Source organism: Danaus plexippus, chromosome 5 (genome assembly GCF_018135715.1).
Source record: "Danaus plexippus chromosome 5, MEX_DaPlex, whole genome shotgun sequence".
NCBI classification, from domain to species: domain Eukaryota; kingdom Metazoa; phylum Arthropoda; class Insecta; order Lepidoptera; family Nymphalidae; genus Danaus; species Danaus plexippus.
In genome coordinates, this window is record NC_083539.1 from 6554338 (window position 1) to 6626059 (window position 71722).

Consider the following 71722-nt stretch of genomic DNA (forward strand, 5'->3'; position numbering starts at 1 on the left):
CATCACCAACAATCAGACAAGTTCTTTCTTATTATAGAGCTTGAGTTCAAGAATTTATACGTAGCTGCACCCAATAGCATACGTTTCGTTCAGTGTTTAAGATTATCATACAAGGCCGGCCACTTAATTATCATCAAATAGCCTTATTATTGCTGTTTTTTTTCTTTTATTAATTGTGTATGTAATTGTTTTACTATAGATGAATTATATACAATTTTACGAACATTGTTCAAAGCGCTCGGCATCAGCTTTCGGAAAAATTATGATACCTTTTATTCTGACACCGAAATTGAGTATTAGGTGCTATTTAATTTTGTAAATAATTCGTAAAGCATTTTTTTTATGCGAAAGAATCAAACATACATCCATAGTTTCTATTAAATAATTGTTACTATAAGAATTATTGAAAAATAATATTTTTCGGATATACTACGCGAGCTTTATTTTGTAAAAAAAAACTACATACTCCCGACGTTTCGGTTACTTTTCAGCAACCGTGATCACGGGCGTATAAGAATTATTCTTTATATAACTTTATAAGAGATTTTATTATCATTTTATTAAGAGACTGAATTCGTGCATTCAAATGTACTTTTATTGTTATAATTTGTTAGTACCTACACATATATAAATTTGTCACGTGACTATAATATAATAGGTAGTAAAAATATTATAATACATTTATTGCTTACATTACTCTACTTATAATAAAAAGTATTGCGAAATTTCTATTCATTTTATTGGCTCTCGACATATATCCTCGTGTCTCTATTGTTCCACTTTGCAACACACGACGTATCACGTAGGCCATTTATACTTTTAATATTTATATTGACACACCAAAAACTTATGAAATATAATATCTGATATAAATATGAATCTTCAATATTCATATATTATATAGTATAAAATTACATTTCTTTTTCGATTTGTTCTAATCATATAACCGTCGTGAATTTAAGGAATACCTAGAATAAGTAACAATATTAACCGACTTGCTTATACCTAATCATATCATAAAATTAAAGGAGACACAATATTACAACAATGTTAGCTGTCAAAAATAAAATCTCTCAGGGTCGAAAACAATGAAAGTGTTTGTCAAACAGAGCATTGATAAAGTGTCAATTATTATCTGATTCAGTTCAATTCAAATCTAGAAAAAATAAAATATATTGTACTAAGTTAATTTGATGTATATTATTACAACCTGGAATAAGTATTCTTTGACGTACAGACTTTTTATAATATAAATATCGAAATAGATAAATGTTGCTTTAAAAAATGTTAGTGCTGGTACCTACCTAATTCTAAATATTAAACTTATATACTTAAGTTGAATATAAATAATTTTATGCGAGAGTGTATACGAAGTATAAGTATATACATATAAGAGACCTCAAGAGGTAGTCGTTTAGTTTGTCAATTCAGAGTCATACAAAACACATTTATTAGCATCCGTATTATTTAAACGTATTCACCCACTTACTGCTGTGTGGGTGGACACATGGACGATTGCCTGCACATATAACTATGTTTAAAGTTCAGACCACACTGCAATTATTAAGAAACTTAAATACATTTAATCGGAGAGGTGTATGAGAGAAATGTAAATGGACCTTTCTAAGTGGAAACCATAACATTTTATGTAAAGGTAACATTCACTTTGACAACTACACAATCTTAAAATCAACACGATCCTCTGCTTGTAATTGTCTTGAAAGAGATTTATTATAATAATAATATTAAGGACAGTTCGGCATAAACCATCCTCTAACAATGCAAAAATTTTAAAAATATTATAAAATATAAATCGTATATCCTTCTAAAGCAATTTAATGTAATAATGAAATGATTATTTTTCCTGTGGTTTAACGTAAAAATTTACATCGATGGAATCTCTTTCGCAAATTTCAATCGAAGTGCTTTGCACTATTAATTATTATGTGACACGTAAATTCATTACAGTAAATAGTGAGGCCACTATTGAGCAGCTTTCAACGACCGACTAGTTTACCTTTGAGTCACTTTGAAACTGTCAAAGTATTTATCAAAGAGCAAGATTACGTAATGCTACTTATAATTTTTTTAACACGAAGTCTATATATTGATGGCATTTTAGAACCTATTAATGAATATGTGCATGTGTGTATGTTTTTTTTTATTTTTAATAATATTTTAACAAATATTGCAAGGTTTTCTAGAATTTTTGTACTAATAAATTAGAATTTTAACACCTTTTTATATACCACGATGACTTAATTGAATTGTTCCTTTAAAATATATATATTTTTTTAAATATTATACCTGTATACATATGTCTTTTTTATAATTTTTTAAATATTGTAAGCATTGATTTAGGCAAATATATTTTTAATGTATTTCAAAAATATCGTTACATTCTTTCCTAGACAATACACGTGAATAAAATCATATATATTTATCTTTTCACAAATGAACTACTTAATTAAAAACCTATAATAATATATAGACGGAAAATAATGCATAATTTATTCATCAAAATTGGTTTAGGAAACTTAGGAAATTGAAATAGAAAAACCCGAAAAAAATATAAATTATTATAATATTAAGTACATAGTACATTAAGTACATTGTACAACTATGCTTCAGCCGTTTTTTTCCGATATTTTACTCTTTTTTGAAAACATCTTTTATACGATACTTTACTTTCTTTTTACTACAATACTTTCTGCCATCTTTTGCGCAGCTTAGGAAACATGCGATAAAATAGCCGTCCTCTTTTGAAGCGATCCAATTTTTTACCTCTTCATAAAAGCAGAAGTTCTGGTAACTCAGGCCGTGTGCCATTGATCGAAACACGTGATAGTACGTGGAAACGTCTGGAGAATATGGTGGGTGGGGTATGAGCATCCATTCCAACGATTCCAAGTATGCCTTCACCACTTTCGCAACACAGGGTCGAGCATTCTTGCTATAAAAGCACTTAATCATGTCTCTCATTGTAATGCGGCCGTTTGTCTTTCAATGCTCGGCGCAAATGCATTAAATGCGTTCGGTAACGATTACCTGTGTTTGTTTCAGTGTGTTTTAAAAACTCATAATACATTACGCTGAGTTGGTCCTACCAAATTCAGAGCGTGAGCTTGGAACCGTAAATATTCGGTATAGCCGTCGACGTAAAACCATGGTCGACATATCCTCATGATTTTCTGTGGTTGGGATTATCGTAATAACCCATTTTTCGTTCTAAGTCAGAATAATTGATCCAGAAATACCATCCATCTTTGCCTTGCAAGCATCGTTCACAAGCAAATAAAAGCCGTTCAATATCTTTCAGTTCCAATTATCTTGTTTCTGAATCATTCCTATGACTTTCAGGCGTTTTAAAATGACTAGTTGCGTCACTCCACATGACCAGGATCATTCACGTTGCGTTTGATATGAGTCTTAATCAAGTAATGCCTCCAATTCTCTTCCATCGTCACGCCAGTCTCAGACTTCAAAATTAAATTATTATAATTATTCTTGAAACGTTAAAACAATTATCGGCACGTTCTTTGACTAATAGCGGTTTCACCATAAGTATTTCAGAGCATTCAATGAGCCTTAGTAGCAAATTTCTTCATATTTAAGTAGAAAATTAAAACCTCTCACAAACGACGAGAATTTGGTTAGTAAGCTGACATGTTTAATTGGGAATATCTCAATGATACAGACAGAGACGAAACTTGTCAGTATTCCATGGATTCATCGTGCGGTGCCGGTTCAAAAAAAATATATATTATTGAACCATCTAAGGACCTAAGGTCCTGAGGAATGTTCAATGCTTTTGGATACTTTGAATTAGAATGTTCTGGATATAAGTATATAAGATCGTTTAAGAAGTCGACTTCTTTCCTTATTATATAATATATGATAAATTTAGAAAAAATTTAATGTAATAATATTATATATCCGGAACTACGCTTAGGATACATTGGTCCAGCCTTATTTAAAAACATAACAAAATCAAAAAGATGACAAAACTTAAGATAGGGAATTGTAAAAGATATGAAAGGTTGGAGAATATTATGATAAAATAACATATGGGGTTTTCCAATAGGGACGCTTGAACTTTGACAGCTGATTGCGGCCATGTTGTTTGAGTGACAGCTGTCAAATGCAGTGTGTTATATTCATTCCGTCCTCCCAAACCACCATGGCAGGTTACAGTGTCGAGCAGCACGTGCAAATCATAAAATTGTTTTATGAAAATGGGTCTTCAGTTCGAGCAACGTTCCGCGCACTTCGCCCGTTTTACGGTCGCGATGATCGTCCTGCCGAGTCGACTATCCGTCGATTGGTGGACAAATTCGAGTCAACCGGGTCAGTTAACAATCAGCCGGTTCCCGTGCGTCAACGTAACGCGAGATCTGCCGAGAATATCGCCGCTGTGCGCGACAGTGTCCTCGAAAACCCGCGGCAGTCAATTCCGCGTCGCGCACAGGAACTCGGCCTTTCGCAGACGACAACTTGGCGAATTTTGCGTTGTGACTTGAGCCTGCACCCGTACAAGATCCAGCTGACCCAAGAGCTCAAGGTTAATGACCATAGACAGCGCCGTGTGTTCGCTGACTGGGCATTAGAGCAGTTGGAAGTTGACGCCGATTTTGGCAAAAAAATCATCTTCAGCGACGAGGCGCATTTTTGGATGAATGGCTATGTCAACAAGCAAAATTGCCGTATTTGGGACGAGACCAATCCACACGAGGTTCACCAAGTGGCAATGCACCCGCAGAAAGTGACTGTTTGGTGCGGATTTTGGGCCGGAGGCGTGATTGGTCCGTATTTTTTCGAAAACGATAATGGTGTGGCCGTCACCGTCAATGGTGAGCGATACCGGTCGATGATAACCAACTTCTTTTGGCCTGAAATCGAGAATATGGATCTGGACAACATGTGGTTTCAACAGGACGGCGCTACGTGCCACACAGCACACGCTACGATGGAAGTTCTGCACGAGCAATTTCTGGACATGGTCATCTCGCGCGGAGGCGACGTGAACTGGCCACCGAGATAGTGCGATTTGACCCCGCTGGACTTTTTCTTGTGGGGTTTTCTTAAGTCGCAGGTTTATGCCAACAAGCCGCAAACCACCGATGCCCTCAAAGTCAACATACGCCACGCCATCGATCAAATACAGCCCGATTTGTGCGCCAGAGTCATCGAAAATTGGACCTTTCGTGTGCGCGCCACCAACCGAAGCCGTGGCGGTCATTTGAATGATGTCATATTCCATACATTATGGGGTCAATAGACCTTCCAAATAAAAAAAAAATTTCGCAAATATCTTTCCTACATGTATTTTTTTTTGCATTTCAAAGATCAAGCGCCCTAAATGGAAAACCCTATACTATTATTGAGCTCAAATCTGATGACACTATACAATAGCTTTGGATAAACAAATTGTGTTAAGTAGGTAGTCATAACGAAAGCCGAAAATTTATATTATTAAATTATTTCAAGTCTAGGGAGATCTATAAGTAATACTGGTATTTATATTGTATTAGTGAGGGTAATGTGATTTAAAATAATGAACATTATTATGATTATATTAAAAGGGTACAGTTTGTACAAATAAAGCGATATGATTTTAGAAATCGTGAACGAACGGTGCGAGTTCGTACACGAGATTAATGACTCGTAATAAATATGAACGTGCACGTATATCATTAATATTATGCAAGTAAGCCACAATGACAGGAATTACAAACATTTTATACTAGTTACAGATAACACAAAGATCGCACGCAACCATCATGATTTTATAATGATTAACTTATACAAATTTATTTAAACAACTCATTGTATAATTAAGTTACATTGTATATATGATATAATTATTTCGATATTTTTTGTATTGTTAGAAGTATTCGACAGGTTAAGGTTAAAAAAATATGATTGCTAAGAATAAGCGAATGTAATTGTTAATCAAGCAAGCAAAACTTTTTTTTAAATCTATTTGCTATCCAAGAAAATTATTTTCATGTCCTGTAGATGATAAGTAAGCAGACAGAGGTTCTACTGTACAGTTCGTACTCTCTCTTGTTGCGCATACATTGCTGTTCTTCTTGATTTAATAAATACAAAACGTAATGGGCTTTTAAAAACTCTATTTTAAAAACATCAATGGTGTAGTACCTACTTTTTTAAAATTTGAAGGAAATATCATGCACATTTATGGGAAAAATAAATGTGGAGGATATCGCTCCTTACGATGAAGAGTGCCGAGATATGAGTACCATGTTAAACATTTTCTTGGAACATTCTTTAATTGTACAGTCAATAGAAAAGAGTCTGGTCTGTATCACATATAACGGAGTCTGTATCATGCAATCTATTATGCGAACAAGTCTTAATATCGAAGCAGTGTCCTTTACTTCTTAATTAATTGATCGTGTACACAAATTATTGATTCTGATCGTTTTCCCTGTTAAGATAGGACAAAGAGAGTTTTTGCTTACTACTAAACTGGTTCAAGTGAACTTGGACCGCTATTTGGAACCATAAAATCCGTAGCCTCTAGCCTAGAAGTACTAAGAAACGTTCCATTTAAAAGTTAGCACTATTACAATTGTATGGACAAGTATAAATATGACTGCTATAACCAACATGTACAGCTACTGTTATCTACCCATGCCTTTTATTATAGGCAGCTCTCTATGCTTCATGATTTTTGAGGGGGTCTAAAATGAAGATATAAAACATGCTTCACCTCAGTTCGTGATATAAAAATGTGCAAATTTCATACTGAGGCTTATTAAAATACGATATATCTCTTACATTAGATATTTCTATTTCTCAAGAAACGTAGTTAATCTAATTTTGGCAACTCTAAATTATTTTTATAATTCATTTGTTTTTTTGGTTACTATTTGCAATAATAAATCGATAACTTAAAGGAAAAAATAAAAGAGGTGCTATATTTTTTTCAGATTATTTATAATAATAGGCAAAAAAATCGAGCTATATATTGTAAATGTATATATATACATATTGTAAATGTACATATATATATTGTAAATTATATTTTTTTTATTAATTATTAAAGCCCGTGGTCAACCTCCTCAAGTAGGTGTTAGACTACATACTTTGAAAACCATGTGTTGCAACTTTGATATTCAAACCACAGATTATAAACTTTTGTAGTGGTATTGTTATGCGTTATGAAACTGTAAGGATTGTTGATCAATTGGTCACGACTTCGTAATGCTGGGAACAATTATTTTGCTTGCTTAAATTGATGACTTTTTATTACTGAAAGTAGGTCCTAATAAAATTGATGATAGATTTTAAAATGTAATTTTACTTTAAACGGTTATTTTCTGTGACTAATTTATTAAACTATTTAACCACTTACTAAGAATTATGTCATTTATCAATCCGTAATTTTTATTTTCTTACGTATCAATTTTTAATTTGATAAATATTTAACAGGGGTATAAGAAAATTTAAAAATAAAATAACTAATTTAAAATATAAAAGGAATATATATACATATATATATTTATATATATTTTATAGATACAATTTAAAAATAAAACATAAACACATTAAACACAGAAACATAAATAATTATGAGAAAAGAAAGTGATTTAAAATGGATATAACTGAGATGCGATTTCTATGATATTCACATGACTATTACGTCTGCAGAGTCGTTAACATTATGTAAATAGTAAATATCATTCTAACGCTATTTAATGGCTTTTATATCATATGATATGACGTCACCTTAAAAGATTGTTCGTATTTTGTTTTCCCAACCATTATTATACGGTATTACGAAATAAAATGTGCTTATTTAAGGTAGCATAAATAAATTCCCGTCCAAAAAGTAATTTAAACTTACGTAACATTTTCAACTCATCACCACGATGTGAAAAGATTTTTTATCCCGTTGAGTATTTTTGTATTAATAAAAATTTTCTTTATTTTACATTAAAAAGTTAACTATAAAGAGTAATGTTTGTCAAGTTTGTTTCGTGGTGCAAACATTGTAGAGTTATTAGATATTGTGCGGGGAGAAAACTTCCCCTGGATCTGGCAATTATATTTATACGTTACATACGGGAATTAGTAACGATAAGTCTCAAAAGAACTCGTATCCAGATCCGTAAAAACATTAACAAAATAAAAGGTTACATAAGGGACCAACGACCTATACGCTTTTGAACTTGACTGTTGCTTTTAAGCCCTAATAGTCTTGAAAATGTCAACGGGATTGATGGGTAGTCAGAATGAAATCTAATAGTATATAATAGTGCCTCTCAATTGCCGAAACTCGGGTTGGAACGTCTTTAAGGGCGGATACCAACAGGATATATGCCAACATATCCTCCGACGGCAGAATATCGCAACATTTTGTATTAAGCAGAATATCGTCTTCGCTGACAAAGGTGGTGTGAGAATGAGTGTAGTTTTTGTGTTTTAGGGAAGTATTTATGTCTAGAGATTATTATAGTACTACTTTTTGATATTTCCCGCTCTAGTGACATTTGTCTGAATAATCCAAACAAGATTCTTACCGTCAAAAGTCAAGCAGAACTTAAAAACAAAAATAAAAAAAAAACATTGTAAACAATCTTTATTTAATAACAGAGGCAAATGGCCAGCATTAGAAATAAATGAAAGTAAAATTATTAAATTCTATCGTAATTTCACTATATTATTAACAAACAAAAAACGAATATTTAGTTGAATAAACACAAAATTATAATAATTATTAAACAATGACAATAGAAATATTTTAAACCAGTGTATATTCTAGAAAATACTACTAATATTACATACTTTAAATTTTTTTATAAAACAAAGATCATTAAAATGTTATAACAATAAACATATCTTACTTGTCACTAAGACTATAATGTAACTGATCAATACTTACTCATAATAATAATGTATACATAACTTAGACTATTTAGAATTTTCATAGATAGTAATTAATTTATCTTAACAATAAAACTCAAAACAAAAAACATGATTATAAAACTATCAATACCTTTTAGCCCCATTGTCTATAAAGACTTTATCATAATTAATATTAATATGTCGTTCCAAATTTAAAACCAATTCAGAATTATAAAAATGTTCTAATTATCTTTTTTTTACCACAAAAAAAATTGTTGTTCACATTTCAGGATATCTCGAGATATAAAACTGGAACTCATACCATAAAAAAGATTATTATTTGAAAAATAAAAAAACAAAATTCAATAAAATGTCAGTCAGCTTAAAAAAATATATAAAGTAGGATTAAGCCTAAATATTTTATTGATATGGCTTTTTTTATTACATTGATGCTAATATGTATATAAAATATATTATTTTTATCACTCAATTGTTATTTAAACATTACATATGGCTTGATAGGCTTCGATATGGCATCCTGTGGCTGGTGTTATGGTCAATTGTCGACTTGCTTTAAGGAACACTACAACACCAGGTCTAACTTCTATGGGTTCAGTGTCACAAACTTTCCCTCTACCAGATATAATAATTATAATACTAGGGCTTGGACGCACTATTGTGTTATAGTCACCGCTGTCAACCTGAAATTAAATTGATTATATATATACAAATAAATAAAATTTAAGCATCTGTGTGTAATATAAAAAATTTTTAAATGTAATTTTTTGTATATAAACCTAAATAAGTTATTTTTCAATTCTTGTCTGTCTGAAAAGGCTGGACCAATTTTAATGGAAATTTTATTGGCAGGTAGCTGTTATAATGCAGAGTTAATAATGCTATATTTTATTGATATATATAAATACAAAATACACAACTTAAAGAAACTATAGTAAAGAAATTTTTGAATTTCAAAAGACGTCATGAAAGTAATAAACTTATGATACTTTAAAATAAAGGCTTACTTTTATTTTAACAACAGCAAAATCAGGTACAGGTGGTTTCCAGATACAACTGTTCTGGTCTTCTAGTTGTGGTGTGAATAGCATTTCCTGTGTCGTGTAACTGTTGTAGTCTAACATTTCTATAAGGGTCGCCACATCAATATATTTAGGTGTCAGCCCTGCTCGCACTACATTATCTGAACATGCCATACATTCCACACAATCTGTAAAAAAATTACATATTGTGTATACACTTGTATTATCTGGAGAACAAAATCATTCAAGATTTGTCTATAATGATAATAATCATAGCTAAGCCAATTAATTAAAATGTAACACTTATTATTATAAGTTATAAACAAAAAATACCTCCACTTAAATAAGCATGTGGTAAATTCGGCTTAAGAAATATTGCTTGACCAGGATGTAATACCAGATAGTTCATAAAATATGGCGACCAACAACCAACATCACCGGGGAAGCCAGCATGAAGTCTCTTTATCAGAGGATATAGAAGGAACGATTTTAATTCCGCACCTGAAAGGAGGTTTTATTATATCATTTAAAACCTTCTTAATGCTAGAAAATATAACAAAAATGGGCATTTACACTCTACCTTCACTTCCCAGCCTATTTAGCAACTTGTTTAAGCTAGTTTCTATGATGTCTTTGTCACATGTCATTAATGAATTGAATATTTGTTTCAATTCTTTTTGAGCCATATTAGCTTCTTTGGTTTCAAGAAAGGCATTCAAATTGTCCTTATGCAAAATTTCAGTGAGTTCAGGTAAATCTGTAAGATATAAGTATACACATGTATATATATAGCTGTGATTATTGCTATAATAATTTAATTAGTAATTGTATTGATTTTTACATATTCATAGTATGTAACAGCTGTTTGAATGATAACTCTGAAATTATATTAAAGATTTGCATCAGTATTGAGATTGATAAGAAGTCTAAATGAAACTAGTGTTATTCGGATTTACTATGCAGATTTTATTATTTAAAAACTACATAATCCCGACGTTTCGGTTACTTTGCAGCAACCGTGATCACAGGCAGACGAGGTGTTCGTGAAAATCTTAGATCTCATTGATAAGAAGTCATTTATTTAGTCAAATTTTCTATCAAAATTAAAATAACCAACCACTTATTTATAAATTTAGACATATAAAAATTTAAACCTCATGGAAGTGAATAAGAAACTTAATCCTGGAAATAAATAAATATATTTTTAAAAATAAAATACCAATAAAAAAAGTTTTTATAGCAAAATTAAGTAATAAATAAACTAAAATGTTATATTACTCTTTAAGAATTCCTGTATTTGAAGTATAGGTCGGAACCCACAAAGTGCTTCAAACGGTGTAAGTGCTATTGCAAGCTCTGGCTTATGATTTGGATCCTTATATATTTGTGGAAAATTTTTATGTAACTGTTCTGCATGATCCTAGGAAGAAAAGAAAATAAATAAGGTTCATTTATCTTATCTATATATTATATCTTCATGAATTTAATATAAATGGTTAGTTTTCACATATAGACTGTAGACTGTGTAATTGATTTGTAATATCCATGTCAATATATAATTATTTTACACTAAAATAGGTATATAAAATGTCATTGAGCTCCAGTTTTTATGAAGACGTCATACTAAAATTTAACAATACTCTCATAATCAATAGGTATAGTGATGAAGTATACAATAACTTACTTCTCTTATCTATTCGTAACATACATTAATAATTAATTATTCATTAACAAGCTATTAGCTTTAATAAAGGCCTTATCTAGTCACAAATTAGTACTCATGACTTAAAGTAATATTGTTCCCTGATATATGGATATAGTGGTTTATGGCATTTGCAATTATAGCTTCTTGACAGCCTAATATTTGGAATTAAATCAATTTTTATTTTTGTATCCATACTACAATACCTTTGCTGGGTGAGCTTGTATAGATAACGCCTTGCGGATTGACAATACTTTCAGTAGAAATGGAATTGTGACGCCAAATTTTCTTTTAACTTCAGGGCCAATTGCATCATGGTTATCCTCTAGATATTCCGACAATAATACGCCTCTATCTATGATTAGGGAAGGACTGTTAGGGTGAGTTCCCATCCACAATTCTGCGTACGGCTTTTCGGGGTAAATTGTGAGACTTGGGTTAGCATTTGAAATAAGTTTTGCGACAGTGCTATCCAACCCTATTTTTCCCCATTCGTAATTCTGAACCTTGCATTCCAACTCCATTTTAATGGAACGAAAATTAAAACTTTACTTAAATAACTGCAACAGAAATTAAGTAATAAAAATATTTTGTAATTTACTCATAATAATATCCACATAATTTGTTATAAGCTAAATTTATTACATTAATAAATAACTTTTGAATATCTAAGCAATGTAGAGTGGCCAATAAATAAGATACAATGACTATTAACAGCACCTTGTGATCAATTGTTGTATCCGCTTAATTCTGAACTTTATAAATAGTCCACATACAATCTACTACAAACCGGGACTTTATTTTAACGTCAACCGTCAAACTTTCTTTGACTTTTGCTATCATTACTACAGTTGCCAGTTAAAAATTCCTTTTCCCTCACAGACTATAAATTGTAATCCATGAAGAAAAAAGTAAAAAATGACGCTAATCATAAAATACTCAAGCACTAAAACTATTTGATGAAACCTATGATAACATTTACTTCCCACTTTCTCTTTAATTTTTATCTGCTAACAAAATTTTGCCATTTAAAATAATAAGAAGCAAATTAAAATAAAATAACGCATTTTGTTATAGTTATTATTCTAAATACATGAAATCAATTTGTTTTAAATATTTTTGTTCTCTATATAAGTCGTGATATCTTCATCCAGACTGGTTAATACATTTGTATTCATTGGCTTATTGGTTGCAGGTATGCGTTCATCGCTTGTTTTATTACTCTTTAATTTTTCTTCAACCATTGAAAGATGCTTCGTCAGTTGTGGTGGTATAGCGAAGCCTGTGAGACCACGATTTATGATTTCCACATTCAGAACATCTTCAATAGAATCACATATACCTGGTTCATTCTGTAAATTCGAATCAAAGCCCATTTTAATGCTGTGTCTAGCATTTTTTGGAGACATTGGGCTGTAGTTTATTTCAAGATCCTTAATATCTAAATACGGGTTCTTTTTCATTATCACCAAGTGCTCATACTGTCTTATATCATCATCGGTTATTGGATTCTTTGCTGCAAAATTTTTTAATCCCATGTTAATGTGGTCGAAAAAATTTCTTCCCAAATCTTGTGTAGAGTCTTTTATTCTACGTAATCTATTTTCAAGATTAGATGCCATCTTCTTCGTTCTTTCTAGGAGGTGATAATGAGTGCTATCTGTAATGATATATTTATAGGACAAAAGATATCAAATTTTTTACGACGCTCTTTATGCAAACACATAATTGGTAATTTGTTAAACCTATATTTTAAAATAAGAATGTTTGCGATTTATCAATAGTTCCTGTGTGAAGTAATTGTAAACAAATTAAAAAGTAACACGATAGGTAGGTAGGCACTTTACAGAATGTGTCCATACATGTATTTTATTTAATACAAATAATTTTGAAAGACGCTTTGGATTTCACATTATTTGTGATTTTGATTTCACTACATTTGCTAAAACTGATATAATCGTAGTTAAAACTGTAAAATATACAATCTACTATACCTTGTGTATTCTTTACTTTTCAGTTGTAGGTATATTTTAGTAAACAATACCTAACTTATGGTAACCGTTATTTTAACTGTTCGTACCATATTATGTAGAATTTTAGTAGGTAACTTTTACAAAAACAATGTCAATAGATATAATTAATATATTTAGATGGGAACAACAAAATTCCTAGGTATCTTGAAAATATGACTAGGTATATACCAATTATTATAAAATGCTTTCAATGAAAGTAAATAAAAGATGAATGCAAAGGCGGCAGGCGTCAGTTTGGGGAGAAGTTTGATTTAAAAATAACAATATAGAATTGAGGAAGATAATCTCACCATTTCTATGATTGACGAAATGCGATTTGTCCCTATGTAACGGTATAGTAGAGTTGCAACTGAAACACAATAAAAAATAAGCTAAAATAATAAAACAATCAGTTTTCATCATAAATATGGATATTTAGTGATTTTACATCAATTTTAATGTTACGGTTAGACAAGCTGTCAATATTCACGTTAAATCTGAATTAGAAAATAAATATTAATTATTGACAATACAAAAGAGGTTTCATAAGTTTTTAAAAGTTGAAATCACAATTTTCTTGTTCACACAGAAAAAAAGCGTAATACCCAAATCAATTACTAAAATGTTGCCGCCTTGTGGGCCGGGTTGCCTCAGCCTGCGTTCCTATTGGACGTATTCACCCTTTCCACTGGATTTGGTTTCCGCAAGGGATGAGGGAAGAGGGCGGCACATTCAGACACACACCTGACACTATCAATCCACGTGCTAGACGGGATCAGTGTGCATGTGTCGAAAAGCCCTAAGGAAGTTCTCGTAATTTAATATTAAAATATTTAAACATACCTACATATTATTTTAGAGTTGAAAAGCTGTTTTAAAATAATTTGAAAAGTATATAAATTTGTGTAATTTTATACCCATAAATAACTGACATAACAAAAAATGAACGACGATCCGAAAGATAAGACGACTACTTCCATACACGTTCCAAGGCCGTCTTCGCCTCGTAAATTCTTCGCTCGCATATACGGACACTTAGAGCCGGCCCAGGAAAACAAAAATAGACAACCAGCTCGTGAATCTGAGAGCGAATCATCTTCAGATATTGAAGTCGAGGACAGTGCCAGCGAACAGCTGTCTCCGCTTTGGCAGCCACCTTCTCAATATCCTCTGTGCCCCCGACCGATACTTCTGCCGCATCAACAATTAGCGTTCGGGGCAGGTCTTGCGGCGTTTCGTAAGTATTTCTCCTTATTAATTTTATTTTATTAGTTAGTCCTTTGTTTCATAACGATAAAAATCATGTAAACTAATGAGAAATAAAAAGCTTTATAGGTAATATCTCATCCTTGTTATTTTTGATATTAAAGATATATTACTTATACGTAAAGTTTTCAAATTTGCGACTTTTACTAAATGAGTGACTTAACCTTCTACCTTAAATCTTATTCAAAATCATGATGTTGGAATTAAGTGGAACAAAATTAGGTACCTATTACCTTTTTAATTGCAATCGACTTGCTTCGTTTTTTCAAAGAACTTTTATTAAAACATTAAAAACTTTGCTAGCGATGATCTTCCATTTATATTTAAGATAAACGTATATTATTATATTGTACTATAGGTATGATAAAATTAGGTATTAAAAAATTACGTTGCAATACGTACCTACATGTTTTATACGATATTTTATTTACGTCAGAGAAATTATACCTTAACAGCTTACTTCCTACTTTTTTATTAAGTAATAATAACATGATATAAATTAATATAAGCATCGATAATTAATATTTATTAATTTACTATTTTTAATTTTTTGATTTCATGAATATAAATCTACGTACACATTTATAATAAAATTACTCTTAACCTAGACGAGAAAGGCCTTAAAGGTTGAAAGAAAATATGTCTACTTGACGCTGGTACATTTTATAAATATTTTGGAAGAAAAAGTCAAAAAGAAAAGCAGTCAGCAACTCACATCTTTTTTTTGCCTACATTTTTGAGTTTTCCAATCAAATACCTACTTGTTTTTTGCTCCTCGACTCTATTAGAATGAAAAATGGTTTTAAATTATTACTGAGCCATAATGATTAGATTTTTTGCTTACTTCAATCTTGACTTTACTCTTTAAACCAATTCGTTTCGTACTACATTTGTAATAAGACTTTTTTTTGTAATAAGACTTTCTTCGGCTACAAAAATCCAACTTGATATTAATTATCAATATCAATGAAGGTGCTTCTTACTAGTTTTTTGAAATACATGTATACCAGCAAACGGTTTCAAGTTTTTGCTAATCAAATAAACACGTCTCTTCTCAATTCTTGAATTGTATTTGTTTAAAATCAGTTGGTAACCCATTTTTTTATATCCTGTTTTAAGTATCTTTTAGGGCGAAAGTGATAATAACAAATATAGACTATATAATAAATTACTTGACTCTTAGTAATAAAAAATTTGTCTGTTTTGGATGATGGATGATAGACATGATTTTCTTGACATAGGCTTGGTTTCTATATAAAAAAAAAACATATTATAATAAATACTTACCAAAATTATGTTCGTTGTGTAAATTACTGGGTTTTATTTTAAACAAAAGTACATTACTATTTATGTTTATATGTCATGTAAATATAGATTTTAATAACTTAATCAAATTCACTTTAAATTAATTGAAAACATCAACATTAGCCTGGACTTTTATATAGAATGAAAAGAAAAAATATTAGGGAATAACTTTTTTTAAAAAGTTCAAAGATACCTTTTCAATGATTTTTTCTGGGTTTTGAATAACCATTTGTTTCGCATGTTTTTGACAGGTAATTTAAGTAAATTAATCCCAAAAATATAACAAAACAGGTATCAGAAAGTTAATAAATGATAATACCGTTAAGTAGTTTTATGCGTACATCATATTTTTTTGAAATAATAAACGAGTTTAGTATATGTGATGCATAGTCAAATAATTAAGAGTTACAGATTTATGGAAAGCTTATTGAAGTACATGACATAAAATGATAACAGTGCTTGACTACTTCACAACCATTTTAATTCATTTTATTCGGTATTAACTTACTATAACAAATAATTATTTATTGTCTGTATATCCCAATAATATGTGTAAAACTTTATTTGTATATAGCTACATAGTTTTATTTATAGGTATTATTTTATACAATTTGCATTGCATACCTACATATAAGCTTCTAATTGTTATTAGTAACTATGTAATATAAAAGTTTTTAAAATGACTAAAACCTTTTTGGTGATTAGACTTTTCGTTGCTGGTTAATTTATATAATTATACTATGAGATTTTTACTTTTGTGCTGCAAAAAAAGACTTCAACATTAAAATTACGAATATTTTTAGTTACCAAACAATTTATTTAATATTCATTCAGTATCTTTTTCCTTAGCGGCGAAGGGAGAAACCGGAACCGCATAAAGAAAACGTTGGACATCCTTAACTACTACCCGAGATCAAAGACTCATGTCTGCGTCTTATAAAATATTACTAGAAAAATATCATGAATAAGTATAATAGAAAGATGGGAGATAAAATATATTTCAAAGATGTTTAATCCCCGCTTACACAACTCTTTGCTGGACCTCCCTTTCTAGTGGAGGATAACTATATACATACATACTTTTTATCTTGTAATGTCCACCGCATTTTATTTTTGTATTTATGAGAGACTAGGTAAAGGTAAGCTACGTAGATTCATGTCTTGGTGATACATTCTGAAGACATAAAACATATTCAGACGTGATTTTATATATCAATACAAGTGTATTGTTGACATCTTTCAACAACTTTGATAGATACTTAATATATAAAAGTTAAATTTCATGACATAAATCTATTTTTGTAAATCAGTAAATGTAAATTAGTGCAAATTAGGTAACGGTAAATAAAAAATCAGTAGGTATTATAAAGATTAGTGAATCGTATGTTAACGTAACGTACACTTTTGTCGATTTAATATTTTTCATTTTAATACCTATTATAATAATAGATCACAATAACTGCTTTCAAAAAAATCCTTTCAAAAAAAAAATCACAAACGAAATACATACAGTATATGCTTAAGCTTATTAAAAAGTGTATTGTCGTGAAAATTGTATCATGATGGTTTTTCGCGTGGCGTCGTTAAAAAACGTCTGGGCTGTCTATGGATGCGGAAGGCGAAACTCCAGCGTCACTCTGATGCGATTACTACACCACGATTCGATGCCTCATTGTGGAGGCGGGCCGTTCTATTCAGAGTCATTCTTGTATGAAAATTGCCAGTACTGTTCTCCTATACCGCTATAAAATTCATTGTTCAACACTTATAACTATTACGGAACAACGGTCCGTGAAACTGAAACGAAAATTAGCACAGAATGATTTAATTTTGCTTGAATTGTGCTCGCTCGCTATATTGAAATATGTTAGAAATTATTTAATTTATAAGCAATTCTTTTTAATAACGAAGACTTTGATTCGTAAGCACTTATAAACCTTTATGGACGGTTGTGATAATAATGTATTTTAGGAAGAAAATTTAAAAGATTTCCATTTCATTATAATATTGAATAAGTTCACTCAACATGATGCGAGCTACGCTTTCTTTAGTTTTATTTAAAAATTATTATCAGCTTTAAAAACTATGAAATATTAAACAATACGCTGATATTATATTAGTTCTTCAATAGCTTTTTAATCAAATAAAATGTAAATTTAATTGCCACGGGATTCTAATTATAATGTGACAGCGTTATAACATGTCTACCTAATATTTATCAAAACTTAATAAACCCGCGAGATTGTCTCTAAGAATATATTGAATACTACCTAAGTATATGTTACGTTCATTAACCATTTGAACAAATTTCTTTTATTTCTGAAGTTTTTCAAAAGATAATAAGGAATCTAATGTTTGCAGACAAAGTCAAATTTTTTATGTAGCGCAAAATAAAGCGGTGACGTCGTGGGAAAGAACACATGCGAGCAATATCTGGAAACATAACATTGTGATTTACATTAGCCGCAATTTGTATCGTCCTCGTTTAACAAAATGTTTGAGTGGATTTAGGTAGATTTGAGTCGTGTTTATCGGAATGGAATTTGAATTATTTAAAATTATTCTATTGGGCTTTGAATTTTTGGATACATATACGTTCGGTTGTAAAATGACGGTTATGATTATTATGTTGTGGAAACAAAATGGAATTTATAGTTCACAAAACAAAGTTAAGGCGATTACCTGTATACAATTAAACTCATACACTCAACCAATCTGTCAATAATTGAATGACAATTTCATTATGTCAGAAAATAAAGTTGGTATTAGGCACACTAAATTGACAATTCAACATATTTACACATGACATTTTCACATAATCTTAACATTTACAACGTAAAATATAAGGTGAATTAACATTATACAATCTATCGGTAAGTAAGCGGTTCTTTTATATCTTTTCTAGTTTGAAATGATTCGCAGAGAATTGCGTTCAATTGAAAATTATTGAAGCAAATGTTCTCAATAATATGAATATCTTCGAGAGTATTGAAAACAAAAAACAAACAAGTCAGGTGTAATCTCTCATCTCAATGGATGATGGTCGAACGAATCTGTAATTAGGGGATAGGTAATGAATATTAAGGGAAGCAACCCCAATATATATGTTTTCTATTATCGCGATGTTGGCATTGTTGTTCTGACAATCATTTTTTTATCGCCAGTAACAAAACAATAATTAAGGGGAGCGTTTCTTTTAAATAGTCGTATCTCATGACGACTATTATCGATACTTGTAGATAATAAAAAAGAAAAACGTGAACTATTTCCATCAGAATCATATTACTTTTCTGTCCGCTTTTATATATTTGTCTTCACAAAAATAAAGAGAATTAAGAAAAAGAAAATTTCCCTTTTATCAAAATAAATTATCGTCATAAAGATATATATGTATTTGATAAATTGCTTATGGGATAATTTAAAAAATCAATACCCCACTTTCACCTCAATTGAGTGAATGATGATTTAATGTGACAACACTCAGTCAGATTAAGCCCTTATTACGGTCCAATTACACATGTAGGCGACCGAGCCGCCACAGCTGACGGCTCCCATGGACAACACCCTTTAATTTTTATTACCATTTTGAACAAGCTGTTATATCTGTTAATTCAAATTATTTTATTGCAAATCAAAGAAACTCATTCCTAAAAATTTTAAGGTATTTAATTTTGAACGGCTCATAAAAGTTTTAAATGTTATATTTTTGAAATAAAAGGTATTTTAAACATTCTAATATTTTTTTATATTTACAATCAAACTATAGATAATTACGGTACAGTTTATTTAATCACAAAGTATTAGTACTGAGAATGTAATCAAGATCTTTGTACAATTTAGTACATTATCATGAAGATCATTAGGTCCGGTTTTCATATAATAAACACATTTGGCGATCTCTCACGCATCGTTTTGATGTTTAACGACAGGAATCATGCGAACTATTGTTCTTTCCTTTTATATTGTCCTAATGTTATACACTAAAAAACTACAAGACAATACAGTATTTATAGATGTATCCAAGCCTTAATATCTTCATATACTTGTATATATACGTAGGTAGGTATATGTTTTTATTTTATCACTATCTAATAAAAGTAGATTAGAATGATAAGAATAATAATATCATTTCGACAAGATGGCATTGAAAAGAAAATACATTTTAGGGAAAAGTTAGGTTTATTATTTTTCTTTAATAAAGATTTTAAAATTTGATATGTTTATAATGAAAACATAATAGGAGATATTTTTTTTTTGTATGTTGTATGTTCGCTTTATTCATTATATGATTATACCTACCAATTTGCACTTAAAAGGTATTAAAAAAGACTTAATAGCGTGCCTGTCGTAAGGAACTTTTTAGTTTATTTTTTGTACAGCTTAAATATCGTGTATTAATCGCAAAATACCGGCCAATATAATTTAATATTTCAGTGCTTCACAGCGGAAACAGTTGTTTGATAGAGATTCCTTTCATTTTTGGTGAGGATTTAGCATAATAAGTACTTAGTTTCGAATTTCTTATTGAGCTAAACAATATTTTATATATTTATTAACCCAGTCGGGTTTTAAGTAGATTTTTTGCATGGTTATTAACTATTGACTACATGTATCTAGACACAATAGATTCGTACTTTAATGTTCATTGCAAATTAGCTTTTGCTTCGCAGGTCTAGAAGCTCGGATGTTGTTATTATGAGAATAAATTAATGTCTTCTCCAAGGTGTATTCTCTACACAACTTGAATAGCAGTCGGTTATGCACAAAAACATAGATCACAGATGTTTCCAAATTTCAATTGTAAATGTAGAAGACAACTTTAATGAAAAAAACTTAACGATACTGCTTTGTGACCACTGTGACATTACATTACATTTCACTATGACTGTTACACCAAGATTATTACTAGAATATTCACGCAAAATTTTGTGACTTCTTAAAATATCCATTTATTTAAAAACTGACGGTAAAATATTGAATCCTTAAAAAAAATAACAGTAAATTCTTGAAATCCGACCCCACATTCTCATAATAATATGGTCATCGTGATCCTTGAATATTATATTACAAACTGATTATTAAAATGATCGTGATTCACCCTTGATGCAAGGTTTCACTAACGCTTCCTGGGGAATGTGACAATATGGTGCGGATTCAGAGCTCTTACAAATTTTTCTCAGATTAAATCGCTTCCTTTTAACACAGGAACAAAGAGGAAGCCTTATTTGAGGTTGTATACGTTAGGGTTTTAAAAAATCTGGATGTAGCAATTAACATAATTCCGAATGAAAAACAAAAATGTGTTAGATAAATTTATAACCACTAATATATATATTATATAACAATAACAAATGACGCCTTAAAATAAAAAAAACGGCAGCTGTTAATTTGTCTAAAATTTGATGTAATGACCTGTTTCGTTGCAGTGGCTCGCAGACGACGAAAGGAAAATAGACCACGCAGACAGAGGACTACCTTTTCTGCTCATCAGACTTTACGACTTGAACTAGAATACGCCAGGGGTGAATACGTGGCGAGAGCAAGAAGGTAGAACTTCAATAGCAATCTTCAATTCTTTTTGTTAGACTAAGTTCAGTTTTACTATATAGCGTTACAAATGTGATTTTAATGTAATACCGGCCAGTGCTTGTACTAATTTTTATAAATATTAATGTTACCTAATACTGACTATATATTATGACAATTACCTAGCGATAAAAACGGACATTTTCATTCTGAGATTAGCTTGAATGATGTTAGAAATTAATAGAAACAAACGAAGCAATTTAAAGCCAGTAACTTTGACATTTAATTCACACATTAAGGTAACTGTGGGTAAACCATAATCAATAGGTATAAGTGATTTTTTTCCTTGGTTCAGAACAAAAACCAATCCTAGATAATGGGCGTTTTAATTTTAATACGATTTTTATGGTTTTGAAACAACAAAGCTAAGTTTATCAATTTGACATTTCGTTGGTAACCTAATATTTGTTATTAGAATTATTAATACCTACACGCAAACAGTCAAGACGTACTTTATGTGTAAGTTGGTTAAAAGACGACTTTTATCCGACAATTAATCTTTTTTGAAACTTTTATCCGGTAATTCGAATTTAATAAAAACCTTGTCCCTCGCAAAGAGAATATGGATATTTTTTATTATTTAAGAATTGTTTTAAAAATAATAAATTAAAAATGCAAAGTAAAGGTTTTATTTTGTTTTTTCGTTGCTAAAATCTGTTTTTATAAATGGAACTTATAGTTTACTACATAGTACATATACTACCTACCTATTCCTACATATTTTTTCTTCTTAAATAAGACGATTTTATTTTAGATGTGAGCTTGCATCAGCCTTAACCCTGAGCGAAACCCAAGTAAAAATATGGTTTCAAAACAGAAGAGCCAAAGATAAGAGGATTGAAAAAGCTCATTTAGATCAGCAATACAGGTAAGTGTTGCACATTAAAATTTACCAATAGCATATTAATTTACTATTTTTATATTAGTTACACTATTGATATATATTAATTATTTATGATATATTAAAACAATTAACGCATTTTAATTATAACTTTTGACGTATATTTTTTTACTTGTCAAGGCAACTGGCAGCAGCGTCAGGTTTTTTCCCGCCAATATTCAACGCACAATACGCGCCGCCATGTCCCTGTCTACCGACGCCTCCGAACATTGACAAATAAATTATATTAATTGTATGTAACATTGAGTCTAAAACTCATTAGCTATAAAAGTAGATCGAATTAACAAATATAAAAACAATAGATATAATATAACCTAATATCGTCTTAGATTTATTGTTACTAAGCCAAATAAATAGTGTTTTCGAATTAATTATTCTATTCGGTATTATGACTTGTATAGAAGAAACACTAATAATATGATGCGTAGGACTTTTGTATATTTAAAATCTACTCATAAATAAAAGATTCAACAATACTAGTCAATGCTACAAATAATCAAATGGCATTAGAGTTAGGTAAGGGAAATAAAAGATATGTATTGTTATTATTAAGTTTTATTTCATTATAGTCTACTTACCATGGCCTTTTCCACGCACGGAGGCTTGTCCAAATAGTAGAAGAGTCCATGGAAAATATTGTCAATTTAATTTATATTGCACACGAAATAAGAGCAATGTAATTCTACATTTATAATAGTAAAATATCAAGAAAATAACATTTCATTAAATTAAAAAAAAACATAACAATCGATAAAGTAAACTTCAAATTCAACTATTTAAAATCCCACAAACAAATCCTTAATATTAAATCAATTAATCCCATATTCAAATATAAAAACCAATGAATATAAACATTCATCAATATTAGAAGAAAAAAAATTGCACCTTATATTGCATAAAATTCGAAAGTGGAATGTGCTTGTATTAAGAATAAATACATAACATGACTTAAAATCTAAAAACGCTTTATAACACAGTTTTTACAACTGATTAATAGTAATAACAGCAAAAATAGCCCGTGCATTTAAACTGTGATGAAAAAGATTTAAGACTGAAATCGAATATCTTCTATAGTGAACACAATACCTTACAATAAGTAAAATAATTATTAATGCAGTTGTCCACTTCACTAGCTAGCTCCTGGCCTATCTACTCCCTGCCTAGCTTCAACTAAGCTTGAGACCTATGTTCAAAAATGTTTAGTTATGGACCTTCAACTTAAAAATAGCTTTTGCTATCAGGTATTATAAAAACAATTTATTTGGAATATGTTGATCCTGACCAAAAATGGTTTATTTACTAATTGTTTTTTTTTCTGAAATGTAGATTTAGCCATATTCATACCTAAGAATGTTGCAAACAATTGACCTTTTTAAGTAAGTTAATATTTAATTGTTAATAATAAATAAAACAATTTGAGAAAATACTTACAAGAGGTCTTTTAAAAACGACGAGAGTTGTTGGGAGTGTTGCCAGAGTTGTTGAAGTTGGAAGGATTGCCGCTGTTGTAGCCACCACCTAATCCATAAAAAAAAACAGTGTCGTTTTTTAAAAGCTCTTTTATTGCGGATTCATATTTAGCATTATAGCTAAATTGTAACATGATATACAGGTTCCATTTGAATACAAATTATTTCTTCAAATTTAAACCATAAAGATTTAAAATTGTGTGAATTTATATTCATAAATTGAATAATTCTAATTGCGGCCAGATATATTTCAAGATTAATTGATTATTCATCAGTAATTTAGGATTAAGAAAGCTTGTAAATTTAAATTACCTGCATTATAGGGCTGTTGTCGTGTATTACTAAAATTAGGTCTCATTGGCCCTCCACCATAGTTTTGTTGATATCCACTCCCAAAGTCGCCCTGCCAACCTTGATCATAACCCTGGTTGCCCCAATTGCCTGAATTATCCCAAGGATTCTGGTTGTTCCAACCCTGCTCGTAGCCTGAATCAAAGGCGCCATCTGAAGGATAGTGAAGACCAATAGGATTAAAATATGGAATAATTCAGATTTTTATTTTCAAAATCTACTAAGCTTTAGGAGGTATTAGTTATTAATCCATCATATGATACCACTTTTATAGTAGAAATGATTATAAGCCTACCTGTATTCCAATCCTGTAATTGTCTATTACTCCATCTTCCACTCCGTCCCCTACTACCACTAGATGCCATCACTGTCTTTGATATAGCCTTTTTAACATCCAAGCGACGACCTTTAACCTTGTGGCTTGGTTGTACTGGAATAAGCTTTAAATTATTCACAAGATACATAATAGATTAAAAATTTTAAAAAATAATTTCATACATACAAATCACAACTCAAATTGTAATAAAATTTTTATTGTTATCTGAGAAATTATATTATGTTAAATTTTCATCTAGTCATTTACAAAATTAGCCTCTTTTTAATTAATTATGCATAAATATTACTTGCAGCATAAATTTGTTAACAGTTTATAAATTATTATTCTAAGTATATCAAGTTGGGTAGAACCACAAACATATATTTACTTTTTTACATTCAAGAATGAAACAAATATACAGTACACACTACCCAAAATTATATAATACATATATATTTTTTTTTTATTCTGAATGATGGAATAGCAAAAAAAAATTCATATTTAGACTAAGGTTTAAAATGTTCTGCTTTTTTATTTATATATAATTTATCAAACAGTTTAAATATCCCCCATAGTTTTAATGAGTTAAGGAACAAGATATAAATTGCTCAGTCAGTAAGTATAGTTCATTTCAATAGAATTTAACAATCTTGAAAATTAATGTGATCAATTGATATTAACAGAGACTTGTCTATGCCCCTATACTCTTTAAGATACTTTATTATTTATAGCGTAAATGGAGCTTACGGTTCCTTAGGAAACCAATATTCCCAAAAACCATGCCATCAAAGTCAATAAGTATTGAGTTAAAAAAAAAAATACTTTTTAGCGCCCTCTATGTTTAGCTCCACATGCTAAATACCACAAAAAAAGAACAATTTTATTGATGAAAATCAGCTAAAACTGAGCAGTAAACTGGCTCTGATGAGCCTGTTGAATACACTATAGTGTTTGTTATAATCAGATCTTTTTAATATTTTTGAGTTGGTTAAAGTTCAAATAATAATGATTATAAATACCTTTATACATGTATAAAGTAAAATTAGTTACGAGTACACTATTTATAGCTAAAGAATGACTTAACCGTTTATGATGAAAATTGGTGGAGGGATAGCTTAGAACCAGGAAAAGAACATAAGATACTTTTCATGAGATGGAAAAAAATAAATAAATCAATAAAATCCAAAATCTTCTTATTATATTACTGTCTTTAAGGAGGAACAGAGTTCTCCCGGTCAGCTTTACAATGCTTATTTTGAAAGTAACACAGACGAAGTCACAGACAAAAGCTAGTTTATTATATATTTATTATGTACAACACTCACTTTTCAAAGACAAATAGACTTTGATGAGTAAAAAATGATCATTTCAATTTGACAAATACAATAAATTTTTGTGTTTAAAATAATTTTATAAAACAAACATATATAAACAGCTGTTTAATGATGAAAAGTTTGTTAAAAACAGTGGGGGGTTCATTGAAATGTAATTATTATCAGGACTGACATACAATTGTACGTAAAAATGGAGTAATCCTAGTCAATTGCTTTGTTTATAAGATTGTCAAATTCTATTGAAATGAACTATAGACTTCAATCTCAACTGTGATGAAAACTATGCTTATTTGTATTTGAGATGTTCAAAAGAATAGAAAACTTGTATATTTTTTTGGAAACAACTTACAGCATATTCTATCAACTGGATCGTAATCATCAAATTCAATAAATCCAAAGCCTCTTTTCTTTCCAGTGTCTTTTTCTGTTACTAAACTCACTGAAATAATTTCGCCAAATTTGCTGAAGTATTCTCTCAAGTCTTCCTCTTCAATATCTTGTTTTATACCTCCAATAAACAGTTTCTTGACTGTTGCACTAGCATCCGGCCTTTTGATCTCTTCTCTTGGTACAGCTCGTTTTGGTTCTACAATTCTGAAATTATCATGTATATTATATTTTTGACTTATAAAACTAAGAATTTACACAAATGTACCTTGTTCTTACAAATCATCTTTTTTTTTAAACTGTATAACAACCTCATAAAGCTTTAGATGTTGAATTATCAGTATTACATTTTAAATCATTTGAACTATCTTAAATCTTTACACATATTTAAACCACTATTTTGCTACTATATTAAATAGCTATCTTATTGTATAGTGTTTTATTTTTCTGGGTATTTCAAACTTTTACCCTATTACCAAATGGATTATTCTCAAAGGTAATGTATGTAAAATGTATACTGCTAAAGTTTGTTAATTAAAAATAATGAATGAAAATTAAATTACATCACTTGTGAATTCTTTATAATGAGTGAAGTGAAGTAATTGTGAAGATTTAAATATATATACATATATACTTATTAAGTTATAAAAATAATCTTAACATAGTTATCGTAACGGAAATTCTTAGTACAGACAGAACAAAGAGATATACCTTCCATCAATCTTGTGAGGTCTGTTTTTCTGAGCATCATCTACCATATGAGCCCGGGAATAAGTTATAAAACCGAAACCGCGAGACCTCTTGGTCTGTGGATCCTTCATAACAACAACATCAACAATATCCCCCCATTGTTCATAAAACTCTTTCAGTGACGTATCTGTCGTACAATAATCTAGTCCACCAATAAACAACTTCCTTGTATGTTCAGGTTCCTCTTGTAAAAAATCATCACCCTCCTTAAAAGAATAATCATTAATTAAATAATTGGTTCACATTGAAATTTCAACTTATTTTCTTACATAGTCATCGTCCCCGCCGCTTGGCTTCATGATTGTATGTACAATTGTAATTAATTAAAGGCAAATGCAAAATATTGCTTTAACTCTGAAAGTAAACTTGAGTTAAATTTATAGAAGATACATACAATCTATATTAATTAAATGTAAAAACTTTGAATGCATGAATGGATTGCGTTAAAATTATCAACAAACAAACGGCTATCAAGTGAGTTGACAGATTTTTGTTTTTTGTTGCAAGACACAGATTAGTAAAATCGTTTAATGAATACCTCTTAATGAGAAAATTTGTATATAATATAAACAAATACATATAATTAAATTATATGAATTTTTTTTGACAAAATGACTTATTGAATCAATAATGTTTTCCTTTAAAAATATGTAACAGAATAGAATTTTATCAACAAATATACAAATGGTCATACAAGATTATTATATTTGCTAAAAAAAGTAAAGCTTCCAACTAAAGTTATTAAAAAAAAAGACATTTCAGTTGCAAATATAGCAATTCTCCGACCAAGGGAATTCTTCACTAGATGTAGTCTATGAATATGGATAAATAAAATTAATATAAAAGAATTAATTATTAATTTAACATCACAACAATGCTTGGAAAAAGAACAATTCTATTTCTATTACCATCTTTATATTTGCCAAAAATATTTCTTCCAAGATAGGTACCACGCGATCGAATTGTGTACAATACTTTTAAGATATGTTAGATTTTTACTTGTACACATTTAAAATGAAGTTATGTTATATTTGGGTATAACTTGGACAATTTTATTGTTTGACCGTGTTCAAGGTTGCTGTAAAGTTATAGAAACGCCTAAAAAATTAAAAAAAATAAATAATATACTCGCGTATAAACATATCCGAAAAACATATCATTAAAATTTTTCAGAGGTAGGGTAAAACAATTGATAATACTAAAATTATATTCTATTTATGGCAACACCAACTATGTTGACGTGTTGCGATTGGCGACGGCAATGCTAGTTAAAATTATTGAATTCTGGAACATCAACCATCTTTCTTTTTGGCGTGGCGTCGGTTAGGTGTGGACGTACTATTCTCGAAGAATTTTTTTTAAATATTATATTGTTTGTTTTGAGCTAAGAAGTTTATATTTTAAACAAATTTTTTATTAGTGGTTAGAATATTTTTTTTATTTCGGTCAACATGAGACCGCAAAACGGAGACGATGGCTTTGTAAGTAAAAACATTACTTTCTATTATTATAATTTTCCTTGTTTCAAAATGATAAAGATGATTCGTTATCATTATACACCATGCATTAGTTCATTATTTTTTCACCTCTTATCGGTTAAAATTGTTTGAAGCAACGATTCCGCCATTTTGTAACGCCTTCGTGTTCTACTTTTAGGATGAGCCCGAGGTACATAGAAAAATTTTCATTGGAGGATTGAACTATAGGACCTCTGATGAATCCTTAAAAGCACATTTTGAAAAATGGGGTGAAATTGTCGATGTTGTTGTTATGAAGGACCCTAAAACGAAAAGATCCAGAGGTTTCGGATTTATCACGTATTCGAAAGCGCACATGGTCGATGATGCGCAACTTAATAGGCCACATCGTATAGATGGCCGGTGAGTGTTTGTTTTTTAATTTTATTGCAGTCCAGCTATGTGAAAGTTAATTATTGTTTTCACATCGTTTTATGCTGCACAAAACAATTGACACTGCTTTGTGAATGTTACGCGTATTCAAACACGTGGCGTTTTCTGTGGGGCCAACAACTTCTCACTATTATAACCGTTAATCACTATTTAATTAGTGTTTTCGTTGTATATGATGACCTAGTTTTTTTTTTGTTCTTAGTATGGTAGAAACTAAAAGAGCAGTAGCCAGACAAGATATCAAAAACCCGGAAGCTGGAGCTACGGTTAAAAAATTATTTATTGGTGGCATTAAAGACGATCATGATGAAGAACAACTTAGAGAATACTTTTCAAACTATGGAAATGTACAAAATGTCAGTATAGTTACTGATAAAGGAACCGGGAAAAAACGTGGCTTTGGCTTTGTTGAATTTGATGATTATGATCCAGTTGACAAAATTTGTTGTAAGTATATTTTCGTCAACACACTAATGATAATCCACAGCTTTGCCCCAAAATGGATTTATCTATATCCAGGTTTGGCTTCCTCTGACTGTGGATAGTAAAACATAGACTAAGCTATACATGACTTCCAGTTTGAGGGGAGATCTGGTACGCAGGTCTATGGACAAATTAACTTTTAATATTACAAAATATTTACCTGATAATTTAAGTTCATAATTAAATCACTGTATAAAATGGCCCAGAATTTCAGATTCTTATATTTACTATAAGTGATCTTAATTTTGTTTCACAGTGAATGCTCCCCACAAAATTAATGGTAAACAGTTAGATGTTAAAAAAGCACTCCCCAAAGATGGTTCTGACCAAAGAGGAGGGCGAGGTGGTGGTGGAGGAGGAAGAAATGACAACTGGGGCAATGGTGGTATGTTGTCTGTCACATACAAATTAAATGTATAACTTTCACAATTTTACGAAATTTAAAAGAAATACCTGTCATAGGAGGTTACGGAAACAACCAAGGAGGTTGGAACAACTCCAACCCATGGGACAACAACCAAGGAGGATGGGGTGGTAACCAGGGAGGTGGTGGTTACGGTGGGGGTGGTGGCAATCAAAGAGGAGGGTGGGGGAATCAAGACTTTGGTAATTACAATCAACAGGGATACAGTGGTGGTCCAACGCGTAACCAGCAATATAGCAACAATAGGTCCGCCCCTTATAACGTGAACCAAGGTGGTGGCGGCAGTGGCGGCGGCTACGGTGGCGGCAACTATGGCGGCGGTGGCGGCGGCAACCAAGGAAGAGGTGGAAGATTCTAAGCTACGTATGTAAACATTTGATAACATCATTCACATCACATCCCCCCAAACAAATTTTACTCTTACAATCACATACTTGAAACCTTTGTTAGCGTCAGATTATTTATTAGGATAGCCATTTAATAGGTTTAAAGAACTACATAGCATTAATGAAGCAATGGAATAGGAAGAGGTAGCTTATGAATTCTAGTTACAATTAATGCTATGAAGGTGGCCGTTATGTTGTATACTTGTACGTGTGTTATTAAAGATTTTTTCAATCTCTAGGTTTCGTGCTAAGTACACTAGTAGTGCAGAGTATATCGTGCTAGTGTAGGCAGTACGCTCCGGAGCACTAGTTACTCTACTCTGGTCAACATGCCAGACCACCTAGCAGAAGCCGTCAGGAAACCAGTAGAATTAGTTGGACCTCAATTTATCTCTTAGAAAATATTAATAGATTACTTTAAAATATGTACTGATATGTAAGCTGGATGATATTTATTGTAGTACCTAGGTACTTACGGTGACATACTTTTAAGGATTTATATAGTTTGTGAAACCAGATATAGTTACTTTTTTACGGAAGTACAATTTAGGTTATCTTGTAAGATTATTTGAAGTAGAAGCTAGGAAATTCTGAAATAAGATGATGACATTAGACTTGAATTAATCATGACTACTTTTATTTACTGACCTTAAATCAGTATTAAGTTCTCAAATAGCTGTAAATGAAATATAGGTTTAAAGTGGATTACTAGGCTAATATATGTAATAAATTTATAATTTAGTAACCAGTAGGGTTATTTATTTAGAATTTGACTGTTAAAATAATCCCTTGATTTGTGAAATATATTGCACATACTCTATTTGTACTGAAAATATCTAATTATTAAAACTGTTCCAGGGATTCTATTAAATATCAGTGAATTAGTTTATCACTACTTTATTTTCTAACCTGTTTATTATTTTTGGAGTATTTTTTGAACGTCTATTCAGAGAATACTAATGCCCTTATGTTATTTTAGTTCTTTGTAGTTTCAACTTCTTCGTCTTCTGTACAATATACAAATAGATCGAAAATAATATGCGCTAGTCTTAACTCTAAATTAAAATGATTGAAAATAAGGGGCATTATATTTTTTCTCACTTCTGGAGCATATGATACTAGACTTGATAAATATATTCGTTTTTATATTTAAAAAAAAGTTTAAATTATTCTTTCATTTGAACGACACTGAAGGTTCAAGTCGCTACTGAGATATATAGGTACTCTGCTACGTGCGGTTTGGCTAGAGATCGGCTTCTAGAAACCAACACTGGTAGGTAAGGTATAGATTATAAATTAGGTTTTATCGAACCATAAAATTTAGTTGAAGATAACGATTTCTAAAATGAATTTTTGCGTCTCGAGGATGGATTTTAGGTTAATAGGAGAGATATAGTTAACTTACACCTCATTTAATAGCGAAAAGGTATTTTCCCGTTTTAATTCGCTGTTACATTTTTAGGGTTAAGGTATAAGGTTTCTTAGATGACATATTTTACGCTACTTAGATTTTCAATAAATATCGGACTGTTCAACGACACTATTGTTCTAGATGTTTATAGAAAAATAAAAAACAGTGCTTTATTTCTGATGACAAATTTCTTTTTTTAACATCGTTAAATAGCTGTGAGATAGATAATATATCCAATTGTTTAAGGTCCAGTTACGGATTGTTCTAGAAATCTTTAGGACACCTTTAAATTTGTTGACGTGCCCTAATATCATCGAAAAAAGGGACTTTTTAAAAATAGTTATCAATTTATCGAATATCCAAGAATCACTATTTCAGGAACAAAAATATTTGATAAGTCATTTTCCGCAGATAAACACATGATCGAAAGGTTCTGGTGTCATTTAATTTTATTCATTTCATTTCTCTGTAGCACATACTATTTGCCCGTTTTGGGGTTACACTGACCTAAAAATAACATATTTAACTAACAAATTTAATCTGCTTGCCATATTTAATACATCATGCCTTTTATTTTCATGACAAGTCCAGTCGGGGGATTTTACATCATACTTTTCGTTATCTAAAGGTAAGTCCTGTATTTTTTCTTATTTCCTAACATATTCTATATCTAATTTTATAAAAAAAATAAAGAATATTCATTATTATTTACTTGATTTATTTCTGCACCCAAATATTCATAAGCATACCCTGCATAACTTAAATTTTGAACGTCTTAGTTTCTTAAGACATCTCATTAAATGTCATCATAAGACATGGTAATTCAAAATAAGTTCGAGGGATATCTTCAGTACCTAACATGAATATCCGGATCAGAGTTAGGTATTATTTATATAACCTAAATTGGCAAAGGTTTTCCCAATAATGCGCTCTGGACCGTTTTAACATCGTTGATTTGTGAAGATAGGTGTGATCGGTCTTGCATATATAATGGGAACAAAGTTCATATGAGATACCGTAACACTGAAAATATTTTGAAAATGAAAAATAGCTTAATGTAGAAAGTTGTTAATACTTTGTTTTTCTAAATATTCTCCCGTTCCTCTACACATCGTCGCATTCGATGGAACCACAGAAAAGCAGTTCTTTCCATTCTTCCTTAGGGGTCTCTTCTATTGTATTTTCGTACGTTTTCACTGCATCTTCAGGGCTCGTAAAGCGAATACCTCGAAATTTTATCTTTAATTCTTAGGAATAAATAAAAGCCTCCGGGCACCAGGTCCCGGTTGTATGGCGGATAACTTATTAACTACACCTGCCATAATCAAATATTAAATAGTCCGTCTTGTAAGAGTGCGCTAAAGCATTGTCTTGGTGAAGGAGGATCCTACTTCAAGGGCGCTGCTGTAATTTTTTCTCCAAGACAACAGGCAAACTGCGATTGACATAGCAGTCTGCAGTAACTGTCCTTCCATTTTCTAGTTACCTAGTATTATTGTCGCGAAATAACTTTTCCGACCCAATAATGAGTATCATCCTTTTTCCTTGATTTCTTCCTTTCTTTAACTTAGTTTACCGATTCTCAAAAGGAAACGCCCAATGAGCTGATTGTCTTTTGGTTTCGGGTTCGTAGCAATATATCCAGTTCAACACCTGTGACTATTTCAAATACAGTAGTCGTACTACTATAATACTTGAGTCACCGTCGTTGAAATTATTTAACATTTAGAGACACCTAGTCCTATCGTCGGGGATAGTGCCAATCCGCGTAACTAGCACTGGATTAATCCGCGTATCTGCATTAGAAGCAGATTGACAGAATAAGGTTAAAACTGATATTTTTTCTAAAATAATTAAGTTCATTTTTTCACATTGAGTAATAAAGTAACCACTAAATAATTATTCACTGAAAAAATTACCTTAAACGTCATTAAATTAAGAATATTTTTTAGTTCATAATTTCTACCGTAAAACTACTTAGAAAGTATGTATACGTACAGGTTCTAAACATTTTCAGCGCTACCCACGTTAGAATAATTTTCTTAAAACTGCGATTAAATGCAGTTTATTAATAAGGCGAAGAACATCTTAGAGTACGCTTGATCTTGGTTAGTGACGTTTCAAGAATAAAACGATCTAGCATATAACATGACTTCAATATTACCTGCCATTAGTAAGAGCCGATTTCTTTGTATTGAAATTGATAGTATAGAGTATGAGTATATCTTCAATAGGAAGATCAAAATGAATAACAGGTACTGAAGCACTGATGTGTAAAAGCAGTGTCCTCTGAAATTATATGGACATAGCACGTAAGACGCCGTAGGAAGTTCGATGAGTGATAGTGAAAACAAAGAAATACTGTTCTCTACCGTCGTCAGTAGGAAACCTTTTTTTTATATCGTCGTTTTATTATAGGAACAAAGTATATCAAGTATTTGAAAATTTACAGAAGAAACCGTTATCTGTTAAATCTTTTCTGTAAATACAATTTTAGATGAATTGAATTAATTAAAAAACAAAGTTGTTTATCACGAGAAGTTAAGGCGGCCAATATCATGAGCTATGTTTATGCATTGTCTGTCAATTTTTTTGTACTTTTACACTGCATTTCTTAAAAGCCACAAAGAGCAAATAAATATATAAAAACGGAAACCAAGGCGATAAAAAATTTAGAAGATAAATGGGTTAACCGTGATGTAATGTTTTTTAAATAAAAATATATGCATATATATATATGTAATATAATGTAAATCTAGTTCTATTTTTCTACAGATTTACTATTTAATTTAAATATGTAGCATAGGCCTGATTGGAACAATTTTCCGTTAAAGGGTGCAACCAAATAAATCTAAGCCACAAGGAATTATTATAATAAAAAAATTATTAGCCTACTTTGAAATCTTAAATAAGATTAATCAAAATATTATACTAAATAATTTATTATTTAAAAATCTCAAACAAAGTGAGACCCAAATAGGACGAATAAACATTAAAAGAAGTGTGCGCTCGCAGGCGTCATATTTTGTTTCTTCAGCTGTTTTTTTAACGTTGCTAAACCGAAAACTGAATTTCATAAAACTGATTTCTAATTTTTTTGTTCGTAAAATGATTACATATCTGTAAAAAAAACCTTTGTTGACCTTAATATACCTTCAAAAATTAAATAGGTACGAAGCTTCATAATTCAATGCTGGTGGAAAATACACAGAACCTATAGGTATACTATATATATATTTTTTATTCCGATGTTTACGCAGACAATATTTAATTACTTGAATGAAACTTGTCCTGTATTGAGTAAGTTTCTATTTAATATTCCCTAATACTTCATTAAATCTTAAAATAATTAAGTATATGTTATCAAATAAGAAACTAACGATCACTTGTCTGAAGGATAAATAACTAGCTATTTATGACAGTTCTTTAATACACGATAATTTTTTATGGTATTTCTAATCGACATGTTTTACTTTCAACATTACTCAGGGCGACATTCCTTCATTTTGCTTTTATAAATGTCTAGTTTGCTTTATAGTTTTTTCAGTTCATTTAAAAAAAAAGCAAGGAAAGTAGGTATTTTAGTTATATCAAACAATTTTATATTGGATATAAAAAAATTAGATTTTTTTTTGTAACTATACCTCTCAATGTAGAAGATAAAAATATAGGACTTTAATTTTCATACATGTACTTGTATCATTGTTTGCAATTATTGATATAAAAGATCTGTCGTTTGTTGGGCCTTATCTTATCATGGAATCATTTATGACGCCACTCCAAGTACACCAAAGAGTCATCAGAGCCTTGTCGAATACCACCGTTTGTTCCGGTCAGGGTTTTAATCCTACTCTAATTAGGTACCGTTGGTCATTCAGAATCCACTTTCTCTAAAAAAACTAATTGTATTCGGTTTTACTTCATAAATGTGATATTTAGGTGATGGTTGAAGTAGGTATTAATTGTTTATTGCTGTTTGACGCAATTCATAGGATATACTTTTTCTAATATTTTACTTTTCCAATTTTCTTCAAAGCGCTTTCAAACTCCAATTCTTCATTTTAATTAAGATATTCTTTGGTTGTGCGGGGTATTTTTAGAGGTCAAATGCTTTGAACGAAAACACATAGTGATTTCTTTCACAGTATTTTAGCTAGGTAAGTGGATAAGTTTTTTAATCCATTGATCCTACGGTTTACAAATTCATACTTATAAATATTGAAATAATTCAAAATTCCTATTTTGTTAACAAAAGCATGTCAGAAAAAAAATAAATGGTCTAAAAAAAGGAAGCAAACTTGACTTTTGAAATCCTAATCTCTGCGACAAAACATTTAGTATGTAAGAACTTAATATTAAATGCGAGCCAATATGATATACCTAGTTCTGTTAACGGTTTAGAAGAATAAAGTCCGTTTAGTTGTCAAAGGAAGAGAATTTCTGTAATATCTCTTAAGATTCGTTTTATTGAACGTGTAGCGGAAGCGCCAGGCAGCAGTATGATTTCACTTTCATTTATCTGTGGGAAAATCCAAGAATTATATTTTGAAACATTGACTACCGTAGATACTTTACTTTTATTGAAAATATTAAAGCAAAATTGTAAATTAATAAACTCGATTTAAAATAAGTTAAGTATAATTTTTTCATAAAAAGTCCCTTTGGTTATTGGCAAAAATTTAAAATAAACCAAAAATAATTGCTTAAAGTGTTCGCTTTTAACATTATTACTTCATGCTATTAAGGAGAAAATCCTTTTGGGGCTTACTTAAAATATGCAAAACAGTTACGTATCATCTCACTTATCGCACAAACAGCTGTGCGAGTGGTGGTAAGCGGTGGGGTTCAAGTTTTTGGCCTGAGGAGAAAGTACGCGAAGTGGCGAAGACCTCGATCAGAGGAACCGCGCGGCTCCGGCCAGCGCCAGTCGGCCAGTGATTTATTTGCAAAATACAAATAATGCCAATGAATTGTCGACGCCGAACTGAACAGTGAACGCGTGATATGCCGCGTCAATAAAAAAGCCCGAAATTTGACGCGACATCTGATCAACAACAATGTGCCTATGGAGAACAGTGGCTATATTTTGTGTGCTTCTTACATTAAATATTTCAGAGCCCAAGCAAATTAGCCTACAGGACGCCGTAAAAGATAACCATGTAAGTATGTTTTATTTATCAAACGTCCGATAGTGCAATGACATCAAATGCACTCTTACTTTCTGTGGATTGCACTCTCTTGATAGCGCCGTTAATTATTCTCACATTATCGATTCATTATTTTTTATACATTTGATAGACAAGTCGCTAAATTAATATATAGATTATATCAAGATTTTATCTATATGTTTTTTTCGAGCAACCGTATCATTTAGTACTTTACTCGCTTTTCCTGCTTGAAAATAAGGAAGACATTTTTAATTATTTAAGATCGTGCAAAAAATAGTTTTAGAAGCTTGATTAATATGTACATTTTAATATCATGAAAGTAGAAAATGAGACGAAACTGCTGAGTTTGCTTTTATTTCTTAATTATACTGATCTTGTTTGTTTTTGTGAGTTACAACTTAACAAGAGTATTTTCTATCTAGTGCCTACTTAAATAGACGGACAAAAATGCAAAGAAATCTGTTTATACTCACCTAAATCAATGTTCACAGATCTCTACATTTCTTTTAATTCAAACTATTAAAAAAAAATGTTAGGATTTCTTTTAAAAGACACTAATTACATTATAGGTATATATTTTATTTTTGTCTGTTACATATTGTCTTTCGGTTTAATTCATAAACTGATAGTGCGAAATTACACAACTACCTACCTATTTGTCCCTGTATATAAAGCTGCAATTGTTATTAGTTTTGCGAGAGGTAAATGTAGCAAAATACTTGATTTCTAAAGTAATAAAGTACTTTTGTGTTTAAAATATATATTTTTTCTAAAACTGCTGCTATTTGAACTTTAAAATTTCGTTCATGCAAAAATATACGTATATGTATATAAAAAGGCACAATAATCAATCAGCAGCGCTGTCTATTTTCTGTGTTACGTGTCTTAATACAAGATACACCTGTTATGACATATTGCCAAAGGAAATACTCGCAACTTCGTAAGAAATTATTTAATGCGATGGGAATTACCATGTATGAGCTATTGCACTGTAAAGCCTTATGAATACCCGGTCACTTAAATTAAATTAAAACAAGCTGAAAAGATTAAATGAAAAAAACACAATTGCTTATATATATTTGCTTTTTATCAAGGCTAGCGAACGATTTAAAAAATTAAAAAATTAATAGGGGCTACTTCTTTTTTAAACACTATAATCAAATATTGAAAACCATAATTCCATACTTTTGGGGCATAATAAAGTACATATAAAAAGAAAACTATGTATATAGCTGTTAAAGGATACGAAAATACTAGAATTTAATAGCATAGCTGATTCCATACCACTTTGACTTTCACATAATTAAACTTCCTGAACTGAATGACTGGTTCCTTAAATATAAAATATAACTTGTCCATATAATTACTTAAATAATAGATAGATATGTAAAACGGATGTGCACTACTTTCGCCAGTAACTTCGCATTACGTAAGAACAATCTATATTATAACACGCTATTATGAATCGGCTCATACAAGCATATTATTAATTTAAATTATTACGTAATTTTATATTTTCTTCCTTATAAAATCACTGTTATTTTAATTTAAAGTTTTATGTCCAATTTCAAGAGCTTCGTGAAATAAAGTAGCCAGTAAGTTTGTTAAGACGCTGCTGAATTAACGTGATTTTAACATTTTAGCAAATAGAGGAATCAAACACCTAGCAGTATGCGATAGGTTTTCAATATGCCATAACAAACAAATAACAATAAAAAAGATATAATTATCGCAGCGATTGATATCATTAAACTCTAAAATAATAAACCATATATTTCAGGGATTTGCAATAGCTGGTATTATCAATTAAATTGCCACTATATTTTAGATTTACAATATCTTTGAGTTCATTAGTTACTTGGACTGTGTTTTGTTATAGGACAAACAGACAGCAGTCGTCCTCTTTCTGTTCCTAGAGCATTTATAGCTTGTTTTGTCACCAATGTGGGCGGTTACAGTTATTCTGTTAGGTTTATTAAATTCTAGTTCTGTTATTCTTATATATAACTTGTTTTGTCTTTGTTCAATTTAAACAAAAATCTGATATTTCTTTTCATGTATATAATTGGTCTATATATATTTTTTTAATTTTTTGAACTCAATTGAAATAAAAATAAGGCGCTTGTGTTATAAAAAACTATACCTACATTTACGTGTAAATCACTGTCGTTGATTATTGTCGTTGTTTTAATTTAAATTATAAAATATTAAAAAAAAACTTAGTCAAAAGTAAGAGTCAGTAAGGTATGATAAACATCAATCAGTAGGTAATCAAAAAGATGGTGAGAATAAAGCTGTCCTAGATCTTACGGGTTCATACTTTCTTGAGTTTGATAAACGACTTCGGATAACAAAAACGAGAGTACAATAACAATTTCCTCGTGAAAGCCTTACAATTACATTGGAAAGTAGTTTGTTGATTGACATTACGAATTTAATGGCGCCATCATAAAAAAAGTACAAGAAGTAATATTGTCCAACCAGATGTCATTCCGTGATAGTTATAGTGTCATTCGTCTAAAATATTATATTACTAATATTTAAAAGTGAATATTGAAGACCATTAAAGTATATATTTTACAATGGAGCAAAAACTACTAAATCGTTTTTCTTAAAATTTTTGATAACGCCAGTTAAAGACACAGATTAAAAAATGCTTTCTTCTAGTTGGGTTTCCCTTAACATAAATATTAAAATTTCATACACGTTATTCGTTCCAATGATTTGTTGCAAAAAAATATAGTTGTAGTTTTTTAATGCACATATTGTTCGGAAGTAACAAACAGTTCAATTTAGAAATAGTTAAATTACTTTTTTTTTAACCCCCTTTCATAATTACGAAATATTGAACCGGATCTAATTTATAGTTATATGGTGTGCATATTTAATTTTTCATTATTTAAAAGTCCAAAAAAATATTAACTACAATTTTATTTTTCTAATTAAAAACTGTGAAATTTCTTTAGTATTGAACTGTATCATGATATTGAACTTCAGACGACCAGAACGAACCGTTCATTAGATCAAGGTCTATTACAACACTGGCGTTTCTACTTTCAGGTCATGGAACAATTGATAACAATAAACTTTAAAATTAAGATTTCAAATTAAAAATGTTCTCGAATATTCCTTACGAAATCGACCTCGTTGTTAAATTTCGATTTTAGGTACTAATTGATAGTGTTTTGGTTGAAATCTTATATTACATAGATAATTATAGCTTTATAATATCATTACAAAACTAGAATTCTTTAAATGGTATTGTGTATAAAGTTATATATGCATGTGAGGCCACCATTTCTAGAAATAAAACGATTTTATTGGAGTCTTCGTTACTGAAAAGACAGGTTTTAGTTTAAATACAAAAAGGTTACATACACCTAACGATGATATTATGAGATAATTTATGAATCCTATTAAAAAAAATATTTAGTGCATTTGTAAGCACCTACTGTGATTACTGCATTCAGAATATGTGTATCAAACTCTCATTTTAAATTTTGTAAATATGTAATCGTTTGTTTTATCATTCATAATTATTTTTGTTTTTACTGTTGATCTGCATTTAATACAAATTTGACAAGTTTTACTTAAAAATTCGATATTCATTTAGCTTACTTTTCCTATACTAATATAAATTTGTTTGTTTACAAATCGCGATTATGTTTATTATATAGATGTAACAACCTTAGCCTTGTTAGCGTTATGTTATGTAAAATATTAAGCAATGCAAAAGACAAAGTCCCATTCTTACGTCACACAGTTACGTTGTTGGAGGGAAAGTGCATGAATTATTTTTTAAACACGCTCGAAAGAATTCAATTTTGTTTGCATATTTTGCAATATCCTATCCTATTTAGTATGTATGTTATATAAACAAATATGTTTTGTATATATTTGTATGTTTAAAAACAACCCATCGTTAATGTCTGCATAAAATTGTTGTGCAATTAAAATATATCCATGCTTAATCATCTGAATTATTGATAAACCGTGAAAGGCATACCCATTAAACTTTTATAATATAATAAATACATTTAATATTACTTTTTAATACAATCCAACAAAAAAGTAGGTACAAATAAAGTGTACGTATTTATTATCTCATTGATTAAAGATAAAAGTATTTGTGTCTTACATAAAAGTTTCTCTTTGTTTATACTACCTCATTTATGCCATATGAAAGCAAATAAAAAAAGGGAAAAACAAAAAGATCACAGTAAGTCGGAACGTGATTCGTATTGTGAAAGCAACATTGACATTAGCGGCAATTAAATGATTGCGCAACCACGTATAATTTTCCGCTCGTCTACGGAACTATGAATGTTAACCTTTTGTAGCACATAACATTATTATATAATACGTATTTTAACACCAAAATAAATTCAAATCCTTATATGATATTTTTCAGTTTAGTCACAACTTTCATAATTTTGCCTTTTGGAAATTACTTTTATAAAGCGATTTTTATGTTCACGAAATCTTTTGGTAATAATTCAAGGTATCCACGGGCAACAGGACACAAAGATTTTTGTTCGACGCCATCTTCGGTCTTGAAGTGCCGATTTTGGATGATCCAAGCGTGGAGGAAGATGAAGAAGAGGAACCCCAAGTCAGGAATTGTTCCTGTGGTAAGTATTTGAACATTTAAATACTACTAAAATATTCAGTTTATCAAATTTTAGCAAACCTTAGTTGAATATAAAAGCGATTAATCAGAATAAGTGAATATGACTTATGGGACTTCATTATTCTTAGTTCACTGGTTTTAAAAAAGGCCTCGCGAGTATAAACTCGTAATATAAAAATTAAAACTATTTATAATATATATTTTTTAATTTGAATACATGATACGACAATTAAAAAAATGTAGTGAAAAAATACAGAGACAGTGTTGCAAGAAGACAAAAAAAAAAACTTTACAAATATGTTGATGCTGCATACTCAGTGCGGGCAACTTAAACATTAAGATGATAGAGAAACAATTATATTGTCTTAGCAACTTAAGTTAACCATAAAACTGTATAGAAAAGAAGTTATATTTTTAAATATAGTAACAAACAATAAGGAAAAAAGGTTTTTTTTTTCAATCAGATTATTCTCTTCCATGAAAAATTTGTAAAACATGCCTATTGTGGACTCAAAAACGGAAACAGAAAGTATGATGCTGGTCCAAAATAACTTACACACGAAAACTTACTAAAAAAATATACTATAAAAATAAAAATACTACTTATTTCTAATCTCCTATTAGTTAGAATTGCACATAAAGATTTTTTTTCCTTTGCAAAAGTTTTATTATTTTATTCACATTTTAGCATGTGGCCGAGCAAATCTACTTCCTAGAAAGATAGGTAAGTAACACAGTAGTAGTAAATAATAACTAAGGCACTCTATTTTTTTTGTTTCACTCCATTGCACATTTCCTCATGTACTATTTTATAGTTTAATTCACTATAAGTATTTTCTTCCTTAATAAGTCTACTAAACTAACATTTACGACTTCTCTAATAAAATTTATTTTAATTTTATTTTTAATATAATGTTTTGTCTTAATCCGACCAAGCATTTAATGTACGTAGTTTTATATCTCAACGCTTATTATAAATAATAATTAATTATAATTGATCGTTAAGTAAATAATTAATTAATGCTGTAAAAACTATTACATAAAGATTACTTTAACATAGAATAAGTGCTTTTACAAATAAAGCATATGTCTTATACATATTAATTTAGAAAACTTTTTATCGCTTATGTACCGAGTACCGACGTCTTGTTCCTGAATACATTAATCAACTATTTCAGCTCTAACATTTCTCCCAGTAGTTGACGATTCAGTAGAAGTCGTAACACAGGCTTATCATCCTGCATTCAGTTCATTACACTTCACTTTCTCCTCAGAGTGTGGTGGGCCGAACCAAGAGAACCGCATAGTTGGTGGTATGCCAGCCGGCGTGAACCGGTATCCCTGGATGGCAAGGCTTGTTTATGATGGTCAGTTCCACTGTGGAGCATCTTTGCTAACCAAGGAGTATGTATTGACAGCCGCTCATTGTGTGCGTAAGTGAGTATCAAAACAATACGAGTATCTTAATGCATTGAACGTAATAAGTCAAGATTTTATTTTTCTGTTATTTATACTCGATGTATTTGGCAGAAGGCGGCACGTATGAAAATAATGTGGAGTTTGAATGACTTAGATGTTGATAGAACTAATTAACTTCCAGACTAAAACGCTCCAAAATCCGTGTCATTCTTGGCGACCATGATCAAACTATAACGTCTGAAAGTCCGGCCATAATGCGTGCTGTCACCGCCATAGTAAGACATCGAAGTTTCGACTCCGACTCATACAACAACGACATTGCATTGTTGAAACTACGGAAACCAGTGACCTTCTCAAAGATCATCAAACCAGTTTGCCTACCACCAGCAAGTACGTACCTCCAAACAGAAGAATCAATCAGTAACGTAGAATAGAAGCATTAGTAAGAAATAGTCATTCCTGTGCCTTTAAATAAACGAATAAAATAAAAATACTGAGATTTCAACCAAAAAAATTCAAACTTTCGTTATGCGTTGCAAAATTAATAATGAAATTCGGCTCATAAGTCCGTATTGAGAAATATCTCTATAGTAGGGTCGTTTACATAATGATGTATATATTGGAAATCTCTAAGACTCTTCACTAATAAAGGAACATTAACTATTCTATATATTGACTTCACTTACATAATAATTTTGTATTCAAGTTTATTAAACAAAACCATACATATGAAAGCAGACAGTTATCGATGTATGACGTGATACACGTAACAATACAGATATATTAGAACGTAAAAAAGTTGTCATGATATATTCATGAAGAATATTTTATAAGATATTACAAACAGTTTAATATCTTTGACATAATTATTTGTTTTCGAGGCATGTTTGAGTCGTTTATTGTAAATTATATTTGGGTATACATATGTATATGTATATTTATGATTTTTATGAAATTTGATGCCAACCTTGGACACTTATTTTATTGGATTTTTTTTGTTAAAATTAAAATGTTACACATTCTGTTTCATGTTAACTGGAAAACATTTTTCACTGAGGCTTTAATCTTGAAATTTAAGATTCAGAACAAAAACTACGCTGAGTCGGCTAAAATTTTTTTTTGATATACTACGGATTAAGTTTCGTTCAGAATTTTTCTTCTTTGATATACTACGGATTAAGTTTATTCAAAAATTTTTTTCGTAATACTCTTTTAATTTCCTAATTTGATTCTCCTCAGGTATTGAACCATCTGGAAAAGAGGGAATCGTGGTAGGCTGGGGCCGGACTTCGGAGGGGGGTCAGCTACCTGCTGTGGTTCAGGAAGTCAGGGTGCCAATTCTATCACTGTCGCAGTGCCGCGGAATGAAGTATAGGGCTACAAGAATCACTAATAACATGGTATGTCTAACGTGATTAAGTTTGATAGTTATAATGTTTGTATGCAAGTTGTATACAGTTTTGTAGGTAGTAGAGCCTAGCTGTTGTATTATAACTATAGATCGAATATGGACTGGCTCCACCGGGGAAGTACAACCCTCTCACAGAAGATCGGTGTGAAGTAGCCTTTAATGGCTGCGTTTTGTCCGATGAGTGAGAGAGCCGGTTGCCCTTTCAGTATTCTCACCTTTCCTCCCTTTCCTAAAAAACCAAGGTTGGCAACGCATCCGCAACAGAGATGTTGCGGATGTCCATGGGTGACAGTGGCTACTGCCCACCAACTAGACCGTCTGCTCGTTTGGCATGTTTCACATAAAAAAACAAGCGCATAATCATTTTATTAAAATTAAATTTCATCATAGTTATGAAAAAACTATTTTAAATTTCTACTACCGCACTGCATTAATAGTGTACTACAAAAATTTTAATACTATTCATACAAACGTTCCCATCTGAGATATTTCTTTTTTTTTTAACTATGGCTTTATTCGCACACGAATCGTGAAATATTTTACCAATGTCAACATTTTTATTTGTTGGACGAATTATAATCTTGAGTACTGTCTGGAGGAGACACGATTAATATGGTCTAATACGTCAGATAGCAATGACAGAAATTTTCTTGGTTGGTTGTTTTAAATATGATCTTCATCTTTGGAAAAACGTGTACACTGCACAGTATATTCTGCCCGTGTCGTATGGAATGGAGGAGACAAGGAATGTATGTAATGGAATGGAGTGGAATCAAGGAGACAATGGATTAACTTATGAATGTAATAAAATTTAACAGCTTCGACTGAAGTCACAGTTAAGAACTTTGATAGTAGATCTAAAACAACACGAATTCAATTAAATGCAAACACAGGAGATATATGCAGTCTGTAATTTTCTTACAGCTTTGCGCTGGGCGATCGTCAACTGACTCCTGTCAAGGTGACAGCGGAGGCCCCTTGCTCATACAACAGGGTGACAGATTCCAAATAGTCGGTTAGTATTATACGTCAAACGAGATATGTGTAGATACTAGTAATTGAGCATTGCCGTCATCTGTGCCGTATCTATTGTGCTGTATATATTGTATCTATCTATGGTGTCATATGTGCCGTACTAAGTACAGTATACTATACTTAGAATTATTTTTATGACTGATTATAATTAATTATAATACTGAACCATTCTAATTTTGTAATGGCAACATTTAAGTATCAACTTTTTTTTGAAAATTATAAATACTGGCTTCAGCTATTCTGTAGGGCGTTAGAAGAAACGCTGAACAATAAAAAAATAGTGAAACTGTACCTCGAAAACACTCTTTCACTTACGTACATCGAATGTTGTCTTTGTTAGCTTCGTGGTCTTATAACTTAGAATAAATACTCGTCTATAAATATTTTTATTGTTTTGTAATATAAAAAATGAGTGTGCTCTGATGAACAATTAACGACACCAAAAAATGTCACGCGAATTAAGTAAACTTTTTTAGATTCACTATATGGATATAAGTGTATGTAAATGTATAGGTATATAAATATACATACCTTCTACTAATATTTAAACGTATTTTAGATTTTAATCGATAATTAAAAAATTTTGTTTAGATTTTTATTTTATTTAAAGGCTATGAAAATAAGAGGGACAAGAAGAAACAGAGTAGAATTCCTTGCTCCAACAGTTAAATTTTAAAGACGTAACTTTTTCTGTCTCTTTCTATTTTTACTAACTTATCTATCTCCCTTTCAATTTTAGTACGCCTCACTCGATCACTCTTTTCATAACGCTCTCATCATGCAATTGCCAATGCCAATTTTCTAATGCAAGCGTGCATCAAGAACTTTTATTATAAAATAGATTGCTAATTTTAGAACGAATGGAAATATTTAAAAGATCCATATCCAAAATATCGTCCTTATATTAATATCTTTCATCTCTCAAATTTCAAAAGACTAATAGGATAATGAATCTTTTTACTATAAAAAATTTTCAACATACTTCAAAGATATTCTTATTTTGTATCTCTAACAAGTAACTTATCCACATATATTTTGTGTTTTTCAGGTATAGTGTCATGGGGCGTAGGTTGTGGAAGGCCGGGCTACCCCGGCGTGTACACTCGCATCACACGCTACTTACCGTGGTTGCGGGCTAATTTGAAAGACACGTGCCTGTGTGCTAATTAAAATTTTACTTTTCAAAATAACAAAGAGGTTTTCTGTCATTGCTCACGATTATACATATTTTGAGAGCACCCTGCGAGAAAAAAAAAAACAGTTTAATTTCTTCGGTTTTATTTGATTTTGTTTTTGTATTTTAATGTTGATTAATTAACAAGCAATTTTTTTTGGAATTATTTGTATATTTTTAATCATATTTTTTTGTCTAGAATTTGTGTGTATGTCCGAATATATTGCGAAATCAGTTTTAGATCGCAAAAAAAATAATATCCTCTAATTTAGAAAATATTCTATATGATGAAGTTAAAGGAGTTCTTTTTTAATAAATTAAAATATTTATATTAATTATTATATTTTTTCAGTTAATTTTCAAATCATATTTTAATCTATACTATTTAACTTCTTAATCTTGTAGCTTGTATGGTTTTTGTAATTTATTTTAAAATGTACTAACATAATCTCAGGGCTAGTGTACTTTTTGATATCGTCTTTTTTATTTTTTGCTTATAATTTTTTTTTAAATATATTTTATATATTAAATTATTTATAAGTAATAAACTTATAAATATATTATAAGATTGATATAATTAATGTAAATAAACATTTCAGGCCGGTGGTGCAGATTACCAATAGATGTTAAGCGAATATAGAACTACCTACGTGTTCAATTATTTGTAAATAAGAATTAATTTAATAAGTTTCTCAATATTTTCGTTTCATAATAACAATATATTTTCTTAGTTGTAAAATATAATGAAAATGTATTTCAAATACTGTTTTGACAATAAGAAATATTATGTTATTGATTATTAAATTATTTAGTTTTTTTTTTATATTTAAGTATACAATTTACTAAATAGGTGTTATATTTTTATTTCTAAGTGTAAAATAGATCGCTCTTTACGCTGTCACTGTGATCTTTGTCACGATAATATGTCTTAAATTTTATTATAATTTATTTAATAAAAATATATTTTGTTAGTTCTTAAAACTTTGACGTTGGCAAAATATTCCACGATTCTAGTGCGAATGAAGCCATAGCATAAATTATATATATGTATATTGAAGGTTTTTAATAACTTAATTGTATGAAGATATTGTTTTGAATGTATTGTTGAATAAAAATGTATTTACTGACGTTTTTCGTTTGATTTGTCTCCAAAGTTGTAAAGTGTAATTTTTAATGATTTCTGCTAATTACTTTCTAAGTACGTTAAAGTATTTCAAATAAAAGGTAATGAAATACTTTAAAAGTAATACGAAATATTAATTTTACTTTTAATAGAATACAAAGTTTTTGACATTACATTTATATATACATGCCTAGCGTATTTGATACAATGTGTCATTTTGGTAAGCGATGGTAAACTATTATTGCATTTTGAGAAAATTAGTCTGATCATGGAAATAATTATATCTTAGAGGAAATCAAAACCTGTAAAGAACTTCGAAAGAAAACACTTTAAGTGATCTATAGATTTAATTATTATCATGGCTCTCAAGCTGTTAAAAATATATAATAAAGTAAATAAAATATTATTTTTTATAAATAATACAATTACCTACATATTATACAGAGTGTTCCAAAGTGATCACGTCCCAGTGACACAAGAGTTAGATGAGCTCGAGATCTATCAGAAAATCACAATTTGACCTCAGAAAAATAACACGACTTTCGAGATATTCGCACTTTTAATTTTTTTTTTAAATCGCTACCATTTGTCGGATTTCTGCTATTGTTGCCTGGAATAGCTTCGGATTGTAATTATTTTTATTGTTCTGACATCTTGAATAGTTTATACAAAGAATTTGATATAAGAATTATTATTTTACCGAGAAATACTTTAATTTCAAAAAAAAAAAATTGTTTTACTGTGACTTGTGACCTTGAGAAAAGACAAACACTAACTTTGACCAGCTGGTGTGAAAAAAAACTATATGACACCGAGTTTGCAAATAATTTTAAAAAGTGGTCTACTTAATGCTGATACAGGAATCGTAAAACACTAGTGAGTTTTTTGCAAAAATTTTGACATTTCATTTTTTTTTCCTTATAAAGGCCCCATTAGCCAAATTCATTTTAAACAAAAAAGATACAATTATCTGAACTTACCACAGCCCAGCGCCGGCGGGTGATTGGTTTATCGGTCGCCTCTTGTACCCCGCACCCTGTACGCCTGTACGATTACGCCAAAGGCGTACAATTTTATCGTGTAATGCTTCAAAAGCATAGAGAAGATCCAAACTTTTTTAATATGGTGTTGTGGAGCGACGTATCCGTATGTCACGGAGATGGTTATTTAAACCTCCACAACATCCATAGCTGGAAGTTGGAAAAACCAAACGAGAGGAGAGAAGACCAGACCTAACACCAGTTTAAAATAAATTTATGGACTGGTATCTTAAATGGCGAAATAATAGGTCCAATTGTGCTGCCTCCGATCTTAAATGGCGAAAGTTACCTGCAATTTTTAGAGGACGAACTACCTCTTCTCCTCGAGGATGTGCCTTAGCATTGAGAAGAAGGATGTGGTTTCAAAATTTCCGAGCATACCTCGTCCAAACGTTCCCAGGAAGATGGGTCGGCCGTTTGGGACCAATTTGATGGCCACCGCAATCGATCTAAATCCCCTAGATTTTTTCTATTGGGGATGCTTAAAAGACAAAGTTTATTCCAAACCTATTAGAACACAAGAAGAACTGCGGCTACTTGTAAATAAAGCGGCTCGAGAAAATTCGCAAATAGGCGTCTGAGGCTTCTCAGAAGCTTATTCCTTAAAAGATGCCATTTGTGTGTTAGAGTACCATGTAGGCAGTTCGAACATTTGCTGTAATAAAAAAATGCTGGTATTGTTTTAACAATCTCTAATGATAATTCCTTTTAACAATTTTATTTTTTTATTCCGCACTGAGTACTGATAGGGCCCTGATGAAAAAAAAACTTTATAAAATTATTTGCAAACTCGGTGTCAAACAGAATTTTTTCACACCAGCTAGACAAATTTAGTGTTTGTCTTTTCTCAAGGTCATGAGTCACAGTAAAACAATTTATTTTTTTGAAATTAAAGTATTTCTCGGTAAAATAATAATTCTAATAAAACTATTCAAGATATCAGAACAATAAAAAAAATTACAATCCGAAGCTATTCCAGGCAACAATAGCAGAAATCCGACACAAGGTAGCGATTTTTAAAAATAAATAAGTGCGAATATCTCGAAAACCGTGATATTTTTACTAAGGTCAAATTGTGATTTTCTGATAGATCTGGAGCTTATCTAACTCCTGTGTCACTGGGACGTGATCATTTTGGGACACCCTGTATATCGGCGCTATCAGATTTAATGACAAATGCAACATGATAATAACTTGAAGCTGTCTTCAATAATTATTATAAAAATTTATTGGTATTCTTGTTATTGTTATAAAGTAAAACGATATCAAAATCAAAAGGAGAATAGAACCATGTTTGAATTTTGGTATAAAAGCAACGTCTGGAGGCACGACAGGACAGTTTAGTGAGTGCGGACCGTTGAAGAATAGAGTACTTTCAAGAAATACAAGGACATTCAGAAGAATTGAAGTTACATTTTAAAAATAACATGGAACGTGCTGACAGAAGTGACATTAGTGACGTGTCGTGAGACTGACGTGTCTCTTTGTAAAAACAACGAATTTGTATTAAATCCGATATATATAATTTATAAGCAATTTTTACATTCAAGTTGTACGACTCTATAAGGACATTTAATTTGTAGATTTCGATATTCTGGTCCTTTTTTAGTCAACTTAGAAATATTCAATGTTTGAATTACAGTCTCAAAATTCTTCGCAATATTATTGCCAAAATGAATTTATACTACAAGTTGATAAAGAGTTATTCATTTAAGAAATTCTAATTTTGGTATAGGCCTATGTGTTATTAAATTGTTTTAGGGTTTATCCCATTAAAGCGAAAAAAGCATCACACATTAATGTGACAAACTTATTTTTTTTTAATATTTGAATAGTATGTGATTTGAAGAGAATTAAAGTGATGACATCTAAGACTTTCATTGAAATGAAACTAATATTTTTTGAATTTACTACGAGTTTTTAATTATTATTTAACAACACATACGAATTAAAATAAGGTGTAAAATCTAGAAAATAATATAAACAGTTTACGGTCATTTGTTTTACTTTATGACGAGACATCTAATTTGTAGAGCTCTGTAAACTACCTCGCTGTTCAAGTTTGAGTGGAAAAAAAATTGTTTGATTTGATAGTAAGGCTATAAGTCCCAAAAATCATCACCATGGACCATGGGAAAATACCAAGATTTATTCTCGTTTTAACAATACATTCATATAGTTGATAAGACTTTATTTGCAATTCTAAGTGATGTCAGAGAAGTGACCGCCTTCCACTTGGAAAGTAACACTTTCGCTTTATTAATGGTGTTGCGTTCTGGTAATTAGCATATCATTATACGAAAATATGTATATTTAGAAAAAATCACGCAAAAAATTATAAATATATGTGATAAAATACAATAATGAGTTCTAAGAATTGTATAATTTCTCGTTTTTTTGTGGTGCATGTCTGTTTGTGCGTCCTTTTTGTTTTTGTACCAAATGGATAGTCTAGTGGGGTACAACCAAATAACGTCTGTTGCCTCTGTTAGGCGTCCGCTACCTCAAACCATCTCAGTGTGTCCTCGTTTGTGAACGCGCGACAAGTTTAAATACGTGAGATGCGATTGTGCATATTCTAAATACTACTTATTTATTTTTTCGTTATAACGATCTTCAGGATGTGGAAGTGCTTTCTTTTATTTGTGTTTTTGTTAACTTTCACTCTATCGGAGGTATGTTTCTAATTTTTTCCTCTGACGCAAATTAGTGAATTAAAAAAAAAATATTCCATACATTATCGAGGACTCTAATGATTTAATATGCAACATTGTTAATAACACAGAGAAATGATTTTTATATTATCTCTTTATAACTTTTACAATGAAATTTGCCTCATAATTAGTTTTTAAGTGCTATGATAATTGTTACAAGGATGTTAGGATAATATTTAATGACGTTAGAAAATCTTTAAAAGATTTACAGTTTCAAAAATGTTTGTAGTAAATAAACTGTGTTAGCTTTATATTATTTATTTGCGAATAGGGTGATTTATTGCGTACGAAGCGTGGTGTGTATTCGAAGAATTTCTTCGGTGGTGTTTGGGGCAACCGACCACCACTACTTGAAGCGGGCCAGGCCAAGACTACGTGCACATGTAGTAAGCAGTAAATTTATCACCTTTGAACTGATTATTAAGTTTTTTTTATCAATAACATAAACGTTATAGTTTGTTTTACTCATTAAGATATCTGTAGATGAAGGATTTCTTAGATAAATGGATAAATAAACTATTCCAGAATGTGGCGAAAGAAATGAAGTCTCCCGCATCGTAGGGGGTGAGGAGGCTGGTGTCAATGAGTTCCCTTGGGTTGCCAAAATGACATATTTTAAAAAGTTCTACTGCGGAGGTATGCTGATCAACGACAGATATGTTCTTACCGCAGCACATTGTGTGAAAGGGTTGGTATTTCAAACATCCTATATATTGATCTATAGATGATGAATAATAGTTTAAGAAGTACGAATGCAAAACAACTAAAAACTGAAATAACTGTAGAGGTGCCTATAAAGATTTTTTTTACGTTTTATTTACATTTTAAGGGTGTTTTAGAAACTGTTGTTACATCTGCCGTCTTATAATTACTGGACTATATTTTGGATTTTTTTTTTAATTATATTAACGTGATATATCAATATAAATGAGCGGGTTAGCTGGTCCCAACTCTATCCTGGCAGAAAAGTAACAAAGTAAAATTTACGTATTCTATAAATTTTCTTAACGCTCACATTTTCTTTTATATCACATAGCAAAATGCAACGTAGAAGGAACAAAAGTTATGTTTATAATATACTAGCCACGACTTCTCACGGGCTTATTACAAAAAATATAAAATAGCCAATTTAATTTTGAGAATTATTAAACTTATACTATGATAACTTTCAAATGGTACGCCCGACTTAAATGATTTACAACGTAATTTACAGATACTGATGTAGGCTTGAAAACGAAATAATTTATTTTGATAAGATTTAATACCGTATTTATGTAAATAGCTATCCAATAAACGCTATGGGAATGCCAATTTTTAAAAGTTGTAAAATGGATATAGTATGTTATTCTTAAGGTATAAACATATGCCACCGCGGATTTTTTTGTAGACCTATATAAAATACACAATTCCATTTTAAATTATTCTGTTATATCTCAAAGACTTTAGGTAGCGTTATCGTTAAAAGCTCTCAAACGGCTCATGTTTTCCCGACATCTTCAACAAATAGCGTTTATGTACACATAAGTAAATAAAAAACATATACAAATTATATACTAAAATCTTCTTCGACAATCACGCTATCGAGTGGTGATAACTGTTTGATAATAGGTGCAGTAGTGTTTCCGTTTATCGTGAACAGACAGACAGACAGACGTGCTGGGGCTTTGTTTTATAATATGTGTATGATGATGATGATGGAATGTATTTGGTCAGCTTACATGTCAAAATAAAAGCTTTAAACCATAATGAACAAGGAAAGGTTGTCTTAAGATGACCTTTTTTAAAACAAAATAATCTATTACAACCTTTTTGTCTTAATGATTCTAAAAGTTCACTTCGATACTTGTTGTTTATATTTTAAAAATAGTCAAACACGTCAAATTACTTTTGTCTTTTTTATATTTCGTCTTTCATGGTAAATATATCTCATTCACTAATAAAAAACTAATGCTCATATATAAAAACTAGAAAATATTTGAATACTAACGACTTAACCATGAGTCACGTCTTTACTTTGGAAATATCTTTAATCAATATTTTTTGCTTTTGAGGTAAATCGATTTTAAAACGTTTTTAGCTCGAAATTGTTGTGTATGGAAGTTACCAAATGAATGATTATTATTTGAGAAAAATTCAAAACATTTTAGTGTGTTGTTTTTAAATATTTGCACTGACGAGGATATTGGTTTTACACCACCACACGTTTCATATTTTATAAGTAAACAAACTTTTAAGACAAAAACGTTAGTTGTCGTTATATCTAATAAGGCTAATCTCTTCATTTAAGCATTAAGGAACCTTTCAAACAGATAGAGGAAAAATCGATGTATAATGTAGGTTAATCGACCTAAGCTAAATTTCGATACAAAACAAAATAATTCGTGGCTTGATGACATTTGCAATTAAGATACCTAAAATGCTAATTGAGGAGAAGTAGAGGGCAAGGAGTGATATCATATTAGTTTTTATCGATAAAAATTTAAATGCGTCTTAAATTGCAGATGAAATCGTAATTCATCGGTATACGGGTCCGATAACCTGGGAATGGCTAAACATGACCAAAATAAGATCTTTGTCCGAATTTGTGAATTCCAATCAGTATCAGTGCGTTGAACTTTAAACTGGCCGGACGCAGGCTTCAAACTTGAGTTCAATATCCTCGACAAATGTCCACTTTAGAGCGCTAGTGCCTTTTGGTATTTTTTTTTAATATCTCGAGATGACTCTTTTATTTGCATTCGTATATCTACATAAGATAACTAATCTCAAATTATTATTGTTGTTTTCTTTATAAGTATTATTCGTATTAAGACATTTGTTTTGGTTAACAATGGACAGTGAAAGTGAACATTGCCGGTAATAATATTCAAGACCAAAAATATTTACTTCGTTACTTTCCCCTACTGACAATACTAATAAAATTATCTTACTGATTTTGGACTGTGCTCACAATGATGTTAAATTGGTGACGTATTTAATTTAATTTGTATGTACGACGTTATAATCACGAGATGTTAAAAAAACATAGATCAGCTATAACTGTTCGTATTTGGTGTAACGGGTCTTAGCACGGGTACAAATTTATTTAAAGCGTAATTAATTAAATTCGACCAGTCTCTAACGTCTAAAAATGTACGAAACTTAGGAAATTCCAAAAGCTAAATTTCATTTAAATACATATGTATTCTTTACACATCTTTTTCGAAGGAATTAATTCTTTTTGTTTATTTATTTACGAGCACAATATACGTTCATACGATAACGTCATCGTTTTTAGGTAAATATTTTTTTAATACTTATAATTTTTATATTCTTAATTTCAGATTTATGTGGTTCATGATAAAGGTGACTTTCGGTGAACACAACCGCTGTAACGCGACCACGCGCCCCGAGACTAGATTTGTTATTCGCGTCATTGCCAACAAATTCTCTCTCGCCAATTTCGACAATGATATCGCCTTACTTCGTCTGAATGAGAGGGTTCCCATGACTGCTGCTATTAAGCCTATATGCTTGCCAAGTGACGATAGTAAGTTGTAGCTTGTAATGTTGACAGATATGTTATACTCTGTCTATTTAAGATAAGACAAGGAAACTAGTTAAATAAGACTTTAATAAAAAAAGCTATAACGACAAATACAGCAAACCAATACTGCCTTATTGGCTGAATTTCAAAAATGTCTGCTGACTATGTATGTTGCTCAGATAAATTCAATAGCTTTTAAATTTCTAATTATTATAAAACTATTACAATCAGTTTATAAGTTCAAACAGCGCAATGTTTTTAGATACTAAAAGAAAAAAATACAAATAATTTTAATGTGTGAAATATTCGACTTTTGTGACCTTTTATTTGCATAATATATTAATAATATACTAATAGCTTTTAGCAATTCTTAAGTTTTTATACGGCTTTATACTGATAACACGTTACTTAGCATCATAAATTTAAAAAGAAAGTGACCCGAATTAATATCTAAAAGTATAAAGTAGTATTATTTTGATTTGACTTCGTTTTGCTATTACATACATAGGTTACAAAACAAGTATGCTGTATTTGTAGGTAAATAATTAAAATATCGTATATTTTTACAATAGAAAAGAACGGTTTAAAGTAAAAAATTTATGATGAGTAGATTTATTTGGCAATAAATTGTTTTATCCAAATTATTTATTAAATTTGTATGCTTCTATCGTTAGAAACTTTATCTAGTACGTATATTACGGGCAATCAAAGTGTAACGTATGGAATAAAATATAAATTGATTTTCAGGTGACCTCTATGTGGGTGTTAAAGCAGTGGCTGCAGGATGGGGAACGTTGACGGAGGAGGGAAGAGTATCGTGCACACTGCAGGAAGTTGAGGTGCCAGTATTGAGTAATGAAGAGTGTCGCAATACTAAGTACACTTCCTCAATGATCACTGACAACATGCTGTGCGCGGGATACCCCAAGACGGGACAAAAGGATTCCTGTCAGGTATACAGTATAAAATTCTTTAATCAATTCTGTCTCACATTGTTTTTGTACAACAAAACACATGTTCAGACTTCTATGTCATACATTTTGTTAGATTTCATCAATATTCCCATTGTTTTAAGTGCAAATAGAAACATTTGTGAGGTATTGTTTTTAATTTTATACGCTAACTTTAGAATAAACACATCTTGTTACAGGGAGACAGTGGTGGTCCGCTCATCACAGAGAGAAAGCACGACAAACGCTATGAGCTAATCGGTAATGAATATTGATATTTGTTTAAACATTTATAGACTTCCTTCTTTGTTTAAACAATGCATCTTCCAACTCAAATCTCTTCCTTACATATTGATTGATGTATACTTAAAGGAATTATACAAAACCGAATACCGTTAGATACTAGATCAAGATATTTCGACGGAATTATTTTATAAATACCTGTTCTGAATGACTTGTTATGAATATTTTGCTATACTTCTGGAATATTTGTTGCTAGTTACATAAACACACGTATTTATTCAAGATAAGTGATGCGGTTCTTCTTTAAAAGAAACAGTAATATATGTTTATCAAGATTGTTGAAAGAACTGAGATGTTACAACCTCTAAATTTTTTTCCACCGTAATACATTATGATGATTGATTTAGAATTCCTTTGAAACAATAATTTACACTGATCGTGAGTTTTAAATTTCAAGTTATGATTGATATAATTTTACTAAATATAGTATTTTATAGGTTTTCACCGAGTAGGTCGTGCATTAATCAGTAACATAAAGTTTAATTTTAATTAATAGGAGTAGTTTAGAGCAGTTTTTAGACTTGCTTACGTAACTAACTCATGGTAAGCAAGATATTCTGTAAGTTCTCGTTACTTCTCCTGCTGTAGTGTTTTTTGTGTGATGATACTTTGCCAGAAATTAAATTATTATTGTTTTTTTTATTAATGAATGGATTGCTATGTTTTGGAAATATCAAATGTATTATATTACACAGAAAGTTCTCCGCCCGAGTTGTTACTCTTTGAATATGTAGGTATCATAGAGCCTTGGGTATGTTTATTAAAAATTAAGTCAATTTGAACTAAATTTATGAATTAAAAATTCAGTGACACAACCTGGATTATCACTTTTTTCTAATCGCCACTCTGTTAACAAACTACAAACTGTAAGCTGCACGATAGGTATAAGTTTTAGTCAACATAATTTTATTGTACACTACCTACAATAAAATAAAATATTCTATGGGCTTTATCTGAAAAAAATATCGAACGTGAAAGTGTCATTTTAAATGTTTTGGAGTTGAATTATATATTTTTTAATGAAGTATTTATTGCAGACTGATAATAGTTGGTTTTGTAATTAATTGATTTCATTTAGAGGAACGTTATTTATGATTTTGGATTATTACAGTTTTGGTAATAAATAAACAGTTCCATTAAAAAAAAACCTTTTGTTTATTTAAAGATGGTGGCTCTGTAATAGTTTGTTTGTTTTACAGGTGTTGTATCTTGGGGTAACGGATGTGCACGAGTGGGTTACCCTGGCGTCTACACACGGGTTACCAAATACATAGACTGGATTAAGGAAAATACTAAAGACGGGTGTTTTTGTACAGATTAATTTGAAATACTCTATTTTCTAACTGGTCACATTAAACAAGAAGTTTTTAATTACAATTCTTTCTATGACTAAAATCAAACAGACTATAAAGACAACAAAAAAAAAATATAGTTTTTAAAATATTTATTAGAATATCATAAAGATATGTGTTATTTGTTTTTTTTTTTTTTTTGTAATTAAGTATTATATTGCAAGTTTTTTTTTTATCAAAACTTTTTTTTTAAACCTTTAGTTTTGCCAAATTTGTATATAGATAAACGCAAAATAAATTATGTATAAAAAAGGGAAAAATATTTATATGTATTCTTAATGTACCAAATATCATATAAGAATCAATTAGTATAATAATTTGGACTGTTACTTTTAACAACATGCGATAAAACGTAATAATGCCATATTAAATTTAGAATTAGATTATAAGTATTTTTTATTAATAAATGAATCATATACGTAAATTATATTAATTTTTTATTGTTTTATTTTACCTGTTAAATAATTTGTTTAAAATGTTATATATATATATGTATAATCATTCCTTTTTATGACTGCTTCCGTATCAGCGAAAACTAGCTGTAACACAGGGCTTTGGCATTGAGAATTTGGATTTTGTATATATTTAAAAATATCCTTTAATTCTTTACATTACGGTAACTTTTATAATTTTTGGTGTGAGTTATTTTTCAGATTTTTTTTGTAGAGGGCAAACGGATATTTATTTTAAAAATCTTTTAACGGCGTCCGACTAAGCTAATGTGTTATAGATTTTCTGTATACGAATATAATAATATACGATCAAGGATCTCTAGTAGGAATTGAAATTTGGAAAGGAAAATCACAAATCAATTTCTATTTGCGGGTCTCTATACATTCTTTTACTATCTGTGATAAAGAAGTTATTCTATCTGTAGCCATTTAACTTGTGTAACCAATTCCATTGTGTAAAAAAATTAAAATTTAAAAAGTTATATAAATTTTACTGAAACATTGTTATTGTAATTGTAAAGATCTGATTGTTTTGTTTTATTAACAAATATTTATTTTACGTGATTAGAAATTTGTTTACATATCTATATATATACAAATTAAGGCCATGAAAGGCTGTCCCGCATCCTATGTTTATTTTCAAGGTCGCTCCATCTTGCTGGTTGGAGATTCTATGAGAAGATCTGACGGTGGTCTCGAGTGGGGGGGGGGGCTATCCCCGCAATCCGCAAATCAAGTCGCCAGTGGTACAGTGAGTTGAGCAGTGTTGTTAGGATTAAATTTCAGAGGCCTCGTTTAACTCTCATTTTTTATTTAAAACTATTCACTCTCTTCATAATATGGAAGATACAATCAGAAAAAGCAAGTCACGAAAGCGGTTACATTTTCCCTCACTCAGAGTACACCTTACTTACATCAGATTTCTGTACTGTAGTCTCTTGCCGCAAGTTTACCGCAACCTACAGAATAATAAACAGTACTTGTTTTTTGGACGGAGACGCAATTTCTTTGTCCCAGTTTCTCTCTGGAGTATAAGTTTCTTCAACGTGTTGGGTTGTGTGTATATATATCAAATGACATCCGCTATCAGCGTCACCTTGAAGACCCTAAATTTTCTATACTGTGGATGCTGATAGAAATTACTGCGGACAAAAAAGTTAACGCCTGTTTTTATGTATGCACGTCTATGAACATCTCAGCGAGGTTGTTGATGTGGCTCTACTTCTTTCTCTTCAGCACATCTGGTCTTATAAAAAGATTTTAATGCCCAAGAAGACTGGCTGTTTCCATATAAGCTTAACGAATACACTGGAAGAGAATAGTGGAATTTTGTCATATCATTTAGATTTTTCCTGCTGTCTCCTACTGACTACAGTCTGATTACGTCTGTATTTACATATCCGCGTCTGGATTATGAGATTCACAATGAAAGAAGGCGAATGTGGTGACACTAGGAGCAGATTGAGATGAGATACAATATTTCTATGCAGCTTGTTTTTGGCTGTAGGTTTGCTTCTGAAGATCCATGTGCGGACGCTTTAACTGATGGATAACGTAGGAGATAAATATTTTGTTCCCTTCAATGATGTACTCTTTGGTAGCAAAGCCATAGTTCACAGCCTACCGTAATCGAACTGAAAGATACAAATCTTCGGCGTATCTTTCAGGGACTGGATTAGTATTTAAATCTGGAAAACATGCAAAAGTAATACCTGTGCCGAAAACGGGAAGCCGTGCACACCCTTGTAAGATTATGTGGGGTTTGTCTGTTTATAATTTCAGTAGAGATCTGGTGAAGCTGGGGTAGTTGAAAATTGAAACGATCATTCTTATACTGTCTAATGTATGTTTTGCAAGGTCCTGTTTTTCTCATAAAAAAGATATCTCTTGTTGCTTCGGGTTAGGTGTATAATCAGTTTTTATTAAAATTACTTTTGCCTTTTAAATAATTATTCTGTAAATAATTTGTTTTTTTTTCATTTGTTAGAATCTCAAGGAATCATATAAACTGACAAGGATCTCAAGGAATATGAACATTAGGTGTTTGGACACAGCCTTTGTTACATTCGTTGTTTTTGTCTATATTGTATTTAATGTTTCTCGATTTTCAGCAGAGGTTTTTCTTATTTGAAATAATGAGTACTTAAAAGGAGATCAAGTAAAAGTTAATTAAAAACAGATTTTCGAGTGGTTTACCTTGTGATAATGATATTAAATTTAAACTGACTTTACTATTGATATAAGGAAAAATTTATGGTATATTTTTTATTATATCTACCAAAGGTAATAAATTCAGACCGTCAATGGTGTTTTCAAATAGATTTCACAGAGTTTTAGTCAATCCTAACAAATCTAGTAATTCTTATTCATTTCGAATGAAAAATAGTTCACTTTCGTTTAACCTTAAAAATATTTAATGTATTTTTTCGACTTACCTTCATGGTTTATGTTGTTAATCTTATAAATCACATAATCTAATTAAAAGAGTTATAAACATTTACATCTCATATGTAAAGTACCTAAATTATTTCATCAGCGGTGTAAGTAAAAGCAATCGGTTGTAAGATTTTATATGCAATAAATATAAATGTATGAATTTTATTCTTAAACACGAATTTTTTCCTACTTACCTATGATACAAAGAACACAAATCCTAAGAAACCAGTTTTATTTAAAATAGAGAAAAAAAAAATGAAATTCTATTAAGAGAGTGTCTACAGTTCTTGAAAATTTATTAATCGAAATCACTTAAATAGTTGTCTTTCGAGAAATCTAATCCATAAAAAAAACTTTTTGAATTACAAGTCTTTACAAAGTATGAATATATTTTTCTTCCTATAAGATACTCGGATTTAAAAGTTACTAGTAGTATAATACGTACCTAGTTAATGACAGTTTACATTTATTATGTATGTTCGCACTTCCTTTTATTATTAGCAAATACTGGTAAATTTGTTTGGTATGTTAATTAATTCAAACATTTCATAGTTTATTGAGAATAATTTATTTAAACCAACAACTCATTTTTAAGCGCATCACCTAGACCAGGGTATCAAAGCTTTATGTCAATGGTGTTAAGAATCAATTTGAGTTATTATTTATCTGCGGGTTCGTTGATCTCTGAGGTCATTGCCAAATAACATGTTCGAACATTAAGCCACCGATTGGCGCCTTATACGTCGTCTTCAAAAGCTTCTGAGCAAAATCTCTAAAACTTAATCGTTGCGTTTTTCCTCTTGTAATACGAGTGAATTGTAAATAAAATATACCTTACGACAACACGACGGGTTACTGCTTTAATAATTTTTGTTTTTTATTAATGACGTGATACATTTTAGGGAGCACAGCCTTAAAGTGGTTTGAGATCGTGACATGAGTTAGTGTGTCGAAATCTTTGAACCTTAAGCTCATTATTGCGCTGTTGATGTGAGTGTTTACATCTTCGTTAAGAAAAGTGAACATGTTTTTGTATGTACTCTGTCTTATGCTATGCGTGTCTCTATGTTCTACGGATACATTGACTAAGGTAAGATTTTATTTTACTTCACATAAAGTACACTTTTTTATTTACATATATTTAATAGAATTATTTTCTAAGTCTAATTTCTTAAAGTTCGTATTTTACTATTACAATAATTTCAAATAATATTTATGTATATTAAACATATATATTTTTTGTTTTTCTTTAATCACATATAACTAAAATAATGTTGCCATTTTCAGAATTTACTGAGAGTAAGCGATGAATACTACGCTCATGGTCGAAACAACGATTTACCGCCGTGCCGTGATTGTAGTAAGTTTAACAATAAATAAATTAGTTAATTAAAGGTTTTTAAATCCTACAAAAAATCTCCTCGTATGTTCGAATTTTATAAAAAATATATAAGCTAAATCTTAACTACTGCCTAATAGTATATATTTTAAAAAAATAGTCTTAATATAATCTTGTACTGGTAAGGAATTTAAGATTTTTTAAATTATATGAAAATATTCATCACGAGAAATATATAACCTGATTTAAATGTTTTATAGAATTTATAAGAAGAAAATCATAGTATTGTTTTTTTTTACTACATTTTTTTTCTTTGAAAAAAATGTTTGATATAACATATTTTATTATATCGACATACAGGCAATAATAGTATCGATCACATAAATTATTTACACTTTTACCTTACGTACGTAAATCAGATTAGATTTTAGTAGAAAATAGAAACAAGATGTCCAAAATTCTCTTGTTTCACAAAAAAAAAAATAAAATTATCCTCTTAAATTTAAGTACATAAATATAAAAATTACCTAGCTTTATGGTCTCTTCCTACAAACATGATTTAAAGGCTTGTCCTTTATATATATATATCTATATATACTAACAAGCTTTCGTTAGTTATAATTTGTTGCATATATTTTGATAGTAATGCACATTATTATAAAAGAAAGGTCTAAATTATTTAAATAAATTGAAATCTAGATCTAGAACCTTTTTTTGGATAATCAAGATAATTCATTAATTTTATTAAGCAGACTTTTCTTATGGTTATATACTTTTCAGGTTGTGGAGAACGTAATGAAGAACCTAGAATCGTGGGTGGTTCTTCCACCGACGTGAACGCATATCCTTGGACTGCTCGTCTTATCTATTATAAGTCGTTCGGATGTGGTGCCTCGGTCATCAATGACAGATACGTTATAACGGCAGCCCATTGTGTGAAGGGGTAAGAGTATTATGATTGTTATAGTATAATAAGGAAACCTTACTTTGTTTAAATGAGCTATATAAATTAAAAAAGTCATGTGTATGCCTCTTTTGTCAAACTATGATACTTATATATAAGTTCACGGACTATGGTCATTACTGTAACCTAGTTTCGGTATATAACAACAAATTTCACGCGTATGTAGAATAGTGTCTAGTCCTTTTCAGTTATATATCTATATATATATATATAACTTTTCTTAAAATTTACTTATAGTTATTAAAATTATATATTAAATATTATTATATTTAAATTACATAGATATAATTCAGAAAGAGAAATTTATTTTCTTGTATTGCTTACTATTATAGGAAAATATTTTCAGACTAGGTTTTTTGTATGTGTTACAAATATGTGTGTTTAATTAATTTACGGGTTTTCGAACGGCGAAATCTATAAGTATCATACACAGGACTTGAAAGACGTTTCTTAACATGAGGTGAGTCTGATAATAGTTTAGTTTAATATAGAGTAAGGCTATCATTTTACAATTTATGAGTAGAGTGTTGCATAAAGAGAAACTCCATCATCTGCTTAAAAAAATACTATTTTGTAGACACATGATGTTGCATTTTTACTGTTTAATGAGTAATGGAGTTGGACACGTCTTCAATTAAATTCGTCTTTACAAATATTTGTTACTTAACTACAAAGCTAGTAATATAAAGTTCTTCCCATGATCTTTAAAGCAAAAAAAAAATGTAGGGCATTTTTAGTGTAGTCTTGGAAATTGAACTTTCCTTATATTAAGAATTTGCTCCTATATTGTACGTCCAAAAAGTATTAATGTGCAAATTTTAAAACGCACACATAAAATTTTAAATATTGTCGTGGGTGGTTTAAATTCAATAAATAATCTTTACGACACAAGATTTACGATCGAGGAGTTAAGTCAAATAAAACAAAAACTTTATTTACCCCATTATATCGAGATTGAAGATGATGTTACTTGAAAAAGAAAAAAACATTAAAATATATTTAAAGTTTTATTGAATAAATTAGGAGTCGTCTGATTTAAATCAATTTAAGGCATTGCTTCATTTGTTAGGCGTCCAGATTTAAAAATTATTTGAGTTTCCTTTATAGTAATTTGTTACGACACTTTTTAACAGTTTATAAAAAATACGTCCTATGTTTAAAACTGTATAGTTTCTTATTTTAAATATTTGCTTTTCGATGTGTGGCAACAAGCACATGGTGTCATAATGGAAGGCAGTTACCACGATCTAAAATGAACAGTCACGCAACTATTTATCTATCGACATACTTTTTAAAGAGCGTATAGCTGTAATAATCTGCTTAAAGTTGGAATTATTTAATTGATATAAAGAATCAGACAATAGAATTTCTCCTGAAATCGATGTGTGAGCAATTATTTACATTATAAAATAACTGAATATGCGTGATAATGATGAGGCGCTTAGTTGATTCGACAACAGCAATGTTATTATTGTACGTACCTGTTATGGATAATTAATATTACTGAATTTTACTCTTTCCATTTTTTCATTTGCATTTGCAACATCGTCTTCTTACTTGTTACCTAATCTTAAATCTAATTTTATTTGCAACGAGATGTCTTAGTGGTATATGTATTATGGGTAACTTTAGATGATATAGACTTCGATTTTTCAGTAATAGAATAGTTGAGTAGTTATTATGGTAGTAAGCGAAGCGAAAAACAATATGTTGTGGTTAACCAAGTATTTTTTTAATCTTAAATCTGCTTTGGAGGTTTTTTAAGTCGACATAAAAAAATATTTTACTTAATATATTATTAAAAAAACCTAAAGTATATTTATCAAGACGTAGAAGCCAGGCTATCAATTTAAAAAAAAAATCTGGTTTTATCTCCTTACTTATGGATCACGTCAGCTGTTTATCAACTTTGAAATAAAGAAGGAACCCTTAACATTTGTCGCGATATGAGCATTACAGGGTGTGCTATATTTAATCAATATTTTATATTTCCTTCACAGATTCATGTGGTTCTTATTCAAAGTGAAATTCGGTGAGCATGATCGTTGTGATACTGGCCATGTGCCTGAAACTCGTACAGTAGTTAAGATGTATGTACACAACTTTACTTTGACGGAATTAACTAATGACATATCACTGCTACAGCTCAATAGACCTTTGGAGTATACACATGCTATCCGACCCGTTTGTCTTCCTAAAACAGGTATGTATCTATTTAAATATTCAGTTCTAAAGTAACATTGGGATTATACGTGGCACAAATAACATAGGTGCCTGCTGATCTCTTCGGAAACATTTGTTCAAGTTTGTATTTTGTCAAAATATCTGAATAAAATTAACAGCTATGGATAAAGTGCGAGATTGTTATAAAAAAAATCACAATTAGATCAGGTATTAATTAATGTAGAAATGTTAATGTAATTTTACATAGTGTATGGTTAATTTTGCTCATTTGGTTTGAATAAAATAAAAGTTGACTTTGACACACCGAGTCTACATCAATTTCCATGTGTTCTTCGTGATTACTTATATTTATATTAATTATTCGCAGTCGTTTTTAAATTGTGCGTTATTTTTCTTCTCGATTTAGTTATTATTAACACACACACAAAAAAAAAAAATACAGTTATTCGACACTCTTAATCTGGTTTCGTATCGAAATTTTGCATCTACTTAGGTTGTAAATGATAAGTTATTTATGAGAGCGTAGTAGAATACAAATAACTATTAAAACCCCGGGAAGAGTTATTTAGTCTTGTTCGTATTGAAGAAATTGTTCTGATTAATCGATTTGTATGTTACTGTAAAGCTTTGTTGTATTTGATTATTACTATTCCTCATCATCATTACATAAGATTAAATCAGGTTCCTTGCAAAATCTCATATCTGCAAACATCATTTCTTATGTCACATAGCTCCAATATTTTTGGCTTTTAAAATATCAATAAACGTTTTACTACCTGTATATGTTAATAACAATTTGAAACGACATTAAACAAGAAATTCTTGCAATCTTTATTTTATAAAACTTTTAAGGTTTCCGACTCAATTTATAATTCATAAAATTAGGAATTTTATAGCTTTATCACAAAACGTATAATTTAAAATACTTTGAATACGTATGACCAAATGACTTTGAAATGTCACAATATTGCCATTACAGACGTTATAAAATACATATTATTTACTTACTTTTCATTGCTCCGATTATAGTGTGAAAGCGCATTACTAATTGGTTAGGTTATATTATAAAATATATGAGCATGTATGGGTGTTGAGACGTTCGAAAGGATCTATTTTTGAGATTTTTATAGGCGTGAGTCAAGATAAATTATAATTAAACTACAAAGGTTAGGTTTGATTTTTTTTAATATTTAATAAAATCTACAGAAGACTTTTAAATGAACACAAAAAATATATATATTTTTTAAAGTTATAATACAAAAATGTCTATTACTCTTTCATACGATATCGTTATTGGGCAAAAGGAAGGAAATAAAGTAATGTGACAACATTTTATCTTTGTAGCGGATAATTTGTACGTTGGCAAAATAGCTACTGTCGCTGGCTGGGGCGCCGTCCAAGAAACTGGCAAATGGTCGTGTACGTTACTCGAGGCTCAGTTACCGATACTGAGCAACGAGAATTGTACCAAGACGAAATATGATGTAACAAAAATTAAGGAAGTTATGATGTGTGCTGGATATCCAGAAACCGCTCATAAAGACGCTTGCACTGTAAGTTTCAACGGACTGACTGACTCTTTTCTTTTGTTCTCTTTCTTTACTACTAGAACCATTCAACAAACTTTCGCGGAAATGTCGAGTTACATTTACAACAACTATCTAAGAATTTTTAATTCTTGCAACATTTTACATTTAATAAATTAGTCGTATTTCGAATTTGATTCTTATAGCTGAACTTTAGAGTTATTAATTATTATTAAGAGTATCGCTTTAATTTGAATTCTGACGGCTAAACCTTAAAAAGGTTTTTCATTGATAAATAGAAATTAAAATAATAATCTGTAAATATTTTTATATTTTAGGGAGATAGCGGTGGACCTTTGTTTATGGAAAATAGTGAACACGCTTACGAATTAATTGGTATGTTTAATTATAAAATAGTAACATTACATAGTTTGACTTTATTTCTATATGTAAACATGACATTGTTAGAAACTTCATTAATAATATTTAATTGATTTGAATTGTTAATATTAATTTTTATTCTGTTTTATAATTCAGGTATAGTATCTTGGGGCTACGGATGTGCTAGAAAAGGCTACCCCGGTGTTTACACGAGAGTAACCAAATATTTGGACTGGATACGTGATAATACACAAGACGCATGTTATTGTGATTATTAATGTAACTCAAGAAAGTATAACAATGCTTTAAATCACTTGTATTTTAATAATATAGCGTTTTATACAACCGTGTGTTGTTTCATTATATTCCAATGTTTCCATACTTATTGTAAAATCACCATATCGAATTGTGATTTTACGTATAAACATAAATTCTTCGGCTCTCGTATAATTTCTGTGATTTAACAAAAAGCAAATAAAAATTACAATTTATGACTACCATAAACATAAGAAGGCATTCAAATTACATTATATTGGCTGAATTTAATTATTGACATGTCATAGCTTTAAAAAGTATCCCTGAATGTAAACGAAGCCGTGTGTAAAACTTAGTATATCATAGCATAATTTGATATATTATAATTAGGTAGATAGTTGTCTTTACAAGAGCTGGTCCAGCCTAATAATAGAACAGCGCATAATAATGTGGTTGAGGGAGCAACGTCCTCATTCCCGTTGCATCCTCTCTCTGCTACAGCCTGGGGCTAGTGCTGTTATAAAATTATAAAACTTACCAATTAAATTACAGTGATGTGGACATCAATTGTGCTTATTTTCCTCATTATTCATGGAAATATGGTAAGTTTATGTTTTGGATTTTATAACACTTATTTAATATTGTTGGTAATTTATTTTGCGTTTTGTGATTATCAAGGCCTTAGGTGAAAAGGCCTTTAATGAAACAAAAGAAACAACCACTGCGGCAAGTGGTAATATTGAGAGTTCCATAAATACTAGTAGTAGTACTTCTTCTACTACTACTACTCCTGCTACTACATTCGATCAGGAGATGTTAGATGAACTATATCAAGATTCGCAAAACAGGTGTAACTGTCGTAAGTATATTTTATATCCTATTTTAATGCGTTATGAATTTTTTTTTACTTATTTTGACTAACTCACGCAGGTAATTGAGCCTTGATAAGTTATTTAGCTCTTTTGTGTCAAAGTTTTATTTATTTACCTCTTATAACTTATTGTTAGGTTGCGGTGAAAGAAACGAGGAATCTCGTATTGTGGGTGGAGTGGAAACATCAGTGAACGAGTTCCCTTGGGTCGCTCGTCTGACTTACTTTAACAAGTTCTACTGCGGGGGCATGCTGATAAATGACAGATATATCCTAACTGCGGCCCATTGTGTTAAAGGGTATGTTACTCGTGACAATATTAAGACTATTAATACGGCCTTAAATGTCTTGGGAAGCAATCTATGTATATATTTCAAAATGATAGATTAATTTTTATCGTTGATATACATAATTCAAATTTCATGTTAACAAACGCGAACTACTATTAGCTATAGCGAGAACTTTTATACGCAATAAAATGTTTTATTATAAATCAAATAAAATCGACATCACATTCGTCACAGTGGTGTGTCAAATGTAGAAGAGACGCTGGTTTGATTGTGTTATTAAAGTCTGTCGCTAAACGATTTCGACCTATTGTGAAGTATTGTAGAGAAATTTTCTCTTGATATGTCAAAGTGGTATGTTAAATGAGTAATAAGGTATTTATTAAATATAAAGTACCTAACTTTTATAAAAAAAAGTTAATGTGAACACATTTATAAAGACTAATTCACAAAAAGGTTCTGCTTATGGATCTGATCACAAGAAACCACCCTGTTCTTCACGTACTTTAAGAATTGAGTAAGGCGTTATTTCCAAAGATAGACAGACGAATTGACATTCCCATTATAATACATAATGTGAACTGATCTATTAATGTGGTATCTCATAAAATAAAATGATATAAACAACTTCTTGTCATAAAATTACTTAACGTACAGTGCATATTCTTGAGTTTTCCTTATTTTCAGATTAATGTGGTTCATGATAAAGGTAACTTTGGGAGAGCACAACCGTTGTAACGACTCTCGTCCTGTAACACGTTATGTAGTACAAGTTGTTGCCCACAACTTTACCTATCTTACATTCAGGGATGATGTTGCCGTTTTGAGATTGAACGAGCCGATCGAAATATCAGATACAATTAAACCTGTATGTCTGCCCCAAATTACCGGTAATTAATTGTCTTTAATAAAAAGCTATCGTATTGTCTATATATTGGCAAATATTTTATTGTTTATTATTATAACAATCAATTTTTTATTTGTGTTTAAAATGATTTATGAAAGTTATTTCTGCTATTATTCATTTAATTTTAGATTAGTTTCACAAAATATCGCATTTTTTTTTATTTAATTATAAATAACATTTTATATTCGTTGTTAATTTTGCAACTCCCAAATCTTGAACGTTGGTGAATGTTTGTTTAAAACATATTTAATACATCTACGTAAACTTACACTTTACATTTTAATTATAAAATAATAGCCTCATCTTTATTAACTGCTTTTTATTCTCAAGATAATGATTACGTGGGGGTAAAAGCAATTGCCGTTGGTTGGGGATCGATTGGTGAGCAGAAAAATCATTCGTGCACTCTATTAAACGTGGAATTGCCAGTGCTTAGTAATGACGTTTGTAGAAACACTATGTATGAGACGAGTATGATAGCGGATGGGATGCTCTGCGCCGGTTACCCAGACGAAGGACAAAGGGACACTTGCCAGGTAATAGGAATATATTTGAAATGATTTTCTTATTCAAGTCCATGTTCGGAGTTTTGCTTTGTAATTTATTTTATCAAATTTTATATCTTTTATAACATATATATAAATATTTAAAATTGAAGTCTGCTGTTAATATACAATTATATGTATTTGAATTTGAAAAACAGAATAGACTTAAATTCTGTAAAATTGATCATAAATTGCAACAGTTTCAGGGCTCCAATTTATTATTTAACTTTCCTTCTAATTAATATATATTTTCTGAGTTTTATGTTTTTTTAAAGATATGATAGTCATAAAAAGGTATACAATAATATACGAAACGTAACTCTATTTCTCTCTATATTATCAAACTTTAATTTTTTTGTATCACCTGATCACACTTTTCGTAACACTCTCACCATTTACATGCTTACTCCCGAAATGAATCGTGTGTAAAGAAATTAAACTTCAATCTTAAAAATATGTGTATATCATATAAGGTTTATACCTTCATATGAAGCAGTTTCACTGTTGAAGCAGTTTAATTTGATTAAATAAGAAGTTATAAGGAATACTTTAAATTATATTTTCTTACAAACATTTAATTTTTCAGGGTGACAGTGGTGGACCTCTGACTGCAGAGAGAAAGGATAAACGTTACGAACTGCTGGGTAAGGCATTCTAATGTTTTTTTTTTTATGTAAAAGATGGCAAACGAGCAGACGGCCTACCTGGTGGTAGCCACCGTCGCCTATGGACATCCGCAACATCTCTGTTGCCAACATTCGTTTTTTAGGAATAGGGAGGGGTGGGAAAAAGGAGATGACAGGAAAAGGTGGGAATAGGGAAAGGGCAACGGACTCTTCCACTCATCGAACAAAATGCAGCCATAAATGGCTAGTTCACGCCGATCTTCTGTGAGAGGATTGTACTTCCCCGGTCAAGCCAGCCCATGTTCGACCTGTAGTTACTTGACTACAGCTAGGCTCTACCACCTATAAAAATAATTTGACATTCAAAATTTTGTGAGATGGACGTATATAATTGTTATAGTCTTGATTGAACAGCAAAATGCACTAATGTTATTATCACACGTCTGCATAACAATACTGAATAATATAAAAACAGATAATGTCATTAATATCGCTTGATTTGAACTGATGATAAAGAAACATGTAACAGCTAGCAACAACATAGGGTTTTTTAATTTTTGAGAACATGTATTGCGAAAAAGCTAGAATAATTTTCTTTAAATTAATATAAATTACATTTTGCACTAAAACTAATACCAGTTTTTGATATATTGCAAACTCTAAAGTTGCTTGAATGAATAATTTGACTGTCTTGTATGAATTCGTAACATATTCGATAAAAGAGCATAGTTAGATATTCGTCATAAGATTTATCGTGCTATTCAGGATACATTTCCTTTAAAAGATATATTCCCTAAAAAATGTACAGCATTAAACTTGTGCATCTAAAATCATATTTTTCTGAAAACATCTTTGTCAAATATGTTATTTTTAATATACCTTTTAAATTTTTTATTTTTATGTTTAATAGGTATAGTCTCTTGGGGTATTGGGTGTGGAAGACGTGGATATCCAGGGGTTTACACGAGGGTTACAAAATACCTGAATTGGATCAGAGACAACTCCCGCCACGGATGTTTCTGTTCAGACTAATTTACGAACAGGAATTATTATTTAATGGACGTGTTTTTAACATAAATTAAACGAAATGTATTTTAATTTTTTTGAATTTACATTTTATATAAATATATTTTACAAACCGACCTTTTTTTATATTTTAAATCACCGTAGGTTTTGACGAAATGTTTACTAAAAGCA

General features: G+C 30.3%; 8 protein-coding genes across 11 annotated transcripts; 5 read left to right on the forward strand and 3 right to left on the reverse strand.

The window, feature by feature from the left end:
• Positions 1 to 8590: 8590 nt before the first annotated feature.
• LOC116769120 (mannose-6-phosphate isomerase) lies at positions 8591 to 12482 on the reverse strand. 2 transcript variants are annotated; one of them, XM_032660136.2, is made up of 7 exons: positions 12337 to 12482; positions 11823 to 12176; positions 11193 to 11334; positions 10495 to 10671; positions 10248 to 10415; positions 9900 to 10102; positions 8591 to 9575 (listed from the first exon to the last, which is right to left on the reverse strand). In XM_032660136.2, the coding sequence occupies exons 2-7, from the start codon at positions 12138 to 12140 to the stop codon at positions 9372 to 9374; spliced, it is 1212 nt and encodes a 403-aa protein (XP_032516027.1). In that variant the 5' UTR covers positions 12141 to 12176; positions 12337 to 12482; the 3' UTR covers positions 8591 to 9371. The 2 variants fall into 2 exon arrangements, with proteins under 2 accessions (XP_032516027.1, XP_032516028.1); XM_032660137.2 differs by having other exon boundaries at positions 12262 to 12415.
• Positions 12483 to 12628: 146 nt separating this feature from the next.
• On the reverse strand, positions 12629 to 14549 carry LOC116769264 (uncharacterized). The gene is made up of 4 exons (XM_061529425.1): positions 14546 to 14549; positions 14077 to 14104; positions 13940 to 13998; positions 12629 to 13276 (listed from the first exon to the last, which is right to left on the reverse strand). Exons 1-4 carry the CDS (start codon positions 14547 to 14549, stop codon positions 12726 to 12728), a joined length of 642 nt encoding a protein of 213 aa, XP_061385409.1. The 3' UTR covers positions 12629 to 12725.
• Positions 14550 to 14570: 21 nt separating this feature from the next.
• Positions 14571 to 23029, forward strand: LOC116769265 (homeobox protein rough-like). Its single transcript, XM_032660307.2, has 4 exons — positions 14571 to 14865; positions 21626 to 21746; positions 22540 to 22653; positions 22807 to 23029. The coding sequence occupies exons 1-4, from the start codon at positions 14571 to 14573 to the stop codon at positions 22904 to 22906; spliced, it is 630 nt and encodes a 209-aa protein (XP_032516198.1). The 3' UTR covers positions 22907 to 23029.
• A 196-nt stretch (positions 23030 to 23225) lies between these two features.
• Positions 23226 to 27775, reverse strand: LOC116769096 (heterogeneous nuclear ribonucleoprotein A1-like). Its single transcript, XM_032660096.2, has 7 exons — positions 27563 to 27775; positions 27255 to 27499; positions 26506 to 26750; positions 24802 to 24936; positions 24468 to 24659; positions 24118 to 24204; positions 23226 to 23869 (listed from the first exon to the last, which is right to left on the reverse strand). The coding sequence occupies exons 1-6, from the start codon at positions 27590 to 27592 to the stop codon at positions 24128 to 24130; spliced, it is 924 nt and encodes a 307-aa protein (XP_032515987.2). The 5' UTR covers positions 27593 to 27775; the 3' UTR covers positions 23226 to 23869; positions 24118 to 24127.
• Positions 27776 to 28583: 808 nt separating this feature from the next.
• On the forward strand, positions 28584 to 32614 carry LOC116768925 (heterogeneous nuclear ribonucleoprotein 87F-like). Of its 2 annotated transcripts, none has more exons than XM_032659824.2 (6): positions 28584 to 28774; positions 28950 to 29173; positions 29406 to 29650; positions 29943 to 30071; positions 30134 to 30473; positions 30736 to 32614. In XM_032659824.2, exons 1-5 carry the CDS (start codon positions 28745 to 28747, stop codon positions 30466 to 30468), a joined length of 963 nt encoding a protein of 320 aa, XP_032515715.1. In that variant the 5' UTR covers positions 28584 to 28744; the 3' UTR covers positions 30469 to 30473; positions 30736 to 32614. The 2 variants fall into 2 exon arrangements, with proteins under 2 accessions (XP_032515715.1, XP_032515716.1); XM_032659825.2 differs by having other exon boundaries at positions 28586 to 28774; positions 30149 to 30473.
• A 2024-nt stretch (positions 32615 to 34638) lies between these two features.
• On the forward strand, positions 34639 to 47871 carry LOC116768924 (trypsin-1-like). 2 transcript variants are annotated; one of them, XM_061528890.1, is made up of 8 exons: positions 34639 to 37066; positions 41577 to 41706; positions 42394 to 42429; positions 42980 to 43142; positions 43306 to 43514; positions 44364 to 44524; positions 45460 to 45550; positions 46619 to 47871. In XM_061528890.1, exons 1-8 carry the CDS (start codon positions 36965 to 36967, stop codon positions 46738 to 46740), a joined length of 1014 nt encoding a protein of 337 aa, XP_061384874.1. In that variant the 5' UTR covers positions 34639 to 36964; the 3' UTR covers positions 46741 to 47871. The 2 variants fall into 2 exon arrangements, with proteins under 2 accessions (XP_061384874.1, XP_061384880.1); XM_061528896.1 differs by lacking the exon at positions 42394 to 42429 and having other exon boundaries at positions 34646 to 37066.
• Positions 47872 to 51403: 3532 nt separating this feature from the next.
• On the forward strand, positions 51404 to 57854 carry LOC116768921 (trypsin-7-like). Its single transcript, XM_032659818.2, has 7 exons — positions 51404 to 51582; positions 51893 to 52007; positions 52147 to 52309; positions 54945 to 55150; positions 55895 to 56100; positions 56298 to 56358; positions 57600 to 57854. The coding sequence occupies exons 1-7, from the start codon at positions 51529 to 51531 to the stop codon at positions 57719 to 57721; spliced, it is 927 nt and encodes a 308-aa protein (XP_032515709.1). The 5' UTR covers positions 51404 to 51528; the 3' UTR covers positions 57722 to 57854.
• Positions 57855 to 61365: 3511 nt separating this feature from the next.
• On the forward strand, positions 61366 to 71667 carry LOC116768922 (transmembrane protease serine 9-like). The gene is made up of 13 exons (XM_061529426.1): positions 61366 to 61730; positions 61928 to 62000; positions 62760 to 62922; positions 64944 to 65146; positions 66472 to 66680; positions 66992 to 67049; positions 67191 to 67309; positions 67968 to 68148; positions 68297 to 68459; positions 69135 to 69337; positions 69685 to 69890; positions 70486 to 70543; positions 71436 to 71667. Exons 1-13 carry the CDS (start codon positions 61665 to 61667, stop codon positions 71555 to 71557), a joined length of 1824 nt encoding a protein of 607 aa, XP_061385410.1. The 5' UTR covers positions 61366 to 61664; the 3' UTR covers positions 71558 to 71667.
• Positions 71668 to 71722: the final 55 nt, after the last annotated feature.

Bases quoted from the DNA above. Each gene is read 5' to 3' on its own strand.
- LOC116769120 (XM_032660136.2), bottom strand. From the start codon at position 12,140: ATGGAGTTGGAATGCAAGGTTCAGAATTACGAATGGGGAAAAATAGGG. The intron at 10,672-11,192 runs GTAATATAACAT...TATATCTTACAG, and splicing joins AATACAGGAATTCTTAAAGA to ATTTACCTGAACTCACTGAA. The intron at 9,576-9,899 runs GTAAGCCTTTAT...ATTTAATTTCAG, and splicing joins TTGCTGTTGTTAAAATAAAA to GTTGACAGCGGTGACTATAA.
- LOC116769264 (XM_061529425.1), bottom strand. The intron at 13,999-14,076 runs GTAAAATCACTA...ATTGTGTTTCAG, and splicing joins ACCGTAACATTAAAATTGAT to TTGCAACTCTACTATACCGT. The intron at 13,277-13,939 runs GTGAGATTATCT...ATATCATTACAG, and splicing joins TTTCGTCAATCATAGAAATG to ATAGCACTCATTATCACCTC.
- LOC116769265 (XM_032660307.2), top strand. From the start codon at position 14,571: ATGAACGACGATCCGAAAGATAAGACGACTACTTCCATACACGTTCCA. The intron at 14,866-21,625 runs GTAAGTATTTCT...GTTTCGTTGCAG, and splicing joins GGCAGGTCTTGCGGCGTTTC to TGGCTCGCAGACGACGAAAG. The intron at 21,747-22,539 runs GTAGAACTTCAA...ATTTTATTTTAG, and splicing joins TACGTGGCGAGAGCAAGAAG to ATGTGAGCTTGCATCAGCCT.
- LOC116769096 (XM_032660096.2), bottom strand. From the start codon at position 27,592: ATGAAGCCAAGCGGCGGGGACGATGACTAT. The intron at 27,500-27,562 runs GTAAGAAAATAA...TATTCTTTTAAG, and splicing joins GCGGCGGGGACGATGACTAT to GAGGGTGATGATTTTTTACA. The intron at 24,205-24,467 runs GTAATTTAAATT...TTTATGGATTAG, and splicing joins ACAACAGCCCTATAATGCAG to GTGGTGGCTACAACAGCGGC.
- LOC116768925 (XM_032659824.2), top strand. From the start codon at position 28,745: ATGAGACCGCAAAACGGAGACGATGGCTTT. The intron at 29,651-29,942 runs GTAAGTATATTT...TTTGTTTCACAG, and splicing joins TCCAGTTGACAAAATTTGTT to TGAATGCTCCCCACAAAATT. The intron at 30,072-30,133 runs GTATGTTGTCTG...GAAATTTAAAAG, and splicing joins TGACAACTGGGGCAATGGTG to AAATACCTGTCATAGGAGGT.
- LOC116768924 (XM_061528890.1), top strand. From the start codon at position 36,965: ATGTGCCTATGGAGAACAGTGGCTATATTTTGTGTGCTTCTTACATTA. The intron at 41,707-42,393 runs GTAAGTATTTGA...TTCACATTTTAG, and splicing joins AGTCAGGAATTGTTCCTGTG to CATGTGGCCGAGCAAATCTA. The intron at 43,515-44,363 runs GTACGTACCTCC...GATTCTCCTCAG, and splicing joins AGTTTGCCTACCACCAGCAA to GTATTGAACCATCTGGAAAA.
- LOC116768921 (XM_032659818.2), top strand. From the start codon at position 51,529: ATGTGGAAGTGCTTTCTTTTATTTGTGTTTTTGTTAACTTTCACTCTA. The intron at 52,008-52,146 runs GTAAGCAGTAAA...AAACTATTCCAG, and splicing joins CAAGACTACGTGCACATGTA to AATGTGGCGAAAGAAATGAA. The intron at 55,151-55,894 runs GTAAGTTGTAGC...ATTGATTTTCAG, and splicing joins ATGCTTGCCAAGTGACGATA to GTGACCTCTATGTGGGTGTT.
- LOC116768922 (XM_061529426.1), top strand. From the start codon at position 61,665: ATGTTTTTGTATGTACTCTGTCTTATGCTATGCGTGTCTCTATGTTCT. The intron at 61,731-61,927 runs GTAAGATTTTAT...TGCCATTTTCAG, and splicing joins CTACGGATACATTGACTAAG to AATTTACTGAGAGTAAGCGA. The intron at 68,149-68,296 runs GTAAGTATATTT...ACTTATTGTTAG, and splicing joins GCAAAACAGGTGTAACTGTC to GTTGCGGTGAAAGAAACGAG.